This window comes from Pleurodeles waltl, chromosome 2_1 (assembly GCF_031143425.1).
Source record: "Pleurodeles waltl isolate 20211129_DDA chromosome 2_1, aPleWal1.hap1.20221129, whole genome shotgun sequence".
Classification (NCBI taxonomy): Eukaryota; Metazoa; Chordata; class Amphibia; order Caudata; family Salamandridae; genus Pleurodeles; species Pleurodeles waltl.
Window position 1 is genome coordinate 633,216,386 of NC_090438.1, and position 72,089 is coordinate 633,288,474.

Genomic DNA, 72,089 nt, shown 5'->3' on the forward strand with positions numbered 1-72,089 from the left:
TTTGTTTTTGGTCTTAGAATTCCTGCACCAAGCCCTGAGGCAACTTTCTTAGAACAACAGTGACGCTCCTTCGTGGACCACTGTTTTGTTTCTCTTCCCTTACCAAATCCCTGTTCCCTATTCCTTTCCCCCGGAGGTTATTCGCTCATTCCTTGTTCATTTCAGATACAAGAGAATAGTGTTTAGGGTTTTATTCTCTTGGCTCCCGCAGAACCTTGAATTCATGTGAGTGGAGATGGTCTTGTCACATGGACCTGCACCAACCCTTACCTCAGTAGATCTATGCACTGCAGAGAGGCAATCGACATACCCACCTATCTCCAGATCTTAATCAGACATTGGAAATGGCCCAATAAGCAAGTACTCCTCCCCAACCATTGGCGGTACACACCACCACACTGAAAATACACACACACTAACAAAACTATACCACATTGGACAATTCAAACTACACACACCTGACACACATACACAAACCACACCCACACACAGGGAAATCAGGCTGCCATGTCCAATGTCTAACACAAAACTGCAATGGAAAGTGAAGTTACAGTGTCTTACCTGTGTGTCACTGGAAGTAGTGTTGTATGAGTGAGCTTCTGTTGTCCACATCTTCTTCCTTTGCCTCCTCTTCCTCACTGTCCAAGGGCTCCACAGCTGCCACAAGACAATCTCCAGGCTCATCTTTCTGCAGAAAAGGCACCTGGCATCTCAAGGCCAGGTTGTGCAACATGCACCATGCAACGATGATCTGGCACACCTTCTTGAGTGAGTAGTACAGGGATCCACCTGTCAGATGGAGGCGCCGGAACCTGGCCTTCAGGAGGCCAAATGTTCTTTCAATTATCCACTTTGTTCGCCCATGTGCCTCACTGTAACGTTCCTCTGCCCTTGTCCTGGCATTCCTCAATGGGGTAAGTAGCCATGAGAGGTTGGGGTAACCAGAGTCACCTGCAAATATTCGGGGATACGTGTTAGACATACACTCACCCTTAGGGACAACCCCACACCCATATACCTACATCAACTGGATGGGGACAATGGGCTCACCTATTAGCCACACCCGGTGCCTCTGGAGTTGAGACATCCCATATGGAATGATGCTATTCCTCAAGATAAAGGCATCATGCACAGAGCCAGGATACTTGGCATTCACATGGGAGATGTACTGGCCTGCCAAACACACCATCTGCACATTCAGAGGGTGATAGCTTTTTCTATTCCTGAACACTTGTTCATTCCTCTGGGGGGGACAAGTGCTACATGTGTACAATCAATGGCACCAATGATGTTGGGGATATGTCCCAGGTCATAGAAGTGAGCTTTCACTGTGGCCAAATCCTCCACCGGGGGGAATACGATGTAGCTGCGCATGTGTTACAGCAGGGCAGACAACACTCTGGTCAACACGTTTGAGAACATAGGCTGTGACATCCCTGATGCCATGGCCACTGTCGCTTGGAAGGAAACACTTGCCAGGAAATGGAGCACTGACAGGACCTGCACTAGAGGGGGGATACCTGTGGGCTGGTGGATAGCTGAAATCATGTCTGGCTCCAATTGGGCACACAGTTCATGGATTGTGGCCCGATCAAGTCTGTAGGTTAGGATAATGTGCCTGTCCTCCATTGTCGCCAAGACCACCAGGGGTCTGTACAGGGGAGGATGTCTCCATCTCATGTTAATTCTCAGCGGTTGAAGTCTAGGGAGAAAAACAGTTAGCAGAGGGACATAATCACACATCTATTGAAATAATGCTGCATCTCTTCCTTTACAGAAACAGTATGTGAATTTGAGAGTCAGTTAATGTGCCAATGTCTGCTGTGACACAGTTAGGTGCCATGCCCTGTGCCCCCTGAAATGACGGCTGCCTGACCTCTGTGGAGAGACAAGTGGAAATAAGGTGATTCCGCTGGCGTTGTGCGCTGCAGCGGTCGGCAGTGTACGACCCCCGCGCAACTTCGCATTGGTTAACATTGGGCCCTATGGGTTCCAGGAGCTAATGGTGATGTACGCCGGCTGTGACGGTGTGCACCGCTGCGGACGTGACCGCCATTTTCTATCTGTTCACTCACTTGCTACCTGACCTTCAACAGGAGAGGATCTACACTGCAAGTGCTGCTGTGACCTATGTCTGGAAGTGACAATGGCTCAAGTGTCTGGGGAAAGGGCCACTGCTTTCACTTTGGAGGAGTTGGAGAGACTGGTGGATGGGGTCCTACCCCAGTACACTTTACTCTATGGTCCTCCAGACAAACAGGTGAGTACACTGTGAGCATGATGCGTGGGCCATGAATGTATGGAGTGCTGTGTGTGTCAGCCTCATGTGGGGGGGCTGAGGGGTCCTGGGCAGAGTGCTGCATGTATGGTGGTCAATATCTGTGTGTAAGGGGATGGGAGGGATATGGTTGACCATGTGTATGACAGTGTGGGCGGTATGACTAATCCTTTTTCTGCTGTCTTTTCCCTGCAGGTCAGCGCCCATCAGCAAAAGGGTATTGGGTGTGCCATCGCCAAGGAGGTGTGGACCCTGGGAGTCTTTGACAGGCGGAGCACCCACTGCCGCAAACGGTGGGAGGATCTGTGCCACTGTGCAAGGAAGACTGCAGAAGCCCAGCTGGGGCTGGCCTCCCAACGAGGAAGGGATGCACGTTGTACACTGACCCCCCTGATGTTCCGCATCCTGGCGGTGTCCTATCCAGAGTTGGATGGGCGCTTGAAGGCATCACAGCAGCCACAAGGGGGTGAGTACAGATTCAGATTCCTGACTTTGCATGTGTTAAGGTTTTACCTGGGTGGAGGATGTGGGCTGTGGGTGCCCCTAGGCTAGGTGCAAACATGGCAGGGTAGGTCCCTTGTTGGACAGGCTCTGAAGCACTCCAACCCCAATAGTGTTAATGGTCATCTACTACTGGGCAGGGTCCTGTGGGTTTCAGGTGTGCAGCTAATGGCGTTAGGCATTGTACCCCATGGGCTGGTGACTAGCACTGTAACTGATAGTGCATGGCCTAGTGCATAGGGCAGCTCCCTGTGTGTTGTGTACGCCAACGGTAGTGGTGTTGCTGGCATTGACCAAGTATATCCTCTGTCTCTTCCCCCCCCTTTTTGTTTTGTCAACCTATCCTTGTGTGCATTAGCATCATCTGGCGGAGGAGCAGAGGCACCGGCGACGGAGGGAGCTGCATCCCACATGGGCCTGGAGGCCGAATCCACTGATGGTGATGGCACCAGTGGGACGAAGGGCAAGAGGAGACCACGACGGAGCCAGGAGGGGACACTACAGACAGCGACTCCTCCTCCGATAGAAGCTCCCTGGCAGTGGCAGGCACCTCTTCGCCCACCCAAACAACAGGTACAGCTGCCACCCCTGTACCTGCACCGCCCTCCCAGCAGCCCCTCAGCGTGTTTGCCATGCCCGCTCACCCTGGAGGGTGGGCATCTCCTTTGCCCCAGGCACCTCAGGCCCTGCCCAAGTCAGCCCTGCTGCCCTTAGTGAGGAGGCTATTGACCTCCTGACATCCCTCACTGTTAGGCAGTCAACCATACTGAATGCCATCCAGGGTGTCAAGAGGCATTTGCAACAAACAAATGCATACCTGGAGGGCATTCACTCCGGCGTGCAACAGAGAGCATTTCAGGCTCTGGCCTCTGCACTGCACTGATGGCAGCCATTGTCCCTGTCTCCAGCCTCCCCCCTCCAACTTCCTCTACCCAGTCCCAATCCCCTCAACCCCAGCCTATCCCAAGCACACCTTCAGACCAGCAATCAGCCAAATCAACATACAGAAGTGGCTCAGGCAAACACAAGCATCACACTTCATCTCACAGTTACTCACACAAGCACCATCCCCATGCAGACACACGAACACGCACTGCCTCCACTGTGTCCCCCTCCTCCTCCTCGTCCACCTCCCTCCCAGTAGCGTATCCACTCACACCTGCATGCACTACATCCTCATCCACTACCTCCATCACCAGCATGCCTATCACTACACACCCCTCACTGGCAGTCACCACCCCCACATCCTTGCACACTCCCACTGTGTCTGTGACCCTTCCTCCCAAAGTACACAAACGCAAGCACACATCCACCCAACAGCCATCCACCTCACAACAACATCCAGCTCATGCACCTGCACCCAAACAAAGCAGACTGACACCTCTAACAAACACTCCCTCTTCACCCACTCCCAAACCTTCACCCTCTTCCCATCCCAATGTCCCTAAGAAGCTTTTCCTAGCCAACATTGACCTGTTCCCTACCCCTCCACCCCTACGTCCTTCACCTCGGGCCAGGGTGGCCAGAACCCAGCCCAGCACCTCAGCCACCAAGTCCACGTCCGCTGTGGTTTCTGAGCTGTCAGAGGCTCTAAGGGGGCACCGGTCATGCCAACCAGTGTGCCACCAACCCCTGCCAAGGCCAAGAAGATTCTGTCACCTGGAAAGGTCAAGAAGGGGACAGCATCCAGAAAGGAGAAGGAGCCACAACCACCCAGCAAGGCCACGTCAAAGATTCCACCTGGCAGACCCAAGGTAACACCACCATCTCCCAAGGGCAGGAAGGGGCACAGAACACCAACCAAGGCACATCAGCCATTTGAGCTTGCAGGTGAAGGCCTGGTGGCTACCAGCACAACCACCAGCACTGCCACCTGCATCGCTGCCAGCACCGCCACCTGCACCGCCGCAAGCACCACTACTGTCAGCAGCAGCAGCCCCAGTGGGCAGCTGTTCGAGGCTGCAGAGGAAGGGCTGGAGCCTCCTCTCACCACTGGCAGCACCAGCACCTGCACCACAGCCAGCACCGCCACCAGCACCATCACCTGCACCTCTGAAAGTAGCACTACTGGCAGCAGCAGCAGCCCCAGTGGGCAGCCGTCCGAGGCTGCAGGGAAAGGGCTGGAGCCTCCCCCCACCACTGGCAGCACTCCCACCAGCACCGGCACTACCACAACTGTGCAGCCATAGCCGCTGGCGGGTGGACTGTAGTCCTGCCTCCATAGAGTATCATGCATCCTGGCCACTGCAAACCTCGTGGCTCTAACACCCAGGTTCGGGACTGTGGCCTGGAACCCCGCAAGTGCTGCATCACTATGCACCAAGCCCCCTCCAGAACCAGTGGAAGAAGGCATCCACTCACCCTACCCTTGGCAGGATGAAGCACACTGGGCACAAAGCCCCCTCCAGAACCAGTGGAAGAAGAAGGCATTCACTCACCCTATCCTTGGCAGGATGAAGCACACTGGGCACAAAGCCCCCTCCAGAACCAGTGTAGGAGCCTCCCACTAGAGAGACTGTGGTTTTGCACTCCCCAGGACCAATCAGTGGGCAAACCACCCACTTGAGAGACTGTGGCTTTGTACTCCCCAGGACCAAACAGTGGGCAAACCACCCACTTGAGAGACTGTGGCTTTGCACTCCCCAGGACCAAGCAGTGGGCAAACCACCCACTAAAGAGACTGTGGCTTTGCACTCCCCAGGACCAAGCAGTGGGCAAACCACCCACTTGAGAGACTGTGGCTTTGCACTCCCCAGGACCAAGCAGTGGGCATGGAGCCCCCTCCAGGAGCAGTGGTGTTGTCCCATCTTCCGGCTGAGGTGCCCCCCCTTCCCTCTGAGGTGCCTGTGTGTTTTCGACCTGATGCCCCTGCAGAGTTCTCTCTGTATCGAGGCAGGAGTCAAGTGTGGGCTTGGCCAATGTGTTTTGGCCCAGTGGGCCACAGACATTTTGAGTGGACATTGTCCCGCCTTTTGTAAATATTGTATATTTAGTAAATACTGCTTTTGAGTTCTAAACGTATTTATAACTATTTCTAATATAACACTTATTTGACTCAATTCCTTTTGTCCTTGCATTATTCCTGAGGGTTACGGGGTGTATATGTAATGTTGTTGCATGTTTTTGTGTGTAGGGTGTTGGGGGTGGGGGTTTTGGGTGTTGTGTGTGTGTGTGTCACTCTCTTCCCCCCCCGTGTGCTAGGTGCAGTACTCACTGTGGTCGTCGTCGCCGACGTTGGTACTCCTGGTATATGAGCAGATACACCAGCATGGGAAAGATCTGCAGCTCAGGCGTCCTGGTTCTTCCTTGAGTGTCGAGAGGTGAGTTGTTTCCCTTCAGAACACTGTTTCCGACATGCTTTTGATTGTGTTGGTACCGCCTCGGAAAAGGTGGTAGATAGGCCTCTTGTAATACAGTGGGCGGAACCTTGTCTTCCGTCTGACTGTTGACGGTTACCGCTGCGGTGTTTGTTGCTACCGTCGTGGCGGTCAGAGTGTTAAAGTGGCTGTCTGTGTTGGTGATTTCCACTGTGGTCATGATTCCATTTTTTTAACCGCTGGCCTCTTGGTGGTGTTACCGCCGCTTTACTACCGACCGCCAGGGTTGTAATCAGGGCCATAGTCAGCAACATACTGACCACCTGCAGATGCATCTGCGCTAATTTCAGCCATTCTTTTAAAACCCAGAAACAGTTGCAGATTATTCAACGTGGTAACAGAGTACCAGTTAAAGCCCTGACACCAGGAGATGCCAAAATGTTGGGACTCAACCTATTATATGTTGCAACATCTGTTTGAGCAATACAAATGGATCAATGGCTGTCATTCAAAGAGGCAGGGATGAAATTGGAAAAACTATGACTATGAATGCAGGCAAATGGGGCCTAGTAAAATGGCTCAGACAGATGCTGATCCTTTTGAGGTTTTCATGCAGGAAGTTAGCAACGAGGACATTACAATGGGCCAAGATATCCCATTATTGCATCTGCTACAGAAGCAGCTAAAGAAGGTGTCTGAAAAGTTTGCATTCGGGGGTGCGAACAAAAGCCCAGAAGTACATGCTTTGGTTGAGAGCTTAAGCTATTGCTTGACTTGTAATGCAAGGCGGCAAAATGACATTATCTCCTCCCAAGAGTACATCTGTGCCACCCTGCTTGATTCACACTAAAAAACTATTCTTCCCACTTTCATTTCTTTTTCTGGAGGGGATATTTCACAATACAAGAGATGGATTGTTGAGTAACCAGGAGAACTGGAAGAAGAATGGCTGGAACTTAGAGTCCCACTCCACAGTTCTGGGGTGCCGCCTTCAACTTTCAGAAAGGACAGCCTTGTTGTCTCACATCCGCCAACTCCACCAACAGAAAAACCAGCAACAACAGCAACAGAAGAATCAGACACAACCTCTGCATTGGCTTGGTTTCAAGTGGCATGGCTTAAGTTCAGTGCAGAGGCAAAAGCAGTCGAGCAAATGGCAGCACCAATGACCATTCAGAGGATGTACCAGAAGTATATGGATGACCCCATAGAGGTGTAAGTGGATCAAAACCCATTGGTATATTTGTAGATGCGCCATTAGTCAGAGATCAGCAGGCTGGCAATAAGGTTTCTGGCTTGTCCTGTAGCCAGCATGTCTGCTGAACGTGTGCTCAGTGCAGCTGGTGCAATTGTTACATTGAGAAGGACAAGTTTCTCACCTGAAAGCGTGGAGAGATTAGCTATGATCATAATGAACCAGCATTTTATACCACCTGATTATAGCATTCCCGAAACCCCACAAGAGGAGGAAGAGGATAGTTGGTCAGAATGAAGTGTGTTAGTTGACCAACTTCTTTCTGAAACACCAGAGTTTGAGGATGAACTCTTCTTCCCTGACTGAGTATGCCAGTGACACCATATTTGTGTCGAATTTATACTGCTCCATCATTATGTAGGCACATATAAGCCCAGATTGGAATTGGACCCGTGTGCAGTGAAGAAGCACGCACATTCCCTTCAGGTCATTGGAGACAGTGCCTGCCTTCCTCACATGCCATTGCCTGTCCTATTTTTTTACATCACCTAGCAAGGCTGCCCTAGAAGATCATTGCTTAAAAGACTGTCAATACCAATGCCGAATTCCTATGTGTTGTTGATCAAAGAGGAGATACTTTGTTACACAACCGTGCTTGGATTGGAAGAGGTAACTATTAATAATTGCACCAATGAGTGGTGATATATTGAGTTATTGTGAGTGATGACTGATGATGTATGTGGTGGCTGTCTAACAGTGAGGGAGGGAGTTCAACAAATTTGTAAACTTGTTTCCGATGGTTTGCAATGTTTGGGGGCTGATGGGTGATAATTTTTTCATGAAAGTGATTGGTCTTTCAAGATTAGTGAAATTTACATGCAGGGTCTACTCTATTTTTCTGGTTCCTCAGACCAGACCAGTCCCTTTAAACACAAATCTACACAAAATATTCCAGTTCTGTCTCTCCATTTGTTCTTCAATAGCTTTGCACTTGACTACACAGTTCTACCTCACTTGGTCTGGGACTGGCACGGAGTTCCTCAGCATAAGGAGGAAGGACTCAGGGCGGGACTACCTCAAGAGCTAGAAGGAGAAAGTTAACAACTTCAAAGACAAACCATGATTATGGCTTTGACTCTGAGCCCTAGTAGTCACTCAGCTTTGTGGACTAGAGAGAGGTGCATTGATTGGGAAATGGTGCTTTTTATGTTCTTGCTCTGTCTCTGAGTCTTGGTACACTCCTGACTCCTTATGAAGCTTACCTTGTTTCAAGTGCTTGTGTCCTTCTGCTTTACTGTTAGTGTTTTTTTTTCAATACACAGGCCTTCTCCTAGTCCTCCAGGAACAAGAATTGGTGAAAACTCAAAACTCCAGCTTACCTACAAGACAGGTTTAGCCAGGCACCCAAGAGTGACGGACATTCCAATAAGAAAGGAGATTCACAGTTCAATTTGGCAATACAGTATCATTTTCCTTTTAACAATCACACATTTTTGAACTGGGTGGATTAGCTTACTTCAATCTTCCAAATTTTGTATTTTTCAAACCTAGAAGACATAACATTTAGAGATATAGTATGTTGTGTCTCTCTGGTGCAGAAGGACTATTTGCAGTGCATTTAACTGATTCAACTGATCTGTGTCATACTTATCCCTTCATCATTTCCTTCCACAACAGATTGATGATGGTGTGCAGCTCTGCGCGATGATGAATATTGTCAAGGATTCTTTTGTGTGTTGTCACACCTTTCCCCAAGTCCCCTTTCCCAATCATTCATTGAGCCCCCTAACCGTCTTCCCCTGGTCTGTGTGATATATTGAGGTGTGACTTAAATTTACACCATAAATGGATCACACACTTCCTGGGGCAGATGTGGTGAAAGCAACACCAACTATCTGCATGACCTTCTAGTACCTGAGCAATATTCCACACCGGCCCCATCAATATCATCATTAAGGTCTGTTGTGTTATGTGTTGGCAACCACTCTTGATCTGAGGCCACTTTTTCTGACTCAAAGATTTCATTTCCTAAGTTTAGTTTTTAAATATTAGCTCCTCACCATTATTCAGAAAAAGTTGACACTGTTAGTTATTTTTTATGATCATATCAGGTCTTCTCTGTTGAGTGTTGGATACTGTAATTGTGATAGTCTGATCTCAGTCTTCCTGAAGTTATGATGCAATATGGACCATTAACTTGCTGTTTTCTTTCAATATAGTTGACAATGATGGATAACCCTTTGATTAAACCTGTTGCTGGAGTTCGCATGGCAGGAGTGGCACCTCTGTCTTCCCTGTTAACGGGCTAGCCTTTTACTACTACTACCTACCACCTTAATATGCCATCTTGGGAAAAACTCTACAGTAAGAAGACTCCCTCCCTCCATCTATTCAGGTACATGAAGATCTATGGATTGAAGTTAACTTGTTTAGTTAGAAATTAACTCCTACTAAAGAAGCTGTTGTCTTACTTGTCTATGTGTATCTAGGTTTTTGTAGGCAAAACAGGCAATGACAATCATTCCCTAGTGGTCAATAAAGTTGCAGAGGTCAACAGAGCAAGGGTATAAATACATGAGATACACCTTTGAGCAGATTTAAAAAACAGGCTACACTAAAAGACAGCAGTGCAAACTAAAACACCAAAATAAACATTTGAGCCATAAATTGAGTAAAGAAAGTATCCCCTTTATTTTAAACAAATACAAAAACACACCCTTTGCACCCACAACAGGCCCACCCCTCCCCTAAACATATAGCCCAGTCCCCAAAAAGTCCAACAAAAAGTCCAATGGGAAATAAATATTGTTCTTGAGAAAACCCTGTACCAACTCCCTCCCCACCCTCTCCACACACAGCAGGTGTCCTTCCCACCAAAACAAAAAATTAAAAAAAGAGTCAGAAGACGGCCTTCTTTACACAGGTCCAGAAATCTTCAAAGTTTGCCTCCATGTGTGCCACCAGGTGCTCCAGGTGCGCAAGGTGTTGGCGGACACAGTGTTGGAAAATACGGTCTGAGTGCGAGGGCGGCAACAGTGGTGGAATGAGGATGGGCTGATGCCGGCTGGCGGCTGTGATAGTGGTGCTGCTGGAAGGCTAGAGGTGTTGGCAGCCAGTTAGAGAAGCTAGGGCCGATCCCAGCAGCCACTTATGCCTCTGCCTCTGCCTCATCCTCCTACTCCTGAAGGGCCACCAGGCCCTGTAGCAGAAAAGAAAAAGTACATTAACAAATTATAAACCGTGCTTTGTGCAAATATTTTCTTAAAAAGTAGAGTGGCACAGTAGTAGTAAATTGCTGGTCCATTAGCGCCACTGGAATTTGATGTGGCTAATTATAATGAGTCAGGGGGCCATTTTTTACTGACACTTGCCTCACAGTAGTTGATGAATGTCAAAAGAGTAAAATTTTAAAAGGTATGAATTCATTATGGAAGTCATGAAATATTAATCAACTATACATAAATGTGGTGCCTGCAAAGGATTCTTCAATGTTTTCTTAAGGTGGATGGGTCAGAACTTTAGAAATAAATTAAGGACTGAGGTACTAGGAGGTGACAGGTTGGGCACTGGGAGGGAAGGGAAATACAACTTTTAAGTTTACAAGGCATTGACAACTTTGTGAGTGCTGCATTAACTGAAGCAGATGCACATTGCACAGAACACACTATTGTACTGGCGTATTGAACCACACTGCAGTCACATCATAGTGGCATTGGTGACTAAGTAATGGGGAGGGAAGTATGATGATGAGTGGGAGGATGTATATCTGCCTTGCTTCAACTAAAGTGAGTCTTGGGAGAAGACAGAAATTTAAAATACCCCCACTTTGAACCACAGATTTGATAACCATGCAGATGAAGTGAGGTGGGTGAACAGCGGACATTCACCTATTCTATTCAACCTTTGATGCCCACCATTTAAGCTTTACACTCTCTTGTCCAGTCTTTCTCTATCCCAATTCAGCCATTCATGTTTATCCATCCGTCTATTCATACACTCATCTATCTAGTATCCACTCTTTCAAACACCCTGCCTTCACTTATCCATCCATTTACCCTTGTATCGTTTGTTACCATCCACCCAATCCTCACCCGAGCATCAGCTTTTACCCATCCACCCTTCACCCACTGAGGCATCCTTTCAATCCCTTCACCCACTTCATCCATCCTTTCACCAATCTGTGCATCACTTATCACTCATCTACACATCTTTTAATTTCACCCAAACACCCTTTCTCTCAAATACCATTTCACCCATTCTATTTTTAAGCCACCCATCCTTCGTTAGCTTTTACATCAAGCCATCATTTGTGGCATCTGTTTTATTAGGAGCTTTTTCCTGCTGAATTGCAGAGAGAAGAGGCCATTAAGAACTCAACCCCCGCAGAAGGTGCTAAACCAGGAGCTTCACAAGCAACACCCTTGCAGTGAGTATATTAGTAAGTGTCAATGAGCAGGAGCAATATGACTTACCAGTGCCCGACCCTGCTCCCCTTCCTACCGCTGCCTGTCCTGCACATCTGCTGCTGCCTCTGGCCCCTACACTGGTGGTCGTTGTGGCTGCAAAAAACATTACATTTTAGTTCCATCAAAATACAACCACAATAGATCATTACAGTTCTGTCTTCTTCTATCATTCTCTTTCGGTATTTTGACGGTTGTTAGAAAAGCCAGGGAGGCAAATCAACTGCAAACGTTTCATATTGGAGGAGCAGAGCTAAGTCACTCAAGAGCAATAAAGAGGTGGAATTATTTGGTCAATCCAGGAGAACCGATGGTGAGGTCTTGGTTGGCAAATGCAATGGGCATCAGGAAGGCAAAGAAAACCTTAACAAACATGCATAGAAAAGCTGACTTGGACATGCCACCTTGCCTGTAGAGTACCTGTCCTAAAAAGCTGCCCTCTTAGTATTAAGTACCAGTCCGCAAGATATATTAAGGGAGAAAGGAAAGCTAAGCTTAGTAACCAAGCATAAGAGAGTTGGTACAGGCAGGAGGAAGCCAGGTACAGAAACATGAAAAATAGATAAATGCAGGGATAACTAGAATTTATTTAACAAAGCTTGCACAGAACAAAAATAAGTACAAAGAAAGGTAGACAGGCACAGTAAAATTACAAGAAAAATTATTCAAAATGAGGAGAGGGAAAAATTAGGGAAATAATAGTAATATAACGAAAAGACTTACTGGAGCCAGGAAACCCACCAGCATACGCACTGGTGGTGGCACTGGCACCCTCATATCCTCCTGGACCCGACGCCGATGTTGCTCCCTTTATCTCCTTGGGTGCTGAGGTAAGAAATAAAGAAGATCAAAAAAAGATTAGTGGTACAGTTAAACTCCCCAAAAATATTTTGACAAGCAGAGGGAAAAACAATTACATAATTTTCTAAATCAGATTGCCTAGTATGATGGACTCAACTCGAGTTGACCTATTACTTTTACTTTCCTAATTCCTACACCTAAGCCCTACTCCAAATTTCTTGAACTACGGGCCACATTATTTACAAACTTTTGAAGCAGGGCAGCGCCATAAGCCTTCTTGCAGCACTGCCCTGTGTCAAAAAGGGTAGGAATGTGCCATATCTACAACAGATATGACACATTCCTGCCCTTTTCCCCTGTGTTGGCAGTAGCGCACCATGGGCTGCCGTAAGCCAATGCAGGCACCCCTGCACCATGCTGCAAGGGTGCCTGCATTGAGGGGAAATTTGTTTTTGTGCAGGAAGGGACACCTTTTGGCAAGAAAACAATCACAGGGAGAGTTTTCAGATTGCAGCACATATAGAAAAAGGAAAAAACGAGGAGAAATAAAGGTATTTTTCCTCGTTGCGCATCTCCCTTACACCTCCCTGGGGAGGTGCAGTCTTTTGATGCATTCAGAGGTTTACAAAAACTTGTAAATCTGGGAATGTGTCAAATGCCATGGGCGTTTACGTGGGAACACCCACCGTAACACCCATGGCATGCCTTACTGTCGCAGGGTGAGACAACACAGTGACTTGCGCTACTTTGACTCAGTCAACATTTACAAGGCCATGAAGAGCCACACAGGGTGGCTTTATGTGGCCTTGTAAATATGGCCCTGCAGTGTGCACCGGCGGACCATCACTAAACATGACTTCTGGTGCCACAAAGGGCCTTGTAAATAAATGTGACCCTACCTTTACAACTATGTACCACTATTCATTCATATGGCGTCAAATGACCTTTGCTTCTCTTAACCACCTTTGATGGGGCGACTCGGCCTCCATTTTTTTTCAATACATAGATGCATACATACTATGATGATATGCACATCACCAGGAGATTGCGATTGGAAGGGACTGCATAAACTACATAAAGAAAGACACAGAAAAGAGAATGGTAACTCACTGATATTACTTATTACTACTACTACCACTATCTTATTCTTGGTGAGAGGAGGAATCTCTGTCTACATGGCTTCTTAAATAATCAACCTAAACGCGCACCCATGAGAGCAATTAGGAAGCACTGACTCTCTTTGCTAGCTCAAATTGGATCACAGAATAAATAAACATAACCTTAACTTACCTCTGAGAGTCAGCACTGCTGTTAGAAAAAAATTGCATTGTGGAACACAGACAACAAATAAATAACTATTACTCACTGAGCCCCGACACCTCAATGCCCAGCAGGTCGAGCAGGTCCTTTTCCCAGTTGAAGATGCCCACCCAACAGTGCGTCAACTGTTGCTCAGTGTGCTCGACCCCAGTGTGCTGACAAAACAACCAGCACACCCTCCCCCAGAGCAGTTAATTCTCCCACAGGGTGTAACTGCTCCCAGCTCAGCTGCCAGCATGGAGGGGAGGTGGTGCTGCAGATAAAAACTAGTGCTGCCACCTTAGTGAGAATGGGGTGGGACTGCACCCCTTGGCGGCACCAACATCCACAAGGTAAGTGGCTACAAGCCCCACCGGCACCCCCAATCCCTCTGCCGCCCTCTGCCATGGCGCTGGATGGGAAAACGAAAAGGGGAGAAATAGAAGGACGAAGAAAGAAAAAAGGGAAAAAGGAAAAGCAAAACAAATGAAGTATTCAAAAGTCGCAAAAAACACACCAAAAAAATGACAAACATAAAATACACTATGACAAAGACAAGCACTGATAAAATAAAGGAAAATGAGGGGTGGATAATTTAGAAAAGGGTGGGATGGTAAAGATTAAGAGTAGATCAAAACAATAGGCCTAATACCATGCACAAAAAAAAATGGCCCACACCCATGCAAACCATGTGGTGCTGTTTGTGCGATATTTGCAATGCGAGAATAGAGGGGAGGTGGTGCTGCAGACAAAAACTAGTGCTGCCACCTTAGTGAGAATGGGGTGGGACAGCACCCCTTGGCGGCACCAACCTCCACAAGGTAAGTGGCTAAAGGCCCCACCGGCACCCCCAATCCCTCTGCTGCCCTCTGCCATGGCGGTGGATGGGAAAACGAAAAGGGGAGAAATAGAAGGATGAAGAAAGAAAAAAGGGAAAAAGGAAAAGCAAAAAAAATGAATTATTCAAAAGTCGCACAAACACACCAAAAAAATGACAAACATAAAATACGCTAACACAAAGACACGCACTGATAAAATAAAGGAAAATGAGGGGTGGATCATTTAGAAAAGGGTGGGATGGTAAAGATTAAGAGCAGATAAAAACAATAGGCCTAACACCATGCACAAAAAAAAATGGCCCACACCCATGCAAACCATGTGGTGCTGTTTGTGCGATATTTTTCATGCGAGAATGCAAATTGTGCTCTAGAACGTGAAAAACATAGCACAAATGGGCACACTGAGCAACTCCGCCTCCTGGCAGAATTCCGTGGAGCATGCTGAGTTTTTAACCACTTAGCGGAATTCAGCATAGTGGGACTCATCGAGCTCCACCCACCCCTAACATGTAGTGAAGATGCTAGTTGGGAATGACAAAGGTTCCTTTCAGTACACTGCCATCTCTACCAGTGAGACTTATGGTTTCTGATAGCATCGAAGGATAGGTCAGCACACACCTCACTTTCTGATTCCTCCTTCACTTTAGTTGAGGAATTTGTCAAAGGCATGTGTTTACTATGCAGATGTCCGTGCCACCTATTGGCACTGCCTTGCCTAATGCACTCCAAGTTGCCAAAGTACCTGTCTTGGGAAAGCTGGAATTCTGGCAGCACACCACAAAGAAGACAAAACATTCTCATTAGTTTACTTTGTAAATTATTAACATGACATCACATAATTCAGGCAGATAAGGATTTAGCCTGGCTTCTAGTAAAATAAAGAATTGCCTTTAAGGCTCTCTTTCTTATGCATAAGGTGTTAAATAGACTTGAGAAATCTCATATGGCCACTCATCTTAAGCCTTACATTACTCTGTGGAAATTACGCTCAAATAACTGCCTCCTTTTTTCTATGCCTAGAATTAAAAGAAAGGCACAGTCCAGTCAAGGTCCAGTTGGTACTGATCAGCTGGGCATTTGCAGGAAAGGCTCTTAGAGCTTGTTTTATCTCTGTAGATTGAGCAGGAGGCCAACGCTATGACTCTTGAAGTCCACTGCTTTATCCTGGGTTCAAGAGGAAGAGCAGATCCAGTCTTCTAGACCAGTCTGCAAAGTCGGGCCTGGAGAACCGGGTCCATGCCAGATTTTTAGCATATTCACATTTAGAAAAAAGATGTTTCAGAAATCTACAGTTTTCTAAATGTGGAAATGCAAAAAATCTGGCATAGACCCGGCTCTCCAGGACCAAATTTGCAGAACCCTGTTCTAGACTATTCTCAAGTGGGCTCTGAGGGCTAGGAGTGTGTGTGTGTGTGTGTGTAGTGTAGTATGGTAATCCTAGTGTCCGCCCACATCTAAGACTAAACTCCAGGTTTAGGCAGTCCCAGTATCCTCAACAAACTCAGAGACAGAAGTGAGGTGAAATCAAAAGCTGAGCTTTCAGCAACCAGGCAGTGGATCCACACAAAGGGGCTCATTACAACCCTGGCGGTAAAAACTGCCTACCGCCGCGGCGACAGCCGCCAAGAGACCATTGCCGCGGCTACCAGCCATCAGCTGGATTTTGACCACAGCCAGATTTCCGCCAGAATGATGGCAGAAATCTGGCTGTCGCCATGCCGGCGGATGGCGGTGAGGTTGCGCTGCTACCAGCAGCAGCGCCACACCAGTGGACCGCCGCAGAACGTATCATGACCCATGATACGGCCTGGCAGTGTTCTTCTGGTGGACGCTGCTGCTGGCAGCAGCGCCCAGTTCCGTCTCCTGCTGGAGGACCCCCTGACATCAGGTAAGTCGGGTGCTCCAACAGGGGAGGGGGGTGGGGGCATTGTGTGCATGTGTGTGGGGTGTGTGTGTATGTGTGTGTATGTCTGTGCATGCATGTATGTAGGTGTGTGTTGCATGTTGTATGTGTGTGCATGTATGGATGTGTGAGTGCGTGCATGTTGTGTTGTGTGAATGCATATGTGCTTGTATGTATGTAAGTGTGTGTGGATGTGTGTGTGAATGGATGTCTGCATGCATGAATGTGGGAATGAGTGTGTGAATGGGTGTGTGAATGAAGGTGCATGAATGAAAGGGGGTCTGAGGAGGGAGAGGGGGAACCTGGGGAGGGGGGAATGGAAGACCCCTATCAGTGACAGGGAATGAATTCCCTGTCACTGATAGTGCCTACCACATGGTTTTCGTGGCGGTACGATTGCCACGAAAACCATGGCGGTAGACGGGGTCATAATCCCGCAGGCGGGTAAGTGATGGCCGCCGGACTGGAGAATGAAGTCTCCAGCCCTGAGGTCATTACCGCCAGGGCGGTCGGTGTGGTACATTTGCGGTTTGGCTTTAGCCAAACCACTAATGTCTTAATATGGAGAAAAGTACTGCCAGCCTGTTGGCAGTACTTTCCTCCATATTACTACAGACCGCCGGGGTCGTAATGACCCCCAAAGTGTTTTATTATTCTGTTTCCTTCCTTTAACTTTAAAGTCTGCCCAAATGTTATATGTAAAGCCCCAGCAGACCTGTTAAGTGGGATGTGACATCCAAACAGGACTTGACATTCTAATGTCAACAAGGATGCTGACAACCCTACCCTGGTAGTCACTCTAAACCAGTTCTTGGGGAGCTTCCCCTCCCACGGGAATTGGTACCAGGCTGATTATGTGACAGAAGATAAAAGTTAACAGGAAATGACTGGAGCTTGTAACTGACATATATGTACATACGTTATCCCTTCTCAGAACATTACATTTGTTAATAATCAGACATAATCTAAAGGAGTTGTCTACAGTGCTCATAAGTCAGGAGGCCGGTTTGTGCTGTAGACAACATCCCCATCCTTCTCCAGCCAATGCAAAATTCCATTGACAATGACCATACCAACACATTTTGACAATGCATACTTCAGTATGATAGTGTGGTGTTCTCCAGGTTCAGGTTGAATCCCTTTATTTTGGAATAGCAATTACCACTTCAGATTGTCAGCTTCTGGTTTAATAGAAGTATCAACAACAGCATTAACACAATTAGTGGTACTAGCTTCTGGATTCCTGTATTAGATGAAGAGGGGTTCACCATCATATAGTCCGGACAATGTGCATTCATTTTCTGTCTGTTTTAAGCATTAATTCTACCTTGGCTAAAAATCACAGGATAGCGGCCTGCAAGACTCAGCAGACCACCATCCATGTGATTGCATTTTAAAACTGAAAACAATGGGTTTAGTAAATTAAAACAAGCATTGGCATAGCCAATAGGTCTCGCCTTTGGGACCTTATAAGTGTTTAGCCATGCAGCACATTACCATTACATAAGCCATTAAATACATCAAAGTTTGTGGTAAATTAATGGTGGGAGACACTGGCAAGGGAACCACCGGCCCTAATGCAAAGAAAGTTAATGTCCCCTCTCCTCTCCCGTGAATGGTTTGGTATTTAAAGAGAATCATGACTGGGAAGGATGGAGCTCGGTATCACTGCACCGGCTGCACAACGAATACCTACGCCCCTGATTCCTGACATCATAGTTACGTGAAACTGTCTTAGCTACCCCCAGTGGCACAGCTGCATCACAAATTGCTCCCAAGGCCATACTAGAAGTCACCTGGGTGTCAAATTAAAATGAAACTAGGGGAGGGAGTAAACAGCTCGGTCTGGACGTAGTCTCTCATTAAAGCTACATGTGCAACATTCAGTGAGTTAAGCAAAACTTGACAATGCTTTGGATGCCACAGCAGGATACGGATGCTTATAGGAGACACTTAAAGCGTGCACGGGCGGGGTGCCCGAAACATACACTGCCTGAGGCAAACCATAACACCATGCACACTCTACATCCTGTAATGGGACCACTAAGCCTTGAAACCCTATACTGCAGTAACTGCAAATAAACACAAGAATCGCACAACGCACTAGATTCATAAACCCCGGCGATCTTTTCTTCGGATAGCACCAATGCTTTGTGTAAAGATCACACTCCGCGCTGCACCACATGGGCTGCGGGGACTAAATCTGCCTTCAGAAGAGCACAGACTGTAAACAAGCAGCATTGGCAGGCTGCTTTGACTTTTGCAGCTTCACTGTCCTGGTCCTGGGAATGTTGATAGGCTCCCAGGATCTCTGCAAGTGCCTCTTGGAGAGTCGGTTCCCTGAGCCTGTCCACCCCCTGGTGCACAGCACTCCTCCCAATTTCCCTGTTGGCCTGTGCCTCTGTCCCCTGAACCATGTTCCCACTGCCACTGACCCCAGGTCCCTGATTGTCTTGGGTATGAGGTGTGCTCTGGGGTCCCTGTAGAGGTGGACACACTGCTGATTGACATGTCCTGGGGACCGAGGTGTGAGTACGCTGGGTGGGTGCTGTGGTGGTGTTTCCTGATGGGGGAGGCTCTGTGGTGGTGTGTGACTGGGAAGGGGTAACCGGCTGTCCAGAGGCCCTTGATGGGCCAGGTAGGTCATCCAGATCCTGAAGACCAGAGTTGCTGGCATCACTGTGGGCCTCTTCAGTTGGGGGACTGGATATTGCTGGCACCTCCTCTCCGCTGACATTGGCTGGGGTACCTGTGGGGATGTAAATGATGTGTTATGGTTTCTGTGTCTGACATATTGTGCATCCGTGGCTTGCCCTCTTTGGTTGTATTTGCCTTGGCAGCTTTCATTTGTGTATGTTGGTGTATGGTGGGATGATTAGTTCTCTATAGTGTTCATGCTTTAGTGATGAGTGCCCATGCAGGGCTGTGAGTGGTGTCCCTGCATTGGTAGAGCATGCAGGGCTTGGCATTGGGATGAGTGAGATGTGATGGTAGGGTGTGTAAGATGGAGTGGAGTGATGGGAGTGAGGGTGGGGGTATGTGATGCCATACAGGTAGGGGGGTGATAGTAGTAGAGAGTTGACTTACCAGAGCCCAGTCCTCCTCCTACTCCGGCCAGTCCCTCAGGATGCAATATTGCCAAGACTTGCTCCTCCCATGCTGTTAGTTGTGGGGGAGGAGGTGGGGGTCCATCGCCAGTCCTATGTACAGCAAGCTGGTGTCTTGCTACAATGGAACGTACCTTCCACCGTAGGTCGTTACACCCCTTCCTAATGTCATCCCTAGTTCTTGGGTGCTGTCCCACGGCATTGACCCTGTACACGATTCTGCGCCATAGCTCCATTTTCCTATCTATCAATATCTGCTGCACCTGTGCTCTAAATAACTGTGGCTGTATCCTGATAATTGCCTCCACCATGACCCTTAGCTCCCAATCTGTGAAACGGGGGTGTCTTTGTGGTTCCATGGGTTTTGTGTGAGTTGTGCAGGTGAGGGTGTGTTGAGTAATGTGTTGGGGTGTGTGATGTGGGGTGCATGAGTGGTGTACAGGTGTGAATATTGTGTGTCTCTAGTTGTGTCAGTGGTCTTGATGTCTGTCTGCTGGCAATGATTTGAAATGGTAAAGGGTTGTGGGTAATGTGTGTGTGTATTTTTTAGTGGTGTGTGTGTATGGGTGTCAGGAGTGTGTTGTTTGAATTGACCAATGTGGTGTTGTTTTGTTTGTGTGTGTCCATTGTGAGCACAGCGGTATGTACCACCAATGGTTTACCGCCGTTGAATGTCCGCCATGGTGATTCGTGGGTCATAATGTGATGGGCGTTATTCTGTTGGCATAACGGTGTGGGTTTTGATACCACCAGTTTATCAATGACCTTTGGTCTGGCAGATTTGTGTATGTGGCTGAAAACAGACGGATTAGTGTGTGTGTCATAATATGGTGAACGGAAATCTGCCGCCGCAGCGGTAAATTTGCTGCAGTCAGCGTGGTGGTAAGTGGGATTTACCACCAATGTCATAATGAGGGCCTATATTTTTAGATATTTTGGAATGGTTTCATTTTGGGTACAGGTTTGTCAATATTATGAGCTTTTATATTTTACCTCTTTTTAATGTTCAATATCTTATTATTTGGTTTAATGGCTTTCATTTTGTTCATATTTTACATAAACTCAATGTATTATTGTGGTTCTTGGGTGTCTAGTTTTCAGTAATGCCTGGGTTTGGTAGGTTTCCCTATATGGCCGCTGTTGGAAAATGGGTTATTGGTAAGAGCAGGTAAGTACCTACACTTTGCAATAGGCCACCAACCTCCACTTAGCTCCAGTTAGGTCTCAGTAAATAAAACCCAGCTCAACCCTTGGTAGCTTGGCAACGAGCGACACGGCTTAACTTAGGAGACAGAGTGTAAAGCATTCAAATATCACAAAACAGTAATTAAATAAAACACAGTAAACAGTTTACAAATTCAAAATCAATTTATAAAAATAGAGTATATTTTTATCTTTAAAATGACACATAAACAAATAAAATCAAATAAGGGGAACCGGAGATGTGAACTTTTTAAGAATTATTGTTTTCCAGCACATAGAAACAAAAAACGCCAATCTGGTCATCTGGTCATCTGGTCGCACCTCGACCGGGGCAAAGTCAAAGTTTAAGGCCGACCGCGATGGAGCCCGGCTTGCCTACAGCCCGCGGGAGGCCTCGGTTAAAAGCTTACCTTAGGACTTCGTGTTTCTGAAGATTTTCTTCAGCGGGACGACCATGCCAGTCCAATCTGACCTCCTGGAGCTCTTCCTCAGATACACGTCACGGGAGCCCTCGGTGGAGATTTTCACCTTCAGACTTAGTCATTTTTTTTAGGTGAAAATCCTTCGACCGGGGCAAACTTGGATCTTGATCCGACGTCCATGGAGCCCTCCTCGGATACGCTGGCTGCGAGGTCCCGGTCAACTCCCTAAGTTTGGACTTAGTCTCTTTTTTGGAGATTTTCTTCACTAGGACGAACCTGCAAGTCAGGCCAAGTTGCGATTGAGGCAAGCCGGCTAGAGTTGCCGCGGCAGGTCGGTCCCTCTATGGAGCTTTTTTCCAAAAGTTCCCCAAAGTTCTCCAAACTTCTGGATCTTCTTCCAGATCTTCTTTTAAGGTTCTTTTGGGGTCCACAGCTCACCCCAACGTTCCAGAAGCTCTGATATGCTCCTGGGGGTGTGGACTACAACTCCCAGAATGCACCTGGCACAAACTCCTTTTTGGCCACTAGACAGTGGTCAGCTGGTTGGTTTCTTCAGGAATTGGTGCAGGGGGCTTTTGTTAGCAAGTTTTTACCTGTAGCAAACAGGGAGACCCTCCTTGAACCAGTGGAAGCCAGGCAAAGTCCTTCTTGTGGTGAAGCCCAAGTGTGCAGCTGGTGCAGTCCTTCAGAGTGCAGGGTCCAGGTGCAGGCCAGGGGTCCAGCAGGGCAGTTCTTCTTCTTCTGTAGTTCTTCCTTGTTGGAATCTGATGAGGATCTGAGGTGTGGGTGCAGGTCTGCCAGTTTTATCCTTGCTCCTGGGTGAAAAACAGGGGGGTCCTGGTTCTCCAATCAGGGGCATGGTACTTCCCCCTGTGATGACCACTTCCTGGGAAGTGTGGCAAAAATCAATCCTAGGGAGCAACATTCCTCAAAAATCCATCATGGCTGAATGTGATTTTTGGAGGTTACATCTGGCTGAGCCCACCCACTGATGTGGCTAAAAACCCTAAACACACCCCTCTCCTGCCCTCTCCTAATCTAACCAAGGGAGCACCTAATTGTCTGGGTTTGCAGGATGTGGGGGTATTGCAGGGTTGCTCCAAATGTACTTCTCTGCCTTTGAAGACCAGTTTGGCAGCCCTCCTCCTTCCTGCCTCACCATCTGCTGAGGGGAGATCTCCTCCCACGGGCACATCTCTTTGTGTGGAGCCAGGCCACTTCACACCTCATCAAGGCAGCCTGGCCAATCAGAGCACAGCAGCAAAAATACTGCAGGGCTGAAGTTGGCAACTTTTCAGGTAAAGTTTCACCCCTTCACTGCCAGGCCTTTTCCCCCTCCTGTGCCAGACCTTTTTTTGCCTATTTGGAATAGTTCTTGCTTAGACCCTCATAACTTTTTGTCCTCATAAGCTACCCACGCCAAATTTGCTTCGTTTTTTTCCAACATCCTAGGGATTCTAGAGGTACGCAGACTTTGTGGTTTCCCCTGAAGGAGGCCAAGAAATTACCCAAAATACAGTGAAAATGTTGTTTTTTAAAAGAAAATGGGAAAAAGGGGCTGCAGAAGAAGGCTTGTGTTTTTTTTCCCTGAAAATGGCATCAACAAAGTGTTTGCTGTGCTAACATCACCAGCTTCCCAGCTCTCAGGAACAGGCAGGCTTGAATCAGAAAACCCAATTTCTCAACACAATTTTGGCATTTTACTGGGACATACCCCATTTTTACGATTTTTTGTGCTTTTAGCCTCCTTTCAGTAAGTGACAGAAATGGGCATGAAACCAATGCTGGATCCCAGATATCTAAACATTTCTGAAAAGTAGACAAAATTATGAATTCAGCAAGGGGTAATTTGTGTAGATCCTACAAGGGTTTCCTACAGAAAATAACAACTGAATTGTTTTTTATTGAAATTGAGGTGAAAAAAACAGCAATTTTTCTCTACGTTTTACTCTGTAATTGTTTCCTGCAATGTCAGATTTTTTAAAGCAATATACCTTACGTCTGCTGGACACTTCTGGTTGCGGGGATATATAGGGCTTGTAGGTTCATAAAGAACCCTAGGTACCCGGAGCCAATAAATGAGCTGCACCCTGCAGTGGGTTTTCATTTTATACCGGGTACACAGCAATTCATTTGCTGAAATATAAAGAGTGAAAAATAGCTATCAAGAAAACCTTTGTATTTCCAAAATGGGCACAAGATAAGGTGTTGAAGAGCAGTGGTTATTTGCACATCTCTGAATTCCGGGGTGCCCATATTAGCATGTGAATTACAGGGCATTTCTCAAATAGACGTCTTTTTTACACACTCTCTTATATTTGTAAGGACAAAATGCAGAGAAAGACAAGGGCCAATAACACTTGTTTTGCTATTCTATGTTCCCCCAAGTCTCCCGATAAAAATGATACCTCACTTGTGTGGGTAGGCCTAGCGCCTGCAACAGGATATGCCCCAAAACACAACGTGGACACATCCCATTTTTTTTAAAGAAAACAGAGGTGTTTTTTGCAAAGTGCCTACCTGTAGATTTTGGCCTCTAGCTCAGCCGGCACCTAGGGAAACCTACCAAACCTGTGCATTTTTTAAAACTAGAGACCTAGGGGAATCCAAGATGGGGTGACTTGTGGGGCTCTGGCCAGGTTCTGTTACCCAAAATCCTTTGCAAACCTCAAAATTGGGATAAAAAAACAAATTTTCCTCACATTTCGGTGACAGAAAGTTCTGCAATCTGAGAGGAGCCACAAATTTCCTTCCACCCAATGTTCCTCCAAGTCTCCTGATAAAAATGATACCTCACTTGTGTGGGTAGGCCTAGCGCACGCAACAGGAAATGCCCCAAAACACAACGTGGACCCATCCCATTTTTTGACAGAAAACAGAGGTGTTTTTTTAAAGTGCCTACTGTAGATTTTGGCCTCTAGCTCAGCTGGCACCTAGGGAAACTTACCAAACCTGTGCATTTTTTAAAACTACAGACCTAGGGGAATCCAAGATGGGGTGACTTGTGGGGCTCTGACCAGGTTCTGTTACCCAGAATCCTTTGCAAACCTCAAAATGTGGCTAAAAAACACATTTTCCTCACATTTTGGTGACAGAAAGTGCTGCAATCTGAGAGGAGCCACAAATTTCCTTCCACCCAGCGTTCCCCCAAGTCTCCCAATAAAAATTATACCTCACTTGTGTGGGTGGGCCAGGTGCCTGCAACAGAAAAAGGCCACAAACTTGTAGAGATTATGGGGATAGCACAGCGAGTTGATAAGCACATATGCTTCTTTTATACATCTTTAGGCTGACTCTGCTTTGGGGACCCACACAAGTGAGGTGTTATTTTACTTGGGAGACTGAGGGGAACGCTGGGGAGTAGGAATTTTGTACTGGAGCGGTGATCGTACAAACGAAAGTCAGGAAAATATGCTTTTTTGAGCAAATTTTGAGGTTTGCAGAGGAGTATGGGTAAGAAAATGTTGGGGATCCACGCAAGCCACACCTCCCTGGACTCCTTGGGGTGTCTAGATTTAAAAAATGTCTGGGTTTGGTAGGTTTCCCTAGATGAAGGCCGCACCCAGGACCAAAAACATAGGTGCCCTCTCCCCCCCAAACACAGGTAGTTTTGTAATATATCGTTTTGATGTGTCCACATACGTCCGTGATGTGCCAAACACTAAAATTGGGAAAAGAAACGCACTTAGGTTATGTCAAAAAGACCCCTCACCCACCAACCAAGTTGGTGGCATGCTTCATTATCGGGGTCCCACCTGAGACACCTAGTTTGTCACAAGTGTGCTGTGACGCCTGATTACAGCGGAGCAGTTTTTTTTATTTTTACCCCACATACTGGTTGGATTTGGCAAGAGGGTGAGTGATGGTTCAGGATATCAAATTTTATTAACAAGAGATTTCACAAAAGTGAAATGCACTGATAATAACTGAAAGGCCAAAAAACTGAACCAATGACTCACAGCTCGTGAGCTGTAAAGCCACGGCAAGGCACCAACCACTTTACAGTCCATTCACACACCTTTTATACATGATATGCACAAGACCATTCACGCCACCAGTCACGGGCCCAGCACATTACAACACTTGCATCGACAGACAGTGCCAGTCAAGGGCCCATCACTTTCATACGCCCACATGCCTGATACAGCAATCACACCAGCTGATGAGTGTGTGGACTGGCGTTTGGCTGGCACCGCTAGCCAAGCGCCACCCCACGCATACCACCAGCCAAGTGCCACCTCACACACACCGCCAGCCAAGCGCCACCCCACACACACCGCCAGCCAAGTGCCACCCCAAGCACACTGCCAGCCAAGCGCCACCCCACCCATTTCCGCCAGCCAAACGCCACCCCACACACACCGCCAGCCAAGCGCCACCCCACACACACCGCCAGCCAAGCGCCACCCCACACACACTGGCATTCAAGCGCCACCCCACGCACACCGCCAGCAAAGCACCACCCCAAGCACACCGCCAGCCAAGCACCACCCCAAGCACACCACCAGCCAAGCGCCACCCCACGCACACCGCCAGCCAAGCGCCACCCCACGCGCACTGCCATAACTTTTTTTTGTTCACAAACAACAAAGAAACCACTAACTAATTATAATATAAGTACAAAACTACAAACACAAAAGCTCTAACTAAATACATGACAGTAATGCCAACCGTGAAACTGAACATATGAAACTATAAAACAGGCAGTGTACGCTCACGGTATTTCCCCCAAAAATGTCCTAGTGTGGTAACTTCTAAAACAGCCGGGCACACACAGCCCAGGCTTTGAAGGGCATTCGGGGCAGTACATCCGGTTCTCCCCCCCGGATTGCTCTCCGGGCACATACTCTACATTTCTTTGTGGGCAAGTCTTTTTTGGGAGTGGGAGGAATGTGATCTAGAAAGTGGTGATCTTTCAATCTATCCACTTCCTCCACTACTTCTACCCTAGGAACTCTTGCCCGTTCCACCACAATAAGGCTCTCTATCACTGACTCCTGAAATTTAACAAATGTCATCCTCGACTCAGGTGAACAATCCTTGAACACAATAAAAGCATTAAAAGTTGCCAAATGAAATAAATGTAGGGCCAACTTTTTATACCACACGTAAGACTTACGAAGAGCAGTGTAAGGTTCCAACCTCTGATCTACTCTATCAACACCACCCATGTGCCTATTGTAGTCCAAAATGCAGGCAGGTTTGCGCACTTCTGCAACCTGACCCCAAGCAGTCACAGGGGAAGTACTCTCATCATAGATGGAGATAGCATGTGCACATCCCTCCTGTCTGAAAATGTCAGAGCTAGCAGCTCACTATTCTGCAAGGCACTGCACTGTCCCCTCTCAAGTTTTTTACCGACAAGCTCCCTTGGGTAGCCTTTCCGGTTAGAACGGATTGTGCCACAAACAACAGAGTCCACTCTAAGCAACTCCGTGAACAACTACACTCCAGTGTAGACATTTTCTACGTACATATGGTGACCTTTGTTAAACAGTCGTCTACCAAGTCCCACACAATTTTTTCACTAACTCCAAAAGTGGCCGGACAACCAGGAGGGTCAATACTGGAATCCCTGCCAGTGTAGACCCGGAAATTATACACATATCCTGTACTGCTTTCTGACAGCATATACAATTTAATCCCATACCGTGCCCTCTTACTAGGAATGTACTGCTTAAAAACTAAACGCCCCTTGAAAAGGACCAAAGACTCGTCCACACTTATCTCTTTGCCTGGAACATAGACCTCTGAAAACCGATCTACAAAATGATCAAGGACAGGCCTAATCTTAAAAAGACGGTCACAATCAGGGTGATCTTGTGGCAAGGCTAACGCATTGTCTACAAAATGCAGTATACAAAGAAGGAGCAAATAGCGATTACGTGTCATAGTTGCAGGAAATATAGCTGTTGCCATCAAAGGACTAGTAGACCAATAAGAAGCCAGTGACGGCTTCCTGATCAACCCCATCAAAAAATCAAACCTAAAAACTTTCATCTCTTCCAGATATGTGGGAACCCACTGAGTAGCTCTAGACTGAGGCCTAAGTCTGGCAGCGTTGTCCCTCAAATATTGCTCTGCATACAAATTAGTCTGCTCCACAATCTCTTCCAAATACACATCGTCCATAAACAAGTGAAAGAAATGGACAGGCAAAAAGTTTTCCGTATTGACTCTACACCCTGGGAGACCAGTAAATGCAGGTAACTGTGGCTGCTCCATGTTTGGGGCAATCCAGGTGTCAGGTCTTCTAATGGGAAACGCTTCAGCCCCAGGCTGCTGCACTCTTGGCAAATCAATGTCGTCCTCTAACACAGGCCCTTCATCTGCACTGAGAGTAGCTTCCTCATCGGAAGAACACTCTCGGACAGAAAACTCACTGCCAGAATCTCTCACTTCCTCCTCTGCCTCAGATGCAGAGTCAGTCTCGTAATCATGGTCTGAAGACGACTCAAAGAGCATGCCAACAACCTGCTGAGTGGTCACTCTGCGGCTAGCCATGATCCTCACTAACAACAAATTGATTGGCAACAACAACTAGCACTAAAATAAGTAGTAAACAAAGTGTAGCTTTATCACAAAAAGTTATGTACTAAAAAACTATACCACTCACTTGCCTGAAAAAGCCACTCACCAGCAACTACTCTGCACGGACACAGCAATCACCAATGATATCCCACTAAAAAGAAAAAAAGAAAAAAGCAAAATAGACATATGACAACACAAATATCATTGTGTTCAAATCTAAGGACAATTTCACAATACTGCATTTAGTACACAACCTACAAACATGTCATTCATGCATGTCAACAATACTCCTTTGGAGTAAATTGCTTTCACTTACCTAAATCATGCAACTATGCAAACCGCAGGACAACTACTGCCAAAACCGCGAGGATCCACAGCAAAGGAAACAAAAGCTTTGAACTAGAACAAAAAGAAGAAATAAACTGTTATAATCACAAATACAAATACTTCGCCAGTTTACAAACACCCTGCCACCAAGAACTTAGAAATTGTCCCTGGTGCCTAAGTGGCTTCTGCCCCACTAGGAGGCAGATGGTCCTAAAACAAATAGGCTGATCTGCCCCCAAGTGGGGCAGAAATGGCCAACAGCTCTGTACCCTGTTTGGGGGGGCGGCCCTTGCCAAAGGGGGCAAATGGGGGTGCCCCCAGCACAAAAAAACAAACGGAACCAAAAAAATAAATCTCTGACATCTTGGTGCCTTCTGCCCCCCTTGGGGGCAGATGGGCCTAACAAAAATAGGCTGATCTGCCTCCAAGGTGGGCGGAAATGGCCATCACTTATGTGCCCCCTTTGGGGGGGCGACCCTTGCCAAAGGTGCTGCCCCCCCCCACACACACACAAAACACACACACACACAATCCCTGGTGCCTAAGTGGATTCTGCCCCCGTGGGGGCAGATGGGCGTAAAAGAAATTGGCCGATATGCCCCCAAGGGGGGCAGAAATGGCAGACAGCTCTGTGCCCCCTTTAGGGGGTGACCCATGCCAAAGGGGGCACCCCCAGCACAAAACAAAAAAGGTGAACAACAAAAATAAATCCCTGGCGTATTTGGTGGTTTCTGCCCTCCTTGGGGGTGATGGGCCTACAAAAATAGGCCCATCTGCCCCCAAGGGGAGCAGAGATAGCCAATATGAAATTTCCCCACTTTGGGGGGGCGACCCTTGCCCAAGGGGTGCCCCCAAACACACACACACCACACAATCCCTGGCGCCTAGTGGGTTTCGACCCCTGGGGGCCAGATCATCCAAAAACATGGCAGATCTAGCCCCAGCCAAAACATATAAAATATTATTGCCCCTGGGGCAGCGACCCTTGACCAAGGGGTAGCTGCCCAAAAACATAAAGAAAAGAAAATCCCTGGTGTCTAGTGGTTTTCGGACCCCCCCCACCCCCGGGGGCAGATCGGCCGATCTGCCCCCGGGGGGAGGGGGGCCGAAATAGGATTAAAAAAAATAGCCCCCAATGGGAGCGACCCTTGCCCAAGGGTCGCTCCCAAAATACATATGAAAAATGAAATCCCTGGTGTCTAGTGGTTTTCACCCCCCTCTGGGGGCAGATCGGCTGAAAAATTGGCCAATCTGCCCCCAGGGGGAGAGAAATAGGATAAAAAAATAGCCCACCATGGGAGCGACCCTTGCCTAAGGGGTCGCTCCCAAAATACATATGTAAAATGAAACCTCTGGTGTCTAGTGGTTTTCGTCCCCCCCTGGGGGCACATCGGCCAAAAAATCGCCCGATCAGCCCCCGTGGGGTGGGGGGGTGAAATAGGATTTAAAAAATAGCCCCCCTTGGGAGCGACCCTTCCCATGGGGTCGTTCCCAAAATAATTGTGAAAAATCAAATCCCTGGTGTCTAGTGGTTTTCACCCCCCCTGGGGGCACATCGGCCGAAAAATCGTCCGAACTGCCCCCGGGGGGAGGGCGAAATACGAAATAAAATAGCCTCCCATTGGGGCGACCCTTGCCCAAGGGGTCGCTCCCAAAATACAATACTAAAACAAATCCCTGGTGGCTGGTGGGGATTCCTGCTCCAAGATCGCGGGCCATGCCCACGATCGTGGAGCAGGAATCCACTGAAAACAGGCACAGGGGGAAAGGAAAAACCCTTTCCTTTCCCCGTGTCTTTTTTCCCACCCAAACCCCCAAAAAAGGGAAGGACTCACCTCCAGGAAGTCCTCTTCCCTCGACGCGCTGGAAGCAAATAGCTTCCAGCGCATCCCGGCAATACTTGATGACCTTGGCGCGCTGTGAGTGCGCTGACGTCATCAGATTGCCGGGGGGAGGGTCAGGGTTGGAAGGGGAAGGGATTCCCCTTCCATCCACAACTGGGGGGTGTGGGTGGGGGACGGGGGACGGGGGTGCGCTAGCGCTCCCTCCATGGGCCGGGTGCAGGACGAGGTGATCTGATATTATAACAATTAATTTGATACCAAACTTCTGGTATCTGTTACTTAAGGGGACTCTAAAATTAAAATAAAGTCTCCCCATTCTAGCCTATGGAGGCCATCCACTACAATGAGGGTAAAACAAATGTGGCCGTTTTACGTCACCAGGGCTTATAAAACTATTTTTATAAGGTCCCTGCTAATAGTTACATGGCACCCAGCCCTAGGAGCACATAGGGCACACCTTAGGGGTGACTTATATGTAAGAATAAGGTAGTTTAAGACTTTGGAGATACTTTTAATTCCAAAGTCGTGTTCGCATGTAACTTTAATTTAAAAGCAGACAGCAAGGCAGGCCTGCCTTTAAAATTACACTGGGCACCTCAGCAGTGCACCTATGTGGGCACTACCTATGCTGGGTTGTACGACGGAACACCGATTTCCTAAACAACTAGTGCCTTAACAACGAGGTCGGAACACTGACCTCGTTGCTACTACTAATGATTTTACCATGAATGCCTTAACAACGATTTTCGTTGTAAAGGCATTCCTGATAAAAGCATTACCCTCCTCCCCCTCCCCAAAACCAAAAACGCCCGACCCCCCCAACCCCACCCCAAAACCTAAAACCCCCTGACCCCCCACCCCCTCCCCAAAACCAAAAACGCCCCACCCCCCAACCCCACCCCAAAACCTAAAACCCCTAACCCCCCACCCCCTCCCCAAAACCAAAAACACCCCACCCCCCCAACCCCACCCCAAAACCAAAACCTAAAACCCCCTGACCCCCCACCCCCTCCCCAAAACCAAAAACGCCCCACCCCCCCAACCCCACCCCAAAACCTAAAACCCCCTGACCCCCCACCCCCTCCCCAAAACCAAAAACGCCCCAACCCCCCAACCCCAACCCCACCCCAAAACCTAAAACCCCCTGACCCCACACCCCCTCCCCAAAACCAAAAACGCCCCAACCGCCAAACCCCACCCCAAAACCTAAAACCCCCTAACCCCCCACCCCCTCCCCAAAACCAAAAACGCCCCACCCCCCCAACCCCACCCCACCCCAAAACCTAAAACCCCCAACACCCATCCCCTCCAGAAAACCTAAACCCACCACTTACCTTAGTCGACCCCTTCTCACCTGCGTCGTCCTCCTTCGCCAACTCCCTTCTTTGTACCTTAACCACGCATGTTCGTTGTTCAGAACATACGTAGTTAAGGCACAAAATAACGAAGTCGTGGTTAAAAAAAGCGTTGTTGCACTTTCGTTAACCACGACTTTCGTAAAAACAAAGTCTTAAAAGAGGATGTTTCCCCCTTATTCTGGGGTCCCTAAACCTCCATGTCCTACCATATACTAGGGACTTATAGGTAGGTTAACGTTGCCAATTATAATTATCCTAATTTGCATATCCACTTTACACAGAGCACTGGCCCTGGGACTGGTAATCAGTACCCAGGGCACAGCCAAGAGTCAGTAACCACCAGTACCTGTCCAAAAAGTTTGGGGGTGACCAGGGCAAAAAGGAGGACTTTGCTTACAGCCGCCGAGCCCAGGACCAAATACTCAGGTGTCTGTCTTACAAAAACAGGCTGTTTTATGGTAGGTAATTTTGATGTCTCCACAACCCGTTTTCGGTACTTCCCTGTTGTGGTCATTTGCCCACCCACACAAGTGAGGCACTGTTTTTCTCTGGAGACTTAGTGGAATGGTGGGTACTAGAAAATTTGTGGCTGCATGGAGATTCCAGGACTCCCCCTCACTGAAATTCAAGGCAAAAGTGTTTTTTTTTAGCAAAGTTTGTGATTTCAAGGGGATTCGGGGCGAAGGAAAACTGGTGAGAGCCACACAAGTCCTGCACCCTTGGACTCCCCTGGTACTAGTATGTTAAAGTTAATCCACCACTCACAGTGGTTGGCTTTAGCATCTCCAGAAATTATGGTTTCAAAGCATGAATACTTATCTGAATATTGAAACCAAGCCTTCTGAAGGTGGGCCATAAAGCCATGTCTGGGCACCAACCTCATTATGGTCCATTCACATGCCATTCAGGCACAACAAACAACCCTTTCATACCGCCGGCCACAAGCCCAATCCAACCAATCACTGCACTTGCATTAACTTACCGCTGCCAGACCAGGGCCCATCACATTCATGACGGAATAAGTTTAACTACATTTTACCACCTGTCAAGTAACTGCTTCCTTCTTCCTGATCACTACTAAAGGCATGCGTAATAAATCTTTACTAATGACTCCCATAATGGCCATCTGAGGCTCAGGAAGACATGTTTTTCATGCACCTTTAGCACACCCACTGTGCTAAATCCAGCTCTGCCCAGTTTGTGGATTCAAGTTGGGGGTGTCTGAGTATGCCGTGCGAAGCGATTCCTCAAACTCAGCAAGCATATCTACTTTTGAAACTAAGGCAGACTTGTGATGTTTCCTAAAAGGAATGTCATAGGATATGAAAAAGGGTAGTGTTTGACACATAGGGTAGTCTGTGAGAACGTAGCATATGCCCCAGCCAACATTACATGCAATGCTCTGACTGTAATGCACTTATCATACAGCAAATTGAACATGTACTAAGTTCTGATGGAGGATAACATGAAAAGCAGATCAAACACTGACCCATACGTGTCATTGTCCTTCAGTGCTAGGATGGCACCAATGGGTTTGAATCCATAGGTGTAGATGATGTACATCTGTACTACTTTTACTATCTGCCTTCTACTTGTCCAATATCCCTGTGAAGGCACACCTTCCATAAGCTTTCCTTACCCATTTATGTCTCTGTCCTCATCAGAGTCCTGACTAATCCAGTATGATTGCCAAGTGAACCTATACTAGTTTGTAGATGCAAGTTGGGGGTGTCCGAATATGCCTTGGGAGGTCTTTTCCTCAAATGGAGCGAGGATATCTATAGTTGAAACTAAAGCAGACATGCTGGTGAAGAAATGCTAAGGTCTCTAAAGTAAAAAGTCAAACAAATATCCTGTGGGACTCATTCACCAACACTTCTACTTTTGCTTTGAAAATGAAGCTACAAATTGAGTTTGCACACTTTTAAAGAAGTAGAAATGTTGGTGAATATGTCCGACAGGAGATTTGTTTGACTTATTGCACTTACTATGGTTCTCGTTGGCAATCATGGTGGTCCTTGTGTAGCATACATAAGTTCCCTAACAAGCACTTCAAAATTCAGTCATGCCTTTAACATTTTGCCAAACAGGGAACTCAGTGACAATGTGGCATATGTTCCGTCCACTAGTATGTGCAGTATGAGAACTATAATTGAATAGAACACCTACCACATTCTGACGGTGGATATAGGTATCAAGCAGGCCATAAAGAAGTTCATGATTTCCTGAAGTAGATGAAGTAAAATTCTGTGGCTGCTTGCCTAACAAAGCAGTGGTCAATGGACGTTCATTATCCATGCACAGCCACTGAGAGGATTTCCCAACGGCAGCTCCACCTCAGTCGATTTTTCAGATCTTTGCCTTAGTCAGATACAACGTAAAGCAAGTAGAGACACAGAGGCCTGGTTGAGATGGGCACTAGGGACAGTAATACCGACTCTCCTGTCGCTTTCCATGCTTCAAGCACACTTTACAGCGACAACATGGATGATCCTTTTTGGGTGTTTTAGGAATGCGATCAGCAAAGTGTCAATCCTGCAGTCTTGCCATGTCCTTCGGAACATATGAGGTGGAGGCTGCTGCTTCTGTAACAGCAGTGTTGCTTTCAATTGAAGACAACTGGGAGTCAAGGAAAGTTATGAGTCTTCCTGTGGTCATCTGACGGTAAACAACATACGCATTGTATGTTGCCATCTGGATCAGGTGGGTAAACAGTTTCTTATACCAAGTGCGAGTTTTACGACACGCATTGTATGGTTGAAGAACCTCCTAGTTCTTGTCCACTCCGCCCATGTACTTATTGCAATCAAGTATACAGATGGGCTTGTGGACGTCAGCCATGTAACTCCAAACCATGATGGAGGAAGTGCTCTCATCATGAATTGTAGTGAGCACGTATACATCATGCCTATCCAAGAACTTGACTGTGAGCATTTTGTTGGAACGCAACACAATACTCTGGGATTTCTGGAGCTTCTTACAAACAAGCTCCTGCGGGAATCCTTTGTGGTTACAATTAAATGTACCACAGGCCACAGTCCCAGCTTTGTAGAGCTCACTAAACGGCTCTACTCCTGTATAGAAATTGTCCACATAAAGGTTATAACCTTTGTAAAGGAGTGGCTGGGAAAGTTCCCATACAATCCTACCTGTGACCCCGCTGGAGGGCAACCTACAGGGTTTAGGGTAGAGTCTTTCCTTGTATACACTCTCAAGCTGTACACATAGCCAGAAGAGCTCTCACATAGCATGTACAGCTTTATGCCATAGCAAGCTCTTCTGCTCGCAATGTACTGTCTGGACAGCAGCCGTCCTTTGTACAGGATCAAGAACTCATCAACTGCTATATTCTTTCCAGGAGTATATCTCTGGAAACCTGGCAGACAAATGTTCCACAACAGGCCGAATTTTGAACAACCTGTCATGGTCTGGATGGTCCTGGGGCAATGCAGCAGAATTGTCATTGAAATGCAGCATGCGCTGCAGTAGCAAAAAACGATCTCTGCTCATGTATGGTGCAAAGATGGGGGTTACCCAAACAGTGCGAGTCGTCCAGTAGGATTGCAAGGTGGATTTCTGCACTAATCCCATTTTGAGCATAAGGCCCAAAAATATCCCCAACTCCGCCAGCGAAGTGGGAGTCCACCGGCGTGCCTTAGAACTGGGCCCTAGAGTGTCTACATGCTCCCTCAGAAATTGGTCTGCGCGCAAATGTGGTTGCTGCATGATTTTCTGAAGGAAGTAAACATCCAAAAATAGATGGACGTAGTTGACTGGCAAAAAGTTGGCCGAATCGACTTTACATCCGCGTCACCAGTAAAAGGTGGAATTTGAGACTGAACTAAATCAGGGGGCTGTCAAGAGAGCTCTCTGGGTTGCGCTGACCCGCTGTTGTCTCGCTGCACAGACTGTGCTTGTGAAGGGACAGCACGACTGTCCTCATCGTCTCCGTCAGAATCACTAGAAGAGGTGTAATCGGATGGGACTCCGCAGACTGAAAAATCACTCCCAGATTCTGCCCCATTGTCCTCGCCCTCAGATGCTGTCTCAGTCTCTGATCGTGCCTCAGAGCTATCCTCCATAACCTCAGTTAGGGCTTGAGCATTAGTCATCTAATGAGATGCCATCTCTGATACTGGCTTGTTGGTGTGTGCGATGTGTCTAACAGTAAATGATGTCACCTTACCTTCACTTCGTCTCTGATTCTCTGAAGAAACTGAAAAAAACAAAAACGACACACTATTACGTCACCTTACCACATACCCATCATCACAGCCTTTAGCACTTGTGGCACCCAGTGCAATAGTCATTTTTGGTGCTCTGCCTCCCACGACCTCCTCTTCTAATTCCCTCAGTACCACCCAGCAAAAGTGCCCCTCATATCTCCATAGCCCCCTTCCACATACATTTCATTTGTTTTAAAGCGCATATATATTTATATTTATATTTATACCTATGCTTATATATATATATATATATGTATATTTATACACATATATATTTATATGTATATTTATACCTATACTTATATGTAGATTTATCACTTTTATATATGTGTAGTTTCCCTGGGGGCCGATCGTGTCTCCCGAAAAACAACACATGTAAAAAAGTGTTTTATATATATATGTATATATATATATATATATATATATATATATATATATCTATAGAGAGATTTGTCTCTCGTTACATATATCATATATATATATATATATTTATATATATATATAAAAAAAATATATGAGAGAGACTGACTCTCTACATCACTTCTTTTTTTTGTATATGTGTGCTTTCCCTGGGGTAGATCGTGACCCATGGCAAAGCACACATGTATAAAAAAAAATGCCCCCATAGGGGGCCAGCCCAAGGGCTGACCGCAACATTTAAATTTTTTTTAATATTCCCTGGGGGGTGCGATCACCTCTCCCACCACCGGGAAATCATTTTTAAAAAATTTAGTAAATTGCCCCCCATTTTTGGGACTAAGGAAGGCATCGATGGAAAGAGGAGACTCTCCCCTTTCCATCAATGCCTCCCTGGCATCTGGGGAGGCCGTTTTGGGCTTTTTTTTACTACCGGAGTGGGGAGAGGATGCTCACCTGCTCCTCCTCTGCTCCGGTGGGTAAAAATGTGATGTTGTCGCAGATGGCCGTGGAAGGGGGAGAGGGGGAGATGCAGAAGTTCTTCTGCGTCGCCCGGGTTAAAAAAAATATATCCTCTGGTGCTTTGCACAGGAGAATTTTTAAAACCCCTCCCTGGCATTGACCACTGGTCGTGACCCACACCAAGGAGGGTGTGCGGGCGTCGGCCAGTGGGCAACTCTCGCATCAATAGGGTTAAATATGTCAATAATGATATGAAAGTGAATTTTTGCACTCTAGTTTTCTTTGTGTTGTAAAATATCTGGTGTTGGGGTCTGATAATTAACATGTCTTTAATATAGTGTGACCCCACCAAACCAAACTGACACACAAAAATTAGTTTATGGATGCCCATCTGCTGTTTTCAAATGCAGTAAAGAGAATGTTTATTTTGTTATAATGATTTTAATTCATCATCAATAAAAGTTTTACTTACTATTTTGTGTACTTATGTGAATTATGTTAAATCAGGGTGATAGTTTAGCCCTCTGTCATATCCCCATGGGGCGAGGCGGTAGTAATATGTGCCCCACCACACATCTTACCTGTTCTTTCACAGAGTGGGCAGAATGGTTTCCAGCAAACCATTAAACATCTAGGACAGCAGCAGTATTATTAATAATGCATGCATTTTCTATCTCAATTATACTATTACAAGTTAAGAGCAACATTGATTCACATTTTTAAAGGATGAGATGATGATCATTTGACATGCTTTCAGATGAAACTTATTGCTTTATTATATGTACTACATTTCATATGAGTCTAAGTCAGGAGATATAGTGGAGAAATATGGTTACTTTATTGTATACTATCAAGATCTGTGGCCTTGGCTTACTACTCTGTGCTCAGTGGATGCGTGAGCACAATACTCTAACCTCACAAGCCACAAATGCATTCAAGGGGAAGGAGAGGTGCCACTTAATGAAAGCTTTTGTTTTTCTGTAGGATGCATACACATTGATGCCCAAATGCCATGAGTACACCGACCTCTGATGATATTTTTAAATAAAGGTGTCCATTTTGATATTATCCATTATACGTTTCTGTCAGAGTCACCAGATCCTCGGGGTCTGTGCACGTTCCCAACACGTCCACCACTGAATACCTCCAAGACTCTGATAGATAAATCACAGAGACTGAGAGAGTTCAAGAGGGGAAGAGGGGATTAGGAAGGGAACAGCTGGGAAGGAGACCTGTAGTAATAAAAAGGTTACAACACACAATATGAAAATTATATCTCCTGAAATCAATACTAGATTATGATTCTAAGCCTAGTCACTCTGAAAACATGAACAATCTAAGAGTTAAGATTAAAATGACTAAGTTTCAAGATGGCCGGATACCTGCAGGGGAATCAAGATGAATTAAATGAAAACTTTCTTATTCAAGTACTTTCCTTTACATGAGAATCAGAAAAAACATTCTGACTAAATTTTAAACCAGTCATATAAATCCTGTTTTGAGAATGTATACTAGGACCATACAATATTGCATCTAGAAACTCTGGCCTTCTGTGTACTCTTAAAATGTTTCAACACAAATTGGGCATATTGCAGATATATATATATATATTTATATATATATATATATATATATATACATATATATATATATATATATTATATATATATATATATATATGTATTTATATATAGTAAACACCATAAAAGGATTGTGCACCATGAATAACACAATATGGATTCAGGAAACAAATCACATAACTTGTCAACTCGAATATTACATAATAAATATCTTAGAATAGTAGCATACAATAAACAACATGAATTAAACTTGAGGAGAGAATCGTGTGTCTTGCCAATTCGAGTGTTACCATGTAAAATACCAAGAAATGGTAGCACGCAATGAATATCAAAGTCAAATCATCATTAATCAAATTGAGCATCTTGCCGATTCGTAAAACACGATGTAAATGTCAAGGAATAACAGCTCACAATAAATAACAAGATCAAAGTACAATGAAACGAATCGCGCTTCTTTTGCCGATTCTTAAGCCACCATGTAAAATGTCAATCAATGGTAGCGCGCAATGAACAACAAAGTTAAATGCTCATGAAATGAGTTGTGCGTCGTGCCAATTCGTAAAACATCATGAAAATGTCAAGAAATAGTAGCGCGCAATGGACAACAATGTTTAAACACCATAAAACGAATCGCGCGTCTTGCCGATTCTTAAGCCACCATGTAAATGTCAAGAAATTGTAGCGCACAATGAATAACAAAGTCAAACCTTTATGAAATAAATCGCGCGTCTTGCCTATTTGTAAACTACCATATAAATGTCAAGAAATGGTAGCGCGCAAGTAATCTGTTACTCATTTAAGAATTTCAACCAAGAATATGAAAATTCTAAATAACGGTGTCCAACCACCGTCTTACCGCCTGGAACAATGATCACTAATGATCACTAATGAAGGATTAGGGCAGAAGACTGGAAGATCCAAATAGGCCACCGGGACAGGAGCTCAGGAAGAAGCTGCTACTCTGCACCGGGACCTCTGAATAGTGAGCACTGGGAGTTGGGCTGGCTCTCTTTTATAGAGTCTTGGCCCAACCCAGAAGCACGCCCAGGCATGTTGCAGGGAAAGTCTCTGGAAGGCCCTGGAAAGGGGCCACACCCTAACACACTCTGAAAACCTGCAGCAATACATTGCAAAGGAACAGTATTTGTAAGCATATTAAAAATTAGTTTTCAGGATTGAACTCTGCAATGCAAAAGGTTAAACCACAACATATCAGCACAATGCATAAATTACTTTGTTTTGAGAGTGTTCGGTTTTTGCATTTTTGTCGCCAATAGAGCGCGTACTGCTCTGGTGTTGACAGTTTCCTTGTTGTCTAGCACATCCTTGCTTATTTTAAGTACTATTTCAGAGAGAAACCTTAAACATAAACTATATTTTTCTTGCTCTTTGAACAACAAACTACATGAGGAATAAGAAGGATCTTCATCACTTTAACAGATCACTGGCATTTTCACAACATATATATTGCATTTGAGGTAGGGGTATATGTTTAGTGAAAAGAAGATTAATGTTAAGAAACCTTGTGTATATATTAGAACCAGAGAGCATATAGTCACTCAACAGAAGGTAGTTCCCCCATCATAAAAGAGAATGAGAGTATCACAAAACTTAAGTTTTTAATTTACTGAGATTCTAATTGTGTTTCAGCTACAGAAATGATAGTGTCCTATCAATAACTAGAGTCTGAGACATAGAGAAGCATCATAGAGAATTTTGGAGGTATATCATTTGCTACAGCTAGGGTAGAGGTTTCTATTGAGAGAGAAGTATTAAACGTGTGAATTGTGTCTTAGTTATCTTCTGTGAACCAACACGTCAGCATCCACATCAGCATTGTGATGAGACAGGGTTGCGATATTCAGTGTCTCTATTTCTCTCTTTTATCCCATTCCCCTTTCCCCCATTCTAATACTAATCATTATAACAATATCTGGTATGGTTGGTTGTGGATATGAAGAAAAGTATGTCGCTCCCATTGGGTCCAGAATTCAGGTTAGTGCATCTTCACATAAATACATTAAAGAACTATATGAATAAAAGAGGTAAGACTGTGTCCAAATTTACAAGATTATACCATACCTAAAAAGCATCCTTTTACTCATGAGCACTCATCAAATGTATTCTTGAAGATGAAGAATAAAGTCTGTAAATGTGTCACAACATTCCCTATCCTCTTACAAAATCCAGTTAATATGTAATCTTGGTAGGGCCCAGAAAACAGTAAGCTTCTCTAATGCATACAACTACTATTGTTGAATATAACCTGCACATATGTCCAAAGCACACTCCTGACATGTACCAGGACTGAAGTTATATATCAAAATTTTCAAGATAGATTCACAACCATTATATCTTTTAGGCCATAAGCAATCTAATAGACCCACCTCTAAAAGGGAGTTAAGGCATTTTTCAGTCCACAGAGAATAGCCTAAAGAAGCCATCAGGGCTGTCAAAATTACAAGCCTCTCTTATCATAATTACCAAATTACCAAAATCTCTATACCACAGTTTAGGTTGAAGGTACCCAATTAAATTGCCATTTCATAACTTGTCAGTGAGTTTCTAACAATGTGGGGGCTTCAACTCATGACTGAAATGAGCCCCATAAACCCACATAAAAATGTAATTCCAACTCAGTCCTGTTGTATCAATCATAATAACCAAAATCATTAGGATATTTATTATACATATCAATTTTTGCAGACATGCTGCTTGCTACATCAACGTCTTGATTGCACCAATTTGACTCTTCTGATGTCAGTGAGACAAAGTCAGAGCACAGCTCACCAGTGTTTGTGCAATTATGATATCAATTAGTAGAGAAATTTACTCTTTCCATTGCAAACTCCTCACTTCAATACAACAGTTCAGAAGGGACTCGTCTTCCTCCTCAGTTGTCACAAAGCGAACTCCATGAAAATTACTTGTGAAGGTTAACACGTTAGCATGGGAAATTCTGTGGTGGACTTTGGTAGTTCACTCAACTTGCTCAACACTGTAGGATTTCATTTTTCTGGTTGGCCATGGGCTTTGCTAGCCTAATAACACAACCCTCCTACCCAAAATAATACTTTGTAATGGAGGAAGTTGTATCATTAATCAGTCTGCAGTGTTGTATATCTTTGCATTGTATATAGCACCAGTGCACTTATAATTCTTTCATGCCACTACACACGTTCACTGACCCATTTCGTTGTAGCACCTAAAATTAGAACTTTTGTTTTCTTCATACTAGTAAAAAGACTATATAGTGAATAAGCATAACTGTATAATTACATTTTGTGGGTGTTATCAAAATCTTGCATGCCCCTAGAGTGGAACTTTATACTTCCTCAGATAGAACCATTGTTATGTGCATTATCTTTACTAAAGGGCAATCTTAGACCTCAGGCCTGTCACACAGTTCTCAGTTCCATGTAATGGCTTTCTGGGAATTCAATTTCCTGTGTGTCTTTTACTGGACTAAAAGGACCTCTCAATATGATTTTGTCCATACAAGACTTGACTCTGATGTATTGTCTAGGATCTACACTACAGAGTTCTGTGTATTCAGATTTCCTATCTACCTTCTCCACTGTCACCCTTAGTCAATGTCTGTGTAAACATTTCTTAGCAGTACTGAGTGCAGTTATACTGCTTGATACCTTCCTTATTTATGATTTATCCTTCTAGAGTTTAATTCAAACTGGTGATTGCATATAGTTTAGACACTTTCAGCTACACCTGGTAGGTTATAGTGTGGCCTTAAATGCACTCTCCAGGAAGTACTGCACCCCCTGCATCTCTCCTCGGGTTAACTTCCTATACTTCACAGAACATCTGCTAAGGAATAATAACTTTGACCACCTTTTTGGATCCCAGAATATGGGAGCAATGTCCACAAATTTACTACTCAGGATTGACCTTTGTATACTCTAAGAATGTTTAATTGACTCTATTAGTCATAAAAGAAGTCATGAGAAGCTATAGGGATCATGGGGCTATGGGGATTCATGAGGTATCTCTGGGATATGGTGAGACCTTAAGGGGCACCTTAGAGGCTTCCTTTTATTTTTCCAGGGAATCTAGCAAGACATTTCAGAGACTTGAGGTGCTCATTTGCTTGATAGATATTTTGGAATTTCCAAGCTTTCCAAAATCAAGGAGAATTTTGGAGAAGTGGGTTCCTTGGTTTCCAAGACTTCGAAAGTAATGTAACAGTCAAAAATTGCATATTTCCTGAATGTTCACCTCTCCCATTCCCCATCTTAATTTACTGTGTGGTGGAAGATAGCATTAGTTTCGGAGGTGTACCCTCCAGCTCCTCTATGTGAAAGACCATTGGGCCTCTTCTGGAAATGGAACTGCCCTGAATACTAAATTTATTGTTGAAGGCCGTCTGTTGTTTCTGTTGCTGCTATCTCGGTCTCATGGCAGGATTTTTCCACATAAAGCATGTTAAATAACCATGAACTCCTTGGAGAAAATAAAAAAAACCATCAGAGCATGTGTTATGAGGATATATGAAATGTGGTGTGATGGTGATGATGATGACGATTAGAAATGTAATCCCACTTTAGAGGTAAGTTCCCACATTCCTAATGCCAATTTCAACTTGATATATGGTAGAATTACAATTTTCCCCATCCATAGGGCATCCCCTGCCCTGCCAGTAAGAGCTATTCTGTAGAAAAACATCTCAGTTCTGTCCTTAGAATGTCAATAAGGGTTGGCCAATGTTGGGACTGTATGGGTGACACTATGGTACAGGTAATTTCATCTGTTATATTGGTCAATTCACTGGCTGTGTCCCATGGTCTAAATCAAGCCGTAAGAGTCTGTAGGAGCTGTCTTAGTTGCACGAGGGGCAAAGATAGGCCCAGTGGTGTAACAAAGTGTGAGGTGGCCCACACTGCAAGATATGTTGAAAGGGCACCGCACTCAGATCAGTAGGGGCTGAAAGGTACCCCTGTAGTATGGGTAGGCCTGGGGGCCCCCTGCACTGCAGGGGCTGTGGGGGCCCATATTATGCCCCTGGCTAGGCCGACTCCAAGTGCATATAGCTTGATAGTGCTTTGGTGAGGAATAGTGAACACAGTTACCTGGAGACTTAGGCCTGACAAAGTTCAGCAGCTAGTCTGCAAAATCACGGGTGTAGTTCAGGCACCACCTCTGTCTCCACACGCACAAACTACTAGATGTTTAATTCTCCCTAGAGGTGGGGCTTCATCCACAGAAAGAGGCTTGTTCTCTCTTCTATAGTGGGATCTGCTTTAGACTGACAATATCCATGGTAGCATGATTGAACTTCAACCACAGATATGGATACTAGAAATGCACCCACAAAGTGTGCTTATATCTCAAGTATCATTATTTAAAATGGCCATGATGTATTGGGATTTTTCTTCAAGCACATCAGTGCCATTTTTAAGGACTTTTCTATGCTAGACTGTGTGTCATATATTGTAGATGCTAAGGCATAACTCTATCAGACATTACATAAATATTTGGAAAGTACAGTTTCACATCTGCTGCAGCTTTTAGACACTTTTATTTATATTGATTGTAAGACAAATTAAGAGTGCACATTTGATCATACATGGAACAATAAAATGTTGAGTGGACTATATGGCATTTACATTTTTGATTACAATACAAAGTATAGATGCCCTGGGTTGTAAGTTACAAAATCAAGTGAAAAATCAAATAATCGTCCTGACAAAATATTGTGACCACAATATCAGCTCTCATGATATTGTGATATATAGATTGGCTAGTCTTAACTCCCCTTCTATGCATCCTAAAACTAATTATATGCTGTAAAGGTACATATGTCAATTTTAGAATGGTAAAGCTATACTTAACAGTAAGTACTTAACTTCATGATGTTATGGAAGTTGATAGTTGGTCACAATATTCTGGACGTTCAACATCAAAAGTACAAGAAAGTGTAGCAAACTGTATATGTTTAGTGAGACCCTAGCCAGCTTTAGTATTTCTCTTGAGTTTACTTTTAAAATGGCACTCTGTATTATAGAGGCTAATTTCCACATACAAAAATAACATTGTATACAGTGTTTGCTTAATAAAGAAAATGATACCCCTGTGAATAAAGCAACAGGCCCAATTAGTTCTGGTGCTTATTCTTGTTACCAGCGTATTTTGGCCAAGGGTTTTGTCCATGTAAGAGAACAGTATGAGGACTGCATCAAAAAGGCAGACGTGACCCTTTGTCAAAGCCATAATGAGGTGCAGGATAGCAAAATTCCCATCAATTTGCCAAGGGACATGTACTGCTCTCACTTCTGTGACATGATAAACCAATGGCAAGGTGGATATTTACTAACATTTCATGCAATGTGATAAGTAAGAGAAGTTGCTGCATTGAGTTGCGTGAAAAGGAGAGAGCATAACTGCACAATATTTACAAAGATATTTTAAAGTTCTGTGCTCTTCTAGCTCTGGTGCCCTTATACCTGCCTAGCGCCAATGCATGCATCCTTGAGGTATGTCGTAAGGGTGCCAGCATTGCGGTCAGGATAATTTTTGTGCAGGAAGGTAAACCTTCCTGCACAAAAAATATCCTTTCAGGCTATTTCCTTTGTGTATGTGTGGTGCAGAATACAGCACACATGGAAAGAGAGAAAAAAAGAGGCAAAATAAAGATATTTCTCATCACGCCAGCCCCTGGTAGGTGCTCCATTGTGGTGCAAAGCCACAGGAGCTGTACCTATAGTCACATTTTTACAAATTTAGCTCCATCATTTGGCATGGGATCCCTATGTGGGGGCTGACATGTAGCCAAGAGTTCATCTAATATACCATCACTTGTATCAGTATTCAAGTCAAATTTTGTTTCAGTTTTTACATCTTTAGCCCCTTCAATCTTTTTCATGCAGGCTTTTTAGATTCTTTAGCCTTTGTGTTTTCTTTTTTGTAATTACAGGATATCATCTAGTCCCTTCCACTACACCTTTCCTCCATACCTTGGTTCATTCATACCAAAATGCATCTGCATAATTTCTCATTGCTCTGTTAGTTCATTTTTAAAAAAATCTTTCTCTGTCCTTAAGTCATGCCACCTTCTCACATGCACTAAGTGTTTCTACTTGTGTAGGTCGGGGGGCTTCATTTCATGTAAAATGTCTTGTAATCTGCCAATGATTCCTAAATTAAATGTTCCTCACATAGGAAAACTCAATGCCCCTTCTTCCTCAATGGTCTTGCCCCACTCACAAACCCAAACATGTATATGTAACCCTTTTTCAATCATCGTATGATATGCTGGTGTTTCCTCAGGTGGCGCTTCCTCCCACTCCCCAACTGCAACCATTACATTTTCTCTCCTTAGTCTCCTTAAAGCTTTGAAAAATGTCATATTTCATTTTTTATTCAATTAATCCAACAATCGGTATTACAGTGTCTCAACTGTTTCGAAATTGTTTTATATACTGCAGAACTCAGAACCCCCTTTAATTAAATCAAAATGCAAGCTTAGTAATTTAATCAACCAATGACTTCTAAACTTTTGCCATGATTCAACCGATCACAGTGTGTTGTAACACCAACTGACTGATACAAGCGTAACACAATATTACACAACTCACTCCTTGCAGGGGTTCACCCTCATTTACAATTTTCTTCTACAATGAAAAAAATGACAATTCTAATAGCTAAGAAACATCAAATGACATCAATTTTTGTCGGCTTCTCCTAAAGAAAACCCATAGTACAATTCAACAATCGAAACTGGGTTTTACATCTTCCGATTCTCAATCGAAAAGAATTTCTCACTCACAACGTTGAGTTCTTGACCTGCAGGAAATCATCTAATTAGTATTGTGTCACCTTTGTACATCAAGTTTCACAAGCACCAATTAAATTAGTACAATCACAACAGATTATTATGTCCCTATCTGTGTTTAAAATAAACGACTTCTCATGATCTTACACTTCTATTAGCAGACAAGGAAACCTCCTATTTTCTTTGTATTTCTCTATCTTTATCCTGGGATCTGAGACTGCTTCTTAGACCGATAAGCTCTTCATCTCTTTGACAAAGCACGTGGAACATAAACCATAGCAATTGTAACTAAAAACACTATAAGAACATTTTCAATACAAATAACAATATGTACAATTTAGACGCATTGACCTATTAATACTCACACCCAACAGTTTCACTAGTTCTTCAACCACAATCTGCAATGGCTTCCTAAACTGCACCTCCTCAGTCTTCGCAGCCAGGTACTGAGCACTTGGGCTTTATCTAAGTGTGGGCGCTTCTTAATTATTGCAGCTTATTTCCCCAGACAAACTAACCTTACCTCTGCTATTCTCTGCAGACTCTGTTTGTGAGCACAGAGAATCCTAAATTTATAAAATACTCCACAACTCTTAGAAACCCAAGCGTGGATCTTGGGTATTGGCTAGAAATAAAAAGTTGCAATTTATAATAACAATACACCAAATAGTCTTTCATAAGTGAATAATGAGAGTTTAGTTAAAGTTTAAAGTTTTATTTGTCATGAATTTCAAATCTTTTTCTTTATAAGCCAATTAAGGTTTACAGAACATCACATAAAATGTGTTTCACAATCCATTCCTATTCTAGTATTCAAAATAAGTAGAAGTAAACCATTTTAGTCAGAAATAGCAACAAGGAATAATTTTAATTTAAGAGGCAGTCTAGTCAGCGAAGTGATCAGTACTTATAAAGAATACTGTAACAGAATCTAATAGAGAGTAGTTTTGGCAGAGAGCAAATTAATCTGAGTCAGGAGCTCTGAGAGGGAGAGAGTCTGAGTCTGAGAACATGTATGTGCATACGTAATGGGCAATTTCCCTGTGACACTTTTATAGTACAAATACAATTGGAAAACATTTTAGTACAAAGTTTCATTTCAGATATTAGACAGCCAATCAGAAGCGACAAAAATCATAAGACGAGGTCAGCTTCCACAGAGATGGCAACCTCTAACATAGACAGTACTACTGCAAGATATATTAATAACACTTCTACATAAGTTGTCATTTTAAGGAATTTTCTTACTCCTTTTGGTCTCCAGAAGAAAAGACACTCAAGTAAATGTTATGCATGAAAAACTTGGGTCATATCCATTCTCATAGATCTCCACACTAAAGCTTGTTCAAAAAGACTCATGTTTTAGATTAGTTTAGCAAGTTTTGAGATCCCAGTACAGGCCAAGCGGTTAAAAAGAATAAAATGATATCGCTTCCTTTGTTAGCATAAGACGTTTGCGTCATCCAAAGGCCATACAAAGTTACCAAAGAAACATTTCTGCTGAATTAAAGCTTGTTTGGAATTAGTTAGCAGCAAATCAAGCAAGTCAGTCAAATATGGGTCATGCAAAGCTTAGAAAGGAAGGTGCTTGTTTAAAATGCAGCTTTTGGTTGTGCCTAGATTTCACTCATACGGGTCATTAATTAAATGTTTTTTATTGTTAATACAATCTCTAGAATGGGAAAGGGGGAGAGCAGCCATGCATGATATTTGCAAAGATATGGCAACGTCCTGCTCTCGTCTAGTACTGGCATCCTTGTAGCTGCCTTGAGCCAGCACAGGATTCCTTGCTTCATGTCACATTGTGGTCATTATATTTTTTGTGCAGGAAGGGATACTTTTCTGCACAAAAACTGTGCTTTGAGGCTATTTCCTTTGTGAAATATGGCACTTGTGCGAATAGGGGAGAAAACAAAGAGAAAAAAAGATATTTCTCTTCATTACGCCAGCCTTGGGTAGAGCATGAATCAGGAGCAAACCCATGTTTACAAGTCTTTGTTAATATGTGTTTGAATCAAAATACATGGGTAAATGCACAGGAATACCCATGCACGCTGAGGCACAGTAATATAAGGAATCACTATGCATTACATTTTTTTACCAGAACCCCGCAAATCGGGATGTTGACTGGCTTTGTAAATCCCAAAATAAGTTTTGCGTTTAGCTGAGCCTATAAAGTGCAACACCCCCAACGCAAAAACGTAGTATGTGTAAATCTGGGCCCTAGATGTTTTTTTCTGACATAGCGTGGTGAGGAAAAGCCTAGTCTAGCCAGTGCAGCTTGTGGTACCAAAACACTACAGTGAACTAATGTGTATTTTGCTGTTAAATACAGAAAACAGAGAAGTTTAAAAGTAAACATCATTCAACATGCACGTATGCCCGGGTCCAAGAACGCCAGTGTTACAATGACTTTAAGAAGGGGGAGACGCTTTAAGACATTTTGGTGTTTTCTTTCTGGCAAACGTAAATGAATTTTCCAGCTGGATGCAGCCGTTTGGCTGAGGATTCACATTCTTACTGAATTTAAGCCAAATTACACATTTTTACAATGTTTGTACATGTTTTCTCTCAAGGATCCAGTCCAGTGCCTTAGAGACCTGGCATTTCACCAGCGATCTCTTTCTCCAGTTTCCGTTTAAGCAATTATACAAATTAAAACAATGGCAGGTTCGAGGTGTCTGTTCAAGAAAAAATAGTTAATTACGTGAATTGTACATTATACTAAGGGCAAACAGTGCCCAAAACGTACTTTAAAAGCAGTCAGTGTAATCTCACATGGGGAAAAAATGTGCCGTACTGTTTGTCTTTTGGCTCGTCCTGACAAAGTAGCAGCCAGTCGTTAATTAATATATGTCCTTCATTGTCTACGGACAAAACAACCTGATATGAGGAGTTCGAGGACGGATTTGACCCTGAAGACTCTTCCCCCTTTCCACTTACCACCCTTTCTCCTCCCTTGCACAACTATTGTGCACCGATCCTGGGCGCACGCAGCCTCTTATTGTCTGTCTTACTGTGTAAGACGGCTATTTCAAACTAAGGAGCAGCAGATATGAATAATACATAAAAGCTGAAATAGATCCCGATTCAACCGATGAAACTGTACCCACTCTCCCCGTAATCGGTTGGACAGTGAAAGACAGCTACACTTGGGTGCAATTAGCCTGTCCAACCAGTTGTGCCAGAGCACCTGGTGCACAATCCTAGATCCTAGAATGTTAAACTCGCCTAGCTGCTCTCCCTGGGCATGAGTCTAGTACTTACAGTACAGGGGCGTGGCTTCAGGGGGAGAGGGGTATTACAACCCCCTAATGTATTTTGGGATAAATACTTGGGTGCATGTGCTTTCAATAGGGTATGGTGAGGTGTCTGTCGGATTTCACCTGGGATTTGTACACACACAGACAAAAACGCGCACATACACACTCCCTCTCTCTGGAAAGACTTCAACAATGTTGGTTAGTTCACAAAATAATGTTCTTTCTCCCACTTAGTACACCTACCAATCTGCATTCTTCTCCCTTTCCACTGTCTCTTTAGGCCTTCTGGTACGACTTGCTTGTCCTATAAAGTATTTTAACATCATGTGCTACCGTGATTGTTGGGAAATCTGAAGCTAACACCTCCAGTCATACTGACCAAGCTACGCCCCTGCTTACAGAACAACAAGCTCCTGTTTAGCAGTGGCGGCCGGCAGCTTTGGGAGGGGGGCAGGCGGGGCATACACACACACACACACACACACACACAAACACACACACACACAGACTCATTCTTTCACACACAGACACGCATGCACGCTCATCCATTAACAACACTCATTCCATTCAAACATGCACCCACGCACCAAACATTCATTTTACAAGATCACACACATTCATTTTTTCACACACGCACATCCATTAACAACACTCATTCCATTCAAACATGCACGCACGCACCAAACATTCATTTTACAAGATCACACACATTCATTCTTTCACACACACACGCACACACACACATCCATTAACAACACTCATTCCATTCAAATATGCACGCACGCACCAAACATTCATTTTACAAGATCACACACATTCATTCTTTCACACACACACACGCACGCACATCCATTAACAACACTCATAACACTCAAACATGCACGCGTGCACCAAACATTCAATGTAAAACATAACATACATACATACACACACACACACACACTTACCTTTAGCCTCCAAGTCCCAGGAGGGTTGGGACTGCTGCCTTCCCTCATTGGCTGACCTGAGGTCAGCCAATGAGGGAAGGCAGCAGTCCCAGCCTCGTCACAGAGTGGGATGGGGTCAGTGAGACTGCTGACCCCACCCCACTCTGTGACGAAGTGTCATTGATTGACACTCGCCCTGGGCGCTTCAGGGCTTAAACCTGAAGCGACCAGGGAGAGTGTCAATTGGTGACGCTTTCCTCGTCACCCAGGGGAGGGCCTCGAGGCACCTTGGCTCGGCCAAGGAGGTCACGCCCATAGGAGCTGTGATCTCCTCAGCCCAGCAAAGTTCAGCTCAGGCAGCCAGGAGTCTGCGCAAATCCGCATGTCTGCTCCTGGCTGCCTGACCTGAACATGAAGAGTGTCTGTCAGGCTGACCTTTGTTCAGCCTGACAGACCCTCTTCATGGGGTGGGGTACCATTATCTTATGGTAAACATCGTGAGGATAACATTCCTTTATTACATATAAACTAAGATCCTCCGCCCTAAAGGACAGGCCGTTGGATCTTAGTTTATATGTAATAAAGGAATTTTATCCTCACGATGTTTACCATAAGATAATGACAAGCACATTTTATTACAGACTACGAGAAAACAATTAGGTGACACATTTCTTTTGTATGACTTCTGTATAAACCACTGTTACATTTCAACGACATAAGGTTTCGAATGATTGACATTTTCGCCACCTTTTTGGAAAGATAAAGAGCTTGCTAGCTTGGATAAAGATTCCAGTGAGTCTGGCCTCAAAATTCGTACAGCATTGACTGCTCGGGGCTCTCCTAACCGGGCCCGCTGACTTCCTGTCCTTACAAAGAGCGGTACTACAGCTGTTGTAAGAAAGAGATACGCGGATTTCTGCTTTCGTTGGAAAAGTGTCTCAAAGCAGTGGTTTTCGGTGTAGTGTTTAATACTTTGGTGTTGCTTCCAGTGCATTTCAGCTGCACAGCAGCTTGTCATATGAGTTTAAGCTGCGGGGGGTCGAGGTTGCTGGTAGTCCCCACAGATAGTAGGAAGTACAGTGCCGCTTTGAAACATGAAGTCGGGTCGCAACACACCTGCCAAGTGTCATTCACTATGAATTACTGTCGCGTTTAAGAATGGCGTTTGGTTTGCCACACACGAAAATAAGTACAAATCGTTTTTAGTGTATTATAACGGGCCGTTTTCTTATCTCGCTCTGAAGCTTCGTAGTCTCTCTGTTGGTGGTTGACATCTGTCGTCAGACGTTTGATGAAGGCACAGTCTGCGATTTGTGCCCGGGCACATTCGTCAAGTTGTCCTTCCTGCTCTGCCTGTTTGAAGACGTGATTTGTTGCTGAATGAAACTGCAGCTTGCTTTCTTTTTTGTCACCGATGCAATCATCTGAACGCTATTTATTAATAACTGTAGGTCAGTGTGACGTAATGGGCCAATGCCATATCGTTCGACTGAGCACCTCCACCAGCGTTAATACGGCGAACAGGATGTAGCACAAATAAGACACACACCAACCCCTGATGAATTTATTAGTGGCACAGCAAAATTCCGCTGGAGTGCTTAATCTGTAAAAAACGGAAACTAGAAGGGCCATTTTTCTCAATCAAAAGTCGATGCTTACTTCATTCATTTTCTTCCTTCATTCTAAACTTTCAGTTTATTTATATCACTTTTGAAGGTTTTCTTTATTGATGTTTTCTTCATTTGTCAATACTTTCATATCTTTGTGTACCCCGTTTGCAGTAGTAGCAGGAGACGAAAGTTACTTCAATTTCTTCAGAAAGCAACTAATACCTCTGAGCTGGCTCATACGCCATACGTTGCTTTACGTTTCAAGTGGTGACGACAATTAGCGTGGATTCATAGATTTCTAGAGGGCGCGGAAGTTACATCATGTAAACATCAGCGGCTGATGACATCGCAGGAACATCACATTCCTTTTTTACCCTGATGATGTTAAAAACGGTGTTGCAAAATGACTTTTAACATAATGGCATTAAGGTGGTGACAGAGCTGAAGCAGCAGTAAATGAAAGATTAAACATAAAGTGCAAGTTTAATATATTAATGCAATAGGTTTATAAACTAGAGGCAAATCTGTTTTTTGTACTATATATGTGTGTATATATATGTATATTTTTATATATACAGATATATATAGAGTGTGTTAGGTTCAGATTTTACAAACACAAAGCCATGTAATTTTAGCTGTTAGAGTTAATTCAAGTGACTGTAACTCATGCCCTACAGGAACTATAACTCGCACCCTTGCCTTGCACAGTTTGCTCACCAATAATTCTACTGCAAAGGTTACAGTGATATTATCAATGATGTCAAAGAAGATTTCATCAGTGCTGTAATATCTTGGGTAATTAGCAGTGGATTGGGGAGGGCATGAGTTATAGTTACTCTAGTTAATGAAAGGTCAAAGGGATGTTATAGTACTGTATTTTCTTTACCTTTCACCCTGTCAACATTAGAACAGCTGGGTACATCTCTCTCACTTTCAAAAACCAAAGGGTACAGGGACATTATAGTTAGGTTCAGATTTTACAGGCATAAAACCATAAAAATTCAACAGTTATAGTTATTCTTATCTCAAGAAGCTGTCACTCGTGCCCTAAGGATAACTATAACTCATGCCCCTTCAATGGACACTAATTTTCTTGCAAGTGTTACAATTATATTATCAATTGTGTCATAGAAGATGTCATGACTGATGAAATATGTGGGGTAATTAGAAGTATATGGTGAGGGCGTGAGTTATAGTTACCTTAGGACAGGAGTTATAGTTTCTTGGGATAATCATTATTATAACAATGGTTTTGTGCTTGGAAAATCTGAACCTAACCTAACCGAACTGTGAACCTAACTATAAAGTCCCTGTAACTTTTGTTTTTTGAAAGTGTGAAGGATGTACCAAGCAGTCAAAATATTGGCAGGCTGAAAGTGAAAGGTGAATGGTTGCATTTGGGGAGGATTAGTGGAATGAAAGAGATGCTAGGACGCACTTGCAGGGGATAGTTAAAAGAGGGGTCTGAAAAGGAAGTAGATGAGGTGTGAGATATGTAGAATGAGTGTTTATGAAAGATATGAGGAAAAAAAGAAAGTAATTATCTATGAAAATTACTGCAGAAGAGAGTCGTGTGAAGAGGAAAACAAGAGTGACAGAGAAACTCCAAAAACCTTGCCCTTCCACAGCTCATAGTAATGTTTAATCCACAGTCTGTTTATGAAGTGTAAATTATATTGAAAGACGCCACTGTTTTCACTAATCCCACGTGGGGAAACTTAAGAGATGGGATGGTGTCCTAATGCTGTGGAACTCTCTGGAAGACCCAACTCTTTCTTGCACGTGTAATTGTGGTTTCCCCCAACACAATGCACAGACACAAGAGTGGATCAGCTACTCATCTTCAGTATGTGAGAACCTGAGATCTCGACCCCAAGAAGTTTAAAGCTATGGGTCTCTGGGAAATCTAGCTGAGGAGGACTAAAAGTGATAGAAGCCCTCCCCACCATCCCACTTCCCAACAAAGGAAAGCATCTGGGCCATTACTTACTATGAAATGGTGCAGCTCAGTGCCACAAGCAATTTTGCTGTCTTCAGCTGCGTAATTTCCAGAATGCAGGGATGCACCGTAATATAAAAAATACAGTGCATCCCTGTGTTCTCCCCAGCGCCGGCACTAAATTAGCTGCCTAGATGGCACTATGGTGCAAGAGTTCCTGCATTGTAGGAAATGATTGTTTATGTGCAGGAAGCTGTCCCTTCCTGCACATAAACAATCAATAATGGTGATTTCTTACTTTTATGTGTGCTGCAGAATGCATCACACATAGAAGTAGCAAATCGTCATTATTTAATGATTGTTTATGTGCAGGCAGGGCCACCTCCGGGGTGGCATTAGTTTTTAGCGCTGCATCATTTTTACGATTTCTACTAAATCTGGGGCAGTGTCAAAAGCAATGGGTATTGCATGGAAACGCCCGCAACAACACTCTTTGCATGCCCCTCTGCTGCAGAAGACTTCATTGCGGGAGCCCATATGCACAAGGTGGCATTAAGCCACGCAAAGTGGCTTCATGCCACCTTGTTAATATGGAAAAGGGCACAGCGTCGCTGAACTGCGTCACTAAGAGTGACATTCTGGTGGCACAAGGGCCTCGTGAATGAGACTCCTAGTTTCTACTGTGCCAGATGACACCCTCCTTTAGAGCTCTTACCTTGACTAAATGACACCTGCCCATGTGGCGCCTTCAGCTGCAGACAGATGGGGCAGCTGAGCACTGATTTGGTTGCAGTGTCTGCAGAGAAGGTAATTACCAAGCATGTGGGCCCTGCCCCACCCCCTCCTGCGCTCACAAAGATCTAAGTAACCTTCTGAGATGCCAGGGATCAGCATAACCAGGTAGGGAGGCATTTCACACTGCTGCAACTAACTCACCCAACTCACCAGACAGCAGTGAAAGAAACTTAATAACCATTTAATTAAACCTCTTGCTGCTCCCGGATACCAAAAAACACAATTACAGTGGTTTGATTTAATGGTGCCCCTTCCCTTCTTGCCAAAATGCTCCTTTGTAGTAACTATACTAATTCATCAAACAATTTCATTAATTAGTCAAGCGAGAGTTTTCAAAAAATTTAATAATTTCCACTGCGTATTTGGCATCACCTTTTAAATAAAGTTCTTTAAAGTTGTACCATAGAAAATGGATGCTTAAATGGGAAGGTTTTTGAAAGCAATAAGTTTTCAAAGCATGTGGTGCTTCCTTTCATTGGGTGGTTTGAGGGCGAAGGGTCAAATCTTTGGGGGTGACCAAGCAGAGAACAAAGGAGGTTGCAGGAATTGGGAGCCAAGGCTGCATTCCACCCCATCACGCCTGCCTTCCCCCCTGGCTCATTAAAGGCAATTATATGGTCTCCCTGACATGAATAAAGTGCACCCCCTTAAAAAATTAAGGCAAGCAGCACCTACCTTGTTCATCGAAATGAACTATGGTCTGGGGGGCTGCAGGGAGACTGTGGGCCCCCTTCCTCGGCAGGGCAGAGAGTGAAGGAAGACAAGGGGTGGTGACAGTTGCTCCCAGCCTCCTCAGCGAGGTGTAGGTGGCAGAAACACTCCTCCCCATGTGTTCCTCATTCTCTCCCTGGCATCTGCTCGTTGTGAAAGTGGCCCACTGCCACCCCTGCTCCACACTTTCCCCAAAGAGTAGAAAACTTCCATTGTTCAGTCCTATTTTCAGCTCATCCCCTGGAGTCACTACTTGTCTTCTGACTGTGCTGTGTGTAAATGTAAACACACACACACACATATATACATATAAATATATATATATACATATATACACTATATACATATATATATATACATAATACACTATATACATATATATATATCTATATATACAAATGTCTATCTCTCTCTCTCTCTCTATATATATATATATATATATGTATATAGTGTATTACATATGACGTAAATTTCTGTATTGAGTTGATAAATGTTTGCTCTACTCCACAACAGAACTGAATACGGCCTCCGAAAGGAAACTGTTTCCTTTGCCCACCCGGGGCAAAGAAAAGCAAGCATGAGAGACCATGCTTGTTTTTTTCCAATTTTGCCATAGATTCATGGATCCTCCATAAATTCATGACAAAATTGAAAATAAAACATTATTGGCCCCTGATGGTGTCCCCATGGGACTCCACTACCACACCTAGGATGTCAGGGTATTTCTACCCTGACATCTTTTTTCTTTACCTTTTTTCTTGGTACTCGGCTGAGTCCCAAAATGGCTGCCAATACTTCCTGGTTGAGGTATTGACAGCCAATTAGATATCACACAGGGACTGTTGGATCCTCAGAGGATCCACATCTCTAGTTATCTATTTTTTTTAACTTTGAATATCTCCGAAACTACTGAACGGATTTACAAAAACGAACAAAAGAGCACTTTCTGAAACAAGATTTAGCTTTCTGCCAAATTTAGTGTAGTTCCATCCAGCGATTCGGGCTGTAGTCGTCTCTAAAAATCCCTATGGAAATTACATGGGGGAAAAAGCATTTTGGGACTCCCCCCATTTTCATGCCCCCGACAGTAGTTTTTGAGCAATTCATTCTCAAAAACCTCGTATTTTAGGGATGTAAAGGCTCCGCAGGTCCCAGCAGTTCTCAAGATGAGATCTGATTGGCTGCCACCACCTCAACCAGAAAGTGGAAGCAGCCATTTTAGTACTTGGGTCTAAATCATATTTTTTAATTTTGCCACAAATTAAAATCTAGATCCAGGGGTGAAGGCATGCCATTAATCTAAAGTGAGAGGGGTGCTCTGCCCCCTTTCCTGGGCCACAAGAGGTCAGCTCAATGATGGTGTCCGGGGTCCACAACACTCAGGACACTGTCTATTTCCCTGGCTGGCAGCGTAAATGCAAGGGTCTACCACTGACCAGAGCACAAAGCTGCTCCCCACTAGTGGGAGAACAAAGCATTTCTCTGCCGACACTCTCGGGCGGGTTAATGCTTTGAATTGCTCCAACACCTGTGAGCAAAAAAAAAACTGCCCCCACTGGGTTGGAGCAATGCTGGCTCCTGCTTTACATGCAATCGATGCATGCCCTCTGGGCTGTGTGGGCCCTGGGCCTCAACCTGAAGCCCCCAACATGGGATTAGCCACAAGGCACCGTAGGTGGGCACCAAGGCACCCCTAGAAAGAATAACATGAGAGGCCCTGGATGCGTACTGGGACACACTACTTTAAAAAAAAAAAAAAAAATGCAGAGACCCCTAAAAAAGTGCTCTAGTTGTCGCATGTCCCGGGTGGGCACAGGGCGAGCCACTTTACAGAAAAACATGCCGGCTCCTGCAGGAGCATGGAACCGGTAGGGCCATGTGGGCCCTGGGGCTCTCCATGTGGCCCCTTTATTAAAAAAAAACAAATACAACAAAACAGTGGGTGTCCTGGTTGGACCAGGAGATCCACAAACAAAATAAAAAAAAATAATAATAAATGAGCAGCCACAGCCTTCAAGAAACACCCCATAATGCCCTTGGAGGGATATTTAGATATATTTTGTTTTGGTGATGTCCATAAAAGGGGCAGGGACATCACCAATTTTTCTTAATGTTGTGAGGGGGCACCCCCCTAACAACACTAGAAAATAAGTGAAGCCCATATTTATACTTTTTTTGTGCCGCATTTGCATAATGTTTTGACGCAAAAGGGTGCAAACTTATAAAACATAATTGTATTTTCTAAGGTTGCTCCACTTTTCCGTCAAAAAATTAGGCAAATGCGGCCCCAAAAAAGTATAAATATGGGACTAAGTGTCCTGGGCCATTGAAACCACAACCCCCTGAAGAGCTTAATCAATTTTAATGCATTTCCCAGACTGGAGCTTTTGCTCTAAGGATGGAATTGAAATGACACATAGGGGCTGCTTAAATGGTTGGAGTTTATGTGATACAGTTAAATCCATGAACTACAAGACCTGAAAGTTTGTTGTTTTTATTTTTCAACATTGTTAGGGGTGTAAAATATTACAAAGTGGAAGTAAGAGATCTTGTTCATTTTTTCATTAAGGAAAAAGTAATATATCTCTGACTACTTATTTTCACATTTTTACCCCGAAGATGTAATAATAAAATTTATGTAGACAGAATTACAGACATGTAGTTTAAAAAAAACGTTATTAAATATTTTTTTTAGTAATCAATATTATTAAACATTGTATTGTGTGCATCATTGAAATATACATTTGATTAAAATGATTGCTAATTTTTGTAGAAATATGATAGATCTGTTTTATATATAAGGTGTCCGGTGAGGGAGGGAAGGAGGGTTGGCCACAGGCCAATCCTTTCTTGTGCGCAGGAGTGAAGCACAGAGTTTGCTTTATGTATGGTAATAACATAATACTTTATATAAAAACCTTACAAATTCACTCAGATAACCAAAGGTTAAAGTAACTTTATAGTGAGGTGAAAACTTAACATTTTAAACTTTAGAAAACACAGAAATTCCCCAGTTAAAGTTATGAGTATCTCAAGAAACTATAACTCCTGTTCTAAGGTAACTGTAACTTGCACCCTTCCCATGCACTGCTCATTACCCCACATTTACATCACTCACAACATCTTTTATGACATTATTGCTAATATCACTGCAACATTTGCAGTGAAATTATTGATGAGGCAACTATGCATGGTGGAGGCGCTTAAATTAAGCATTATGTGCAAGCTCTTGCTTGACCTGATAAGGCTCACACCTTATTGATGAGGATGTTTAGTCAGGTCTCTTTCAGGGCAGAAAGACACAGGGATCACTTTTCTAACCACATACATGAGAACCTACTTCAACCACCATCAGTACAGTTGTATCCAGCTGATGTTCTTTCCACAAAGAAGGAGGGAGTGTGTTTTGACATCAATATAAGACAAGCAGGTATAGAATACTAAAATATAGTTCATTTAGATCTGGAGGCAAATGAAGAAGTAAACTGGTGGTTGAGTTGTGTAGACACTTGCAACAGCCAGGCAATTTTTCCTACATCCCAGATCTACTATTAGAATTAGATGCATCTCTCCAAGGGTGTGGTGCCAGCTCTGGCACATTCTCGACTGGAAGAAGATGGCCCAAGAGGGATTATCAATGTATATAATCTTTTTAAAAACTTCTTGAGGGGCCTTTGCAGTCCAGTGCTTGGTAAAAGAAAGGGTCAGATGTCCCTTGTCTGCCCATTCATGGACAATCTGATCCAGGTCAGGTATACAAACAACATGATGGGAATGAGATTGAAGCCCTCAGAACTGGTCAGGGTGTTAAGGGAGTTCTGTCTCCTCTGCGAAAATAGCTGAGGGTAGAGTTTCTTCATGGACCGTGCAACATGGTGATGGACGGGTAATCAAGGAATCTTTATAACAACAGTGACTGGCATCTGGATGGTCATATTTTCAAGACCCTCAACAGGTTTTGGGGGGAAGTCAATATGAATCTGCTTGCTTCCCAGTTTGCAGCTCAGTTACAGAAGTATTTCAGCTGGAGACCTGATCTGGAAGTTTTAGAGAGCAGTGCTTTTTTCAGGGCTGGTATGCTAGAAATCATTATGCTTTTCTGCCTTTCATCATGATATCCAAGTGTGTGGCTCAGAATTGCAGACATTTTGACAAGGTGGCTGATAGCACCACTTGGGATGTCACAGCCTTGGTACCTTTCACACTTGGAGCTCTCAGTGGACTGTGCAATTCATCTGCTGCTCTTTCCATAACTATTAGGAGGACCTCATGGCTAGAATCACACTTGTGTTCTAGAGGGTGATCTGACTGCTTGCATGCATCTTCTCAGGTTATTTACAGACATTCCAGAACTTTTTGAGCCCATTTCCAGAGATACTAGGGCCTCCTGGGTACAGGGCACAGGTTGGGCCTGAAAGTCAGAATGGGAGCTATGGAGTGGGTGGTGTATGGAAAGGGATATGGATGCTGTTAGATGTCACAGGGGTCTTGAATTTCTTAGCCTCTTTTGTGATTTGTCAGAAATCCTATAGGATTAATAATCAGTACAGAGCAACAATATCAGCAGGACACCACAATGTTGATGGGTGGCAGGTTGGAGAACATCCATTAGTCTACAGATCTGAAATGAATCATCTATGCAAATGCTCCTAAACCCAGATGATCTGCCTTGTGGAATGCTAATGTCGTTTTCCAGTTGTTTCAATCCTTGGAGGTAAATGATAGACTTTCTTTTAAGTGACTGTTCAGCAACTTATGAGAGAGACCCCTCACACCAAGTGGGCAGGGTTCTACATTACAAACCAAACATTATAGTTAGTTCCTCTGGGTGCACTACTAACTTCAATATTCACACTTTACATGTGTACCAAACCTGATCTAAGACAACCACATACCACTGAAGATTCCAAAAAATATACATGGCTCTAATTCATTCATATAAGCACAATAAAGAATTTTGCACAGAGCTGGTGGTCCGACTGCCAGCTCCTCCAGGATCTTGGATCCCGGTGGATCCCGGTGGTCTGGCGGTGGAGGAGATCCTAATTCGCCAGGGCAGCACCACAAGACGCAATGTTCACTGTCTGCTTTGCATTGCGAGTGTGCTGGTTTTGGCCCGCCGACCTAGGGGGAACCTCTTAATGACTCTGGCTGGGAGGTCACCATGTAGGTGGCAGCCACCATGTTGGGAGTTTGGCGGACGGAGTTTTCCTGCTGCCAAACTCTTAATGAGGCCCAAAGTGTTTGCTCTCACTTGGCGGGAGCTTTAAAATTATTCCCACCAATTGAGAGCAAACAGAATTTTCTCTGCCCTCACCAGTGTGTAGGGACCCCAGGACACAGTGGGAGCCGGCCCTGAAGTATCGGGTACACAGGACCATTAACTGCTCCAAGCAGGGGTTGGGGTCCCCTGGGATTAAATTGGCCAGGGTGTGGGATCACATGGCCCCCTCACCCTTTCTTGTTTATAGCAAGACCCCAGGGATGGTGTCCCCAGGTCCAAAAGCATCCCTGGGGGGTGCACACACCCTGTTTATATAATAAATATTTCCCCCTCTGACCTGGTCCACCCGGGTGAGGGGTATTAAAAAAAAGTGCAGGAAACCACACTTTAAAAAAAAAAATTCTCATGATCCCCCGATGCTTCATGAATCTTCACAGAAAAATAACATAAAAATGTTTTTTTTCTCCTGGTGCTGGCCCTGTAGGACCCCACCACCAAGCCGAGGGTCAGGCTATTACTACCCTGCACTCTTGTGGTTTTTTTTAATTTCAACTGAGTTCTAAGATGGCTGCCACCATTTCCTGGTTGAAGTGGTTGCAGCCAATCAAATCTCATTTTGAGATCTGGTGGATCTGCAGACCCTTTCGATATATATAAATTTTGTTTGGAAAATGTAGCAAAGATTCATCTACATGATGTAAAAGTTATTAGCAAAAAAAAACAGCTTTGCCTATGAAAAGTAGGTCCTAACTATAAACTATAACTACCTACTGGCGACCTCCAGTATGTTAAGTATGTATATATATATATATATATATAATATATAATATATGTATATAATATATATATTCCAAATAACTCAGCGCCGTATCACCACCTCTTAAATGCGGTCAGCTCGTGGAGGGGTGGCGAACCCCAAATATTCCAACACATGCCGATGCCCACTAGTCGTAATTAATAGACTAGTGAAACCTCATACCACGACCAGATAATTCAGCGTGCCTCATTTATTGTATCAAATGGCAGAAAAAACTCGATGCGTTTCGGAGCAAAGGCTCCTTGCTCACGAGTGCTGTTATTCAAAACAATTAGGAGATCCATTCACACTACATAAGGATATCCTTGCCAAACCCATTGCATAAACATAAAAGAAGGACTAAAATAACACATTCCCAATATTATTGGGCTGGACTCTTTCTATATCCTGAACAAACACCTAAACCTTACCTATATAAATGTATACAACAATATAACTAATAAGTTGCCTACTATTCTTCACAATCCTAATTCCAACATTATAAAGCCGTACTTTAGGATATGTCATTCTTATTCTCATACTAAATTTACACGCTTTGCACATGCCAGAAGAAGCCTTGTATAGATCTTTGTGAATTCTGGGATAAAGAATGCACCAAACTCATGCATAGCTTGTCTTTAATGAGGGACTTCTTCTGAAAGTCATTGGTGCTTTTTCCTCAACAAATTTTCTAATATTATCATCTGCTGTTAATATATTCCAATATTTATTTAGACTCCGTCTAACTTTCCATGATTGATTATGGAAATTAGTGATGAATCTCACAGACATTTCAGTGTCAGAATTCTGTTTCTTCTGTGAAATCAATGCTTCATCTCTATTGATAGATAAAATCTTTCTGCAAGCACTTTTAATGATCTTTTCAGAGTTGCCTCTCTTTAAAAACGTCTTTGTTATGATCTCCATTTCTTGATGGAAATCAGTCTCCTCACTACAGTTTCTTCTTGCCCTAAGTAGCTCATTATAAGGTATACTCTCAATACGCCTTTTGGGATGACAACTTCTAGCATGCAATAGACTGTTGCCAGCTGTTTTTTTGAGAAACAAAACACTGACAAGATTCAAACCTTGCACTTCTCATTTAAGATCTAAGAATTCAATCTGAGTGGTATGTATGTGGGCTGTGAATCTTAAATTCAATTGATTATCATTGAATTCCTTTATAAATGCTTCCACTTGTGCCACACTTCCATTCCAGATACAAAATATATCATCGATGAACCGTACCCAAAAGACAACGTGTTCATCAAATTGGCAGATATTATATACCACCTGTTCCTCCCACCAGCCCAGGTACAAACCTGCATAGCTGGGAGTGAAACAGGTTCCCATCCCTGTCCCTTGGGTCTGTCTATAAATCCTATTGTCAAAAATAAAAAAAATGTTAGTCAAACAAGTGTTCATCATGCTGAGTAACATTTCAGTATGTTGGAGATAAGATAACGATCTAGCTCTCAAAAATGTTGGCTAGCTTGACCCCCAAGCTTATGTGGAATGGAGGTGTAAAGACTCTCAACATCCGAGCTAACTGATAGATTTGGACTTTTCCATGTTATACCTTCAATCCTGTTAAAAAAGTCACTTGTGTCTCTAATGTGAGATGGTAAAGACTGTACAAATATATATATATATTTATCACCAAACAACAATACAGCTGACTCGTGCTGCCTCCAAGTGGGATTGTCACGTATTATTGGGAGCCGAGGCGAAGAAACCTCCTTTGGCAAAAAGAAAATACACACTCAGGGCTCTGCAAAAGACTACTTTTCTTGTCTTTCACATCAACATCAACTTGTGCGATGAATTTTGGCCTAATGGCCTTGTTCATGCTAGCATATTCCAAACAGAGCCAGCATTTTAAATTGTTCCAAGGAATAGTAACAAAAAAACAGACTGTGAAAACACTGTTCCAGTCGAAGAGGTTTCACAGGGTCGGCCATATTAAAATAAATCAGAAAACATAAGCGAAATATCACAATTCAAGTGGTAACCGCTGTGCAGCCGCCAATGCGGCCGCACTCCCGCGGACACCATTACAACATCCCCGCTGGGCCGGCGGGCGCAAACCTAGTTTACGCCAGCCGGCCCAGCGGGGATGAGGCCGCAACATAGGAGCCGGCTCCTAATGGAGCTGGCGGTGTTGCGGCCCTGCGACGGGTGCAGTAGCACCCGTCGCGAAAAGCTGCACGGGGCCCTGTTAGGGGGCCCCTGCACTGCCCATGCCAATGGCATGGGCAGTGCAGGGGCCCCCAGGGGCCCCAGGACTCCCCTTACCGCCAGCCTCTTCCTGGCGGTGCAAACCACTAGAAACAGGCTGGCGGTAGGGGACTCATAATCCCCAGGGCAGCGCTGCCCTGGTGGATTATCACCGCCGAGGCTAAAGCGGCGGGAAACCGCCGGCCCCGGCGGTGCGACCGCGGCGCTACTGCCGCGGTCGTAATACGGGTCTCCGTACCGCCAGCCTGTTGGCGGTACGGACGCCACATTACCTCTGGCGGTCTCTGACCGCCAGGGTCGTAATGACCCCCATAGTGTAGTTCTGTAAATCATGCCACAAAACAAGAACTCCTTCAGAATTTCCATCATCAACAATAATGCCTTTTTAGTATCCCAAATATGTAAGTTAACAAAATTTTCCAACAAGTCAACCGTGTCATTTGATTTCCTTCTCACCTTGACCCATACGTGTTTCATAATAATCTCCTTCAACAAATGAAACGTTCTGGAAAATTTTGTTAACTTACATATTTATATTGATAGAATATAGAATACAATATAGAATACTTGTACTGCATAGTGCATGATGCCTTACACAATAATGAGAGTTATTTTTCTTTTTCCACACAAAGGCCCTCATTACAACCCTGGCAGTCGGTGTTAATGCATTGGTAAGACCACCAACAGGCCGGCGGAAAAAGTAATGGAATCACGACCATGGCGGAAACCACCAACATAGACAGCCACTTTAACACTCCGACCGCCACAACGGTACAAACAAACAGCGCAGTGGTCACCGCCAACAGACAAGCGGAAGACAATGTACCGCCCACCCTATCACAATACGGCAATCTGCCACCTTTTCTGGGGCGGAACCAACGCGATCAAAAACACAGCGGAAACAGGTGTGGCGGACTTGTGTGGGTGTCTGGATTTTGGCAGATTCTGAGCTGTGGGACGTAATAGCTGTAGCGGAATTCTGACGCCGCAACGGTGTGTTGGCGGTCTTCTGCACGGCGGTAAGCGGGATTTACCACCAATGTTGTAATGAGGGCCAAAGTGTCTGTTTTTCTAGGAAATCCTTTACAAGAAAAAAAATCACTGTTTTTAAAATCTGGGATTATGCGGCCTTAATTCCTTTCAGACAGTCAGTGCTTTTATGTAAGGCATTTTTGGAATCACAAGTGAGATCCCACTCCCACCCAGGTGAGCTCCAGATGTAGGATTAATCAAAAGGATTATCCATTAGAGGCAACTAAACTGAAAGAAAAACACAGAGCAAGTGGGTTATACATTTCATAGCTTTAGAAAGACTGAGACCAGACTACTACCACAAAGACATAACAAAGAATATAACAAAGACTAGCAATAGTAATTTATTCTGAGCAGTGCGGAGCAAGGAATTCAATGAAAGCCAAAGTTATGAAATCTTTGGGTCAGGAAAAGTGTACTCAAAATCTGGAATGGACAAGGTTAAGCATTTACACATAACAAAGGCCTGAATGATGATGTTGACAAATAATGTTCTTTTATGTGTGGTTGGATAACTGGGCCTGGTGTTGGCTATTGCTCAGGTAATAAATCACACAGAGAGTTGGTGCCTCATTTAACCACATATGCCTCACCAACTGTGTGATTCATTTGGTGTAAATTAAGTGACACCTCAATAAATCAAACTGCTTGTGGGAAGAGGGTTAGGAGTTTGATGAATGGTTAGACAATGGGATTTGGGAAAAGATGTGACAAAGATAAACACTACACAACACAACAACAATGTTCATCAGAGTGATGATCTACACATAATCATCAATCTGTTGTAGAAGGAAAGAAGGAATGAGTGTAGCACAGTTCAGTTAAATGCATTGCAAACATTCCTTCTTCCCCAGAGACCCAAGTTATTATTAGATATCTGAATGTTCTGTCATCTAGGTCTGAAAAGTACTAATTATGGAGGAATTAAGTGAACCCACACAATTCTAAAATATATGATTGCTAAAAGAAAAATGATACTGTATTGCCAAATTGGACGGTGCATTTGCACTATTCTTGAATGTCCGTCACTCATGAGTGAATGTCCGTCACTCATGAGTGCCCGGTAAGTAAGTGGGAAGGTTGAGCTCAGCTTCCGCCTTTTACTTGTGCAGGGGAAGAGAAGGTCTACAGATTGTAAAAGAGAAGCTGCATTGTAGAGTCAAGAAGAAGGACAGAAGGAAGGTAAGCTTCATGAGGAGTGTACCAAGAAGACTTAGAGGCACAGCAAAACAAGAGGAGTTTCACATCTGTCTGCAGTTCAGCACACACATTCAGCAGCATTTCCTAAATCAGCGCATCTCTCTCCATTCCACAGAGCTGAGTACTAGGCCTCAGAGGCATCATCATCATGGTTTCCCTTTGAGGTTGATAACTTCCTTCTTCTGGCTGACAAGGTAATTCCACTGTGAGTGCGTTCATCCTCCTCCTGACTCTGAGCAACTCCGTCCCACTCCCAGCATGAACGAGATAGACCTGTAGTGCAATGTTGTTGAAGAACAAGTAAAGAAACAGAATTGGAGTATTTTGTGTAGATTTGTGTCTGCAAGCTATAGTGACTGGTCTGGTCTCTAAAGAATCAGAAAAAAGGAGAGGACCCTGCAGATAGAGTTTGCTAAGTTGAAAGGGCCAATGACCGTCAGGAAAAATTATCACCCATCAGGCCCCAAACATTGCAAATCATTGAAATAAAGTTTACTAATTAGTTGAACACCCTCCCTCACTGTCTACCCCACCACATAATTCATTAATCATCACTGACAATCACTCAATAGTATATAATCACTCATTGGTGCAATAGTTAGTAGTTACCTCATACAATCCATTCATGGTGGTAGGTACACAATTCTCCTCTTTGATGCAAGCAACACATTGGAATTTGGCAGTTTTGTAACTCCATGATATTCTGGGGCAGCCCTGCTAGGTGATAGAAAAAAAGATAGGCTTGGGAGGGAGGCAGGCATTGTCTCCAATCTCCTGAAGGGAATGGGGAGGCTTCTTCACTGCACACTGGTCCAGCTCCAATCAAGTCATACATGTGAGTAAACATAGTGGGGCAGTATAAATCGGATACAAACATAATGTTCCACTAGCTATATTTTTTTGACAAAGAAAGAAGTTCAATATTAAATAATTAAAAAGTACTATGGTGACATACTCAGTCACAGAAGTAGAGTTTGTCTTCAAACTCAGGTGGTTGGCCCAGAAGTTGGTCAGCTAACACACTTGATTCTGGCCAATCATCACCCTTCTTCTCCTGTGCTGTTTCAGGAACAGAGTAATGCTATGATATGCAATGTTGCTTCATTTTGATCATGATTGATTGCTCCACATTTTGAGGAGAGAGACTGGTCCTTCTCACTGTGACAACTGCACTGAAAACATGCTCAGCAGAAACACTGGCTACTAGACAAGGCAAATATTTATTGCCAGCCTACCGAGCTCTGGCCATTGACACATCTTCCCATACCAATACACCAATGGGTTTTGATCCATATAGACCTATTTTGACTCATCCTGATACTCCTGGAACATCCTCTGAATGGTCACTGGTGCTACCACTTGCTCAACCTCTTTTGCCTTCACCTCTGCACTGGATGTAAGAAATGGCCCTTGAAACCAAGTCAATGCAGAGGTTGGGGCCAATTCATCTGTTCATGTGGTTGTTGCTGGTGTTGGCTGCTGTGATACAAGACTGCCCTCTCTCAAAGTTGAAAGCTGCATCCCAGAACTTCAAAGGTTTCCAGCTCCCTCAACATTCCACCTCTTGTATTTTGAAACACCCCCTTCAGAAAAAGGAATGAAAGTGGGAACAGTTTTTTACCCTGGTCCAAGAAATGTGGCACCAATGTACTCTTTGGCAAACATAGATGTAATTTTGTAGCCTTGTATTAACAGCCAGACAAATGAAAACGCTCTCAACCAAGGCAGGCGCTTCTGCGTTATCGTTCACATCTGCAAGTGCAAACCTTTCAGACACCTTTTATAATTGATCCTGTAGCAGATGCAACAACAGGATAGCTTCACCCATCGTGCTGGCCTCCTTGCCAACTTCCTGTGTGAAAACCTTAAAAGGGAGTAGCATCTATGTCAGGCAATTGACTAGGCCTCATTTGTCCACATCCATGGTCATACTTTTCCCAATTGCATCCCCTCCTTTTGAAAGATGTAGTCATTGATCTGTCTGTACTGCTCAAACAGATGTTGCAACATGTAATAGGCCGAGTTCCACTGTGTTGGCACCTCCTATATGAGAGTTTTAAGTGTTATTCTAATAGCATGCTGAAAAATCCTCTATTGTTTCTGGGTTTTGAAAGAATGGCTGAGTTGGCTGAAGATTCTTTTTTGAGAACCAGCTTGATGCAATGCACTAAACACAGGACACTGAAATAGCCACTATCTGACATGGTCTTGACTATGTACTGCCATTGTCTGTGGCGACATATCCAATTCTGAAGCCTCTGGATCACAGCAATTCAAATAACTTGCTGCTATACTCTTCCAAAATGTTTTCAGCTACATGGGATTTCTCCATGGTGAACATGGATAGTGTTGCATGCCACAAACACCCTTAAAAGTATCTTCAGTGCTGAGTCCTGTAGATAGCTGTTACCTAACCCCCACAAAAGAGATCCAATGTGCAGTGATACAAATATAAGCAGCTGCTTGACAACTGGTCCACACGTCTGTCATTTGCTGCAAAGCTTCTCCAACCAATTGCAGCATATCGTGATGAACAACAACTCTGGCACAATAGGTCCTACTTGGAACCTTCCATTTCAGGCAGATGGCCATAAATTCTAATAACCCCACTCCTTCCACGAAAGAAACATGGAGGAGGTTCAGTGCTAACACTGTAGTCAGCTTCCTTTTGTACAAACATGCCATTGGGTCGTTGCAGTCGATGGCCCTTCCTGCCTAATCAATGCCATAATAGTAGCCTGGATTTTCTTCTTTTCTGGGAGTACTGACGCGGGTGTCTTCTGAGAAGTAGGAGGTGGTAGACTCAATGTGCATCTTGGGGCAGTCACTGTATGCCAAGGTGACTCCATCCATTTTGAGGTCGCTGAAGCGGGTAATAGTGGCACCCTGCTAGGGACAGGGAGGCTTTATAAAAAGATGTCACCATCTTCTTCCTCATGGCCTTCCACCGTAGTTGAAGCTGATGTTTCTCGCCCTCCTCACCTTCACCACCACCGCGTTCAGCAATTTTTTAAGACACTTCTCCCACAGTATTTTGTGATGTTTTTTCATGTGGATTGCTTGGCCTCCAGTACAATAGTGTGAAACAGGCTTACCTCAATGATCACTTGCATGGCAGCAAATGGAGTACATGGCAATGTCCTCCTCCTGCTTCCTTAGTAAAAAAGGTCCCAAACTAGGGAGGAATACTTTCTTAGTGTGCCAGTGCCAATGTTTGAAGAAGAACTGGAGGTAGGTGGGTGTGTCCTCAACTGTCTCTCAGCAGTGCATAGGTCTACTGAGGTAGGGCTTAGTGCAGGTCTCAGCAGGGCTTCACAAATATGAGAGCTGGTGGTGGTACCTGTGCCACATCCCTCGGAGCAGGTTGATTAGGAGGGCCAATGTTGGACTCCTCTGTACCAGCTCCCAAAGCAAAGACTGGTTCACTGGCAACCTCTTCCTCATCCCCTTCCATAATTCTAAGGTTTTTAGGAACTCTTAATTTTCCCTTCTCTTTCCTGGCATCTCTCGGACTCTGCAGGGGTCCAATTTATGTCCAGATCCTCATCACCAGAAGGGGTGTTTGTAAAAGGTGGTGGAGTACCTTTCATTTTTCATGCTGGAGTTCTGGGAGCCAATGACTCTAAAAGAGGAGATTCTTGGTCAGCAGGAAGATCAGCCTCCTGTTCTGCTCCAACTTCAGGAAGATCTACTATTGCTTGCTGCAGGTGCTGTCCACTTTGCTCTGTTTCTTGAATTGATTGAGTACGACTTTGCAAAATGGACAAATCTAATTCAACATCACTGCTCATTGGTGTTGCCCTGGTTGCAGTAGCTTCCTCCCTGACAGACATGGGCTTCGCTGATAGGGGAGTGCTGCTTCCAGGTTCCTCCCCAGGGCAGTGTGGTAGGCACATGTCTCCCAAAAAAGGTTGTTGTCTGCACGCCAGTGGTGGAAAGCTGTTTCTTCTCACTGGCCACTTTCTTGGCAGCACCTTTCTTTGGGGGCCATTTGACAGTTGTTAGCTAGCAGTGGCACTGAGCTGCACAGCAGAAGAGCTTGGAGGAGTGATGTCACATGTGATGGGGTTGCTTGTTTTAGACAGGGCTTCTGTTTGGCAGTACTGTGGGTGATGTCTCTTCTCTTATGCACCTAAAAGCAAAGAAGCAAGAAAAGCATTTAGTAAAACATGACACTGTTCAGTTTGAATTAATATGTGCAAAGACAATATAATTTAGTGTAGTTGGTTACTTAGAAACTAATTAACAACAATATATCCAGCCATTTTAAAGTCAAACCAGACCACCATAACATTAAATTTAAATTCCAATTAGGATAACACAACATACACATATAGCTCATTGCTTTACGGTACCTATTCTACAGGAGACACATGTGGCAGTCAGGGAGTTGCATGGGTAAATGGAAATATCCTTTACAAATGAAGGCTAGTGGGTGCCCATGGCAGGCAAGGTGGTCCAGGGGAAATGGAATAATCAGTAAAAAATGAATGATGCTAGAGTTTGTGCAGGGCACCTACTATGGCAGACATGGGAGCCTGGAAGAAATGGAATAATCCCTAAAACGTATTAATGTCTTTGTGTGGCAGTGCATGTTTGGCAGCCAGGGGGTGGATAGATCCTGGATGGAGATAAACTGCCCCAAAAAAAGACATTCAAAAATACAAAAAACAGAATTAAATAAAAAATCATAAAAATTAAACTAAAAAATATAAATTCAAAAATTATAATTCAAAAATTAAAATAAAAACAAAATAAAATAATAAAAATTAATTACTGATGTTCGTACTACAGGAGTATGAGAACTCTATAGGGAGACAAAGAGGTGCAGGTGAAAAATGCAAATAAATGCATGTACCATAACGTACTATTCATCATAATCATATTCATAATATACATATATTACAATTATCCTCAAGCATATTATTAAACTGATATCACACGCAAGCCTATGGCAAGCCTAAAGCAAAATACACTAGCTGAGTACACAAAATGGCCTCTGGCCACTTGATCAAACTAACAACCGTGAGCAAGTAGACATGGAGAACAAAGAACACATGCAAGCCTATGGCAAAAGTACACTGGCTGAGACACAAAATGGCCTCTGACCACATGGTTCAAACCAACAACAGCATGAAAGAAGGCATGGAGAACAAAGAACAGATGTAAGCCTATGGCAAAAGCACACTGGCTGGCTGTACAAAATGGCAACCAGCTATATGATCGAACTAACAACAACATGAAAGGAGGCATGGAGAACGAAGAACACATGCAAGTCTATAGCAAAATCACACTGGCTGGCTATACAAAATGGCCACAACCCACATGGTCAAACAACAGTAGTGAGCAAGGAGGCATGGCGAGCAAAGAACACATTTAGGCCTATGGACACAGTGCACACAAAATGGCCCCTGGCCACATGGCATGAAGAACAAAGACAAATGGTGGCCTATGGCAAATACACTCACACAAACACTGGCTAGACAACTGAGGCATGGAAACACTGAAGAAAACACTACCATTAATTCAGCAATATCAACCATGAAAATTAACTGAGCTATAAAAAATTTACAACAACACACATCCTTCTATGGCATCAAATATTACCCCACAGATACACTTTTTCCAGACAAAAACATGAAATACAAACAATAGCTAGCTTTTTGTATTTGAATCCACTGCCAATCCTGCCCAAAATTATTTTTTTTAAAACATATACCACAGAAACAGTTCTTTAATGCACAAATAACTAGTACTGGGCCCACTAACTGGATGGCCCATTGGCAGACTAGGCCACATAGTAAATTAAATGAATATTGCAAATGTGACAAACATGGAGAAAAGGTACTGAACTGTGCAACATTACTGTGCAACACTTTTCCTTTTCAAAAGGTGAAAAATCAAATGCAAAAAAATAACTAGGCAACCTACTGAAACTCTAGGCTACCCACCATAATTACATTTAAAAATAAAATAAAAGTACAAAGAAATATTGGTGCATGCCCTATCAAACAAACAACACCTTAATACAACAGTTTTTGAACTTACTAGTGTGATGTCACAAAAACAATGTCCTTAGTTTCAAAAGTATACATTCAGCAGACAAATATTCCACCTCGTAATCCAAGTGAAAAGTGACCAGTAAATGGACAAAGCACCAGGAGGATCCTGCTGGACAGTAACAGGAAGATGGAGTCTCTGCGGCACTTCCTTCCTGTTGGAAAAAAAAGTTTTTAAAAAGTGTTCTCGCACTAATGAACAACTTGAATGGTCCCTTTGAGTAGAAAATCTACTCAAACACAGCTTTTCAAGCAGATTTGTCTGCTTCTCGAGTAGAAAATCTACTTGAGGTGCACCCACTGTGGCTCATGCCTGCGAGAGACACTATAGTGGCGCCGTGGCGATTGGAAGTCATGCTAACTAAATATGTGCATACTCATAAGCAAATGGATACCTTCTGGTGCTTATGAGCATGCGCCAAAAACAATTCTGGTGC